This window comes from Cyphomyrmex costatus, unplaced genomic scaffold (assembly GCF_001594065.2).
Source record: "Cyphomyrmex costatus isolate MS0001 unplaced genomic scaffold, Ccosl1.0 scaffold29, whole genome shotgun sequence".
NCBI classification, from domain to species: domain Eukaryota; kingdom Metazoa; phylum Arthropoda; class Insecta; order Hymenoptera; family Formicidae; genus Cyphomyrmex; species Cyphomyrmex costatus.
Genome location: NW_017277017.1, coordinates 785,048 through 857,136, shown reverse-complemented (window position 1 = coordinate 857,136; position 72,089 = coordinate 785,048). Strand labels below are relative to the sequence as shown.

The 72,089-nt window shown below is 33.4% G+C and overlaps 1 protein-coding gene across 1 annotated transcript; it reads left to right on the top strand.

Annotated features, from left to right (window-relative positions):
* The first annotated feature begins 11,542 nt into the window (after window positions 1-11,542).
* On the top strand, window positions 11,543-70,827 carry LOC108775227 (frequenin-1). Its single transcript, XM_018541533.1, has 7 exons — window positions 11,543-11,606; window positions 58,152-58,176; window positions 58,470-58,518; window positions 59,971-60,060; window positions 61,418-61,496; window positions 62,448-62,536; window positions 70,660-70,827. The coding sequence occupies exons 1-7, from the start codon at window positions 11,543-11,545 to the stop codon at window positions 70,825-70,827; spliced, it is 564 nt and encodes a 187-aa protein (XP_018397035.1).
* The last annotated feature ends 1,262 nt before the right edge of the window (window positions 70,828-72,089 follow it).

Here is a 72,089-nt window from a genome sequence, read left to right as displayed (position 1 = left end):
AATTGCCGCCCGTTGTGAAGGCCCGTATGCTAACTCGCAATTATCCCAACAGTCACGAAACGTAAATCACATGCATTTACATACCTTGGAAATGCATATTAGGGACAGTACATATATTGATTGCATCGATAACGCGGTCCGACTGCTGATCGCTTCTGATCAATACTGAAAGGGATTAAGGTAAGTAAAAGGATTAACATTAAGTGAAAATCGACCGAGAAATATTCGACATCATTAAGTAAAAAAGATCGTATTCGGTCAAGGCGGTGTCTAATACCTAATATTTTTTTGTGTAAATTTTACAATTTCCGTTCGAAGTAAACTCCTCGCCGATTATTTGTTAGTCTTAAAACACAAGTTTTTATGCATTACTTTTAAATGCATCTAGAATCATCTGTAATTTTTTAAATATCTTTTGTTATTTTAAAGTATATATATCATACACCTTTAATCGTGTTAATTACCATTGCTAGGAAAAAGAACGACGCTTGATTGGAAGTTTGCGTTTGACGGACGCTTCCTGTAATTCATGATCTAGCTATTGAATTAGTAAATAAAATTTATTTAAATTCGCACGTCACGCTTTTGAAACGCAGGATGAAATTAAATTAAGTATATGAAATGCCAACATAAAATACGATTCATCCCGCCGGATGTTGACCGAGGAGCGTGAAATTTAATGCAAATAAGTGAATTAGTCGGACGAAGCATCGGCAACGCGTGGGCGATCCGAAAGCTGGTTCTGCAACTCGCGAAATTTTGATTCACTCTCTCGGATGAGTGTTTCGAAAAGAGACCGACCGCTACCGTTTGTCTCTCGATTCGAAGTACGGAGACCAGGCAAACGTGGTCAAACAAAGGACCGAACAGACCGTGTTGCCGACTACGTAATTCTCGTTAAGTCCCGAATTCAACTAGGTACAGACGAAAGATAGTCGAGTTCTAGTGCAGGCAATTTACTTCGCAATTAACGCGGCTATCGCTAAAGTAAACCACCATAGACGCAGGGCTTTTCTTGCGATGAAGTAACTGCGGAAAAATAAACGCAACGTCGCAGCGACTCGATTTCGCAGGCGCAAAACTCCCTGGCCAGCTGGAAAGAAAAAATCAAATTTTCCTTCGGAGATAATTAAACATGGCCGGAAACATTACCGCGTCTCCTGATGTATTTTTTGAGCTACGGACTAATCCGATTTTCGCGGTAACTTTCGAGCACTTCTGTAATTGCTTCACTTGTTACAGAAATATTCAATATAACCGCGACTTTGCCGCCGGCTTAAGCTTTTGCTCGCTCGGACAGGGAAATACCGTGAGAACGAAAATAACAAAAAAGATGATATTAATAAAATGTAAAATTCAAAACAAGTGCATAAATCCAAGCGATGCATTGCGCTTGCAGATATTCAAATTAGATACGGCGGCGCGGCGCCGCAATCCCGATGGTTTCCAGGTGCATTTTAGTGTAGTTTCAATTTTCCACATGAAATATTCCAACATATCGCGTTTTCTTTTTCTTTCAGTGCGTTCTGTTTCACGCATGATATACGAATGATGTACATTTTATTGTTGTTGTTCATCGAATATTAAGGAATAAAATGATTTATGCGCATTATGCGTGAAACGGACCTTTCATCTTTTGGTACAGTCAATTCCTAGATGATGGATTGATACAACCACAGAACTTAAATTAATGTTTATTTTTTATTTTATTAAAAAGACTGTAGAATTGTTTTAATTGGTAGTTGTATTTGTGATAATTTCTTATTCTTTTATCTAGCATAGTTTTTTTTTTGCGTTATGTAGCCCAAAACTACAAAAGTTAGGGCTGACGGCATCTTTTTTTCCTCAACTTAGAGGTACTTTAAAAAAAATTTAAATGGATGATTACAAAACAGCGAAAGCTTTAATTAAGATTTAGGTCGATGACTAAAATAGTGAGAGATAATAAATGCATGAAGCTAACTCGCGGCCAGAAATTTTCAAAAATGGTGCAACCCTCAAACTAAGAACACATTCGCCCTGGCTAAGCCACCATACGAAACTTACTCATATCGTCGCCTGTCTCGGTTGCTCCCGCAAATAGAATCATACATCCCTCCAAGGAACGAAAGTCACGTTTCCTTCGCGATTTATTTCTTCGGCGAATCGAGTAGCTCTTACCGCAAATTTTCGCCCGATGTTAGAGCGTGAGACGTGCCAAAATACCACTGAGATTTCCTTCCGATTTCGTCACTTCATACGACGAGGAAAATCCTGTTGCACAACCGGAATTTTGCATTTCTTGTTGCTTCTCGCGGAAAGAGATGACCGAGATTGATGAGAATCTTGAAGAGAGTGTACTTCATTTAGTAAAGTACGAAAAAGCAGCTTTGTAAGAAAAATAAGTAATTAAAAGGTATTATAATTATATAACAGCAATAAAAATTAGAATAATAGATCAGCAGTTTTGAAATAATAATATTAATCTGCATACAATTTTCAGAGAAGAGGATATATAAACCGGTATTTTCATAATCGGTTCTTATCTTAAAAGATCGTTCTATATAATATCTTATATGCAAAAATACGTTTGTAAATATTTATCATCGCTCATGAATGAAACCAACATATTGCTCCGAGCTTTTGCATTTCTATTCCTTTTCTCGTTAGCGCGTTTCCAACCGGCGGGGGATGGTCGAAGATATGACTTTAATTTCGCGGAGCGCAGCGAGAGAGAGAGAGGGAGAGAGAGAGAGTTTCATTCCCCGCGCGAGATGTATTTCACCTTTTTCTTAAATCTTAATAAAGCAGACGACGGCGAGCCATCAAAAATGCATTAAGCAAATAACAGCGGCGCGTTAAAAATTAAAAGAAAAAAAACCTTTGACGCGGACAAATTGCGGACGAGTAATATAAAAATTCATCCGCTGTAAAATGTGATTCGCCTGACATTTGTCATAATACGAAAATATCATTTTCACGGCGATGCATCAATTACGCTGAGCGTATTCGCTTTATCAACGTAGCTCCTCTCTCGGACGCATATCGGAGGAACTCGCGCGATGGCTGAAGTTGAGGAATCGTCCTGCGGAGGAAACGGATCGGCCACTCGCTGGGCGAGACGACACGCGGCAATTATTCACCGTAGGATCGCGATGGCTGTAAACAATGTGACGAATCACGCTTTACGCCCGCGCCACGGGAATGTATCTGTTATCGTCTTCGACATTGTTGTTGATCGCAGCTCTATTTTCGCAAGGGAGAGGATCATCGACGTTTTTATGCCGAGGACTGCAGGCGTGGAGGATTGCTGACATGCTCCACTTTCGTTTACGCTTTGTTCGTTACCGTTCGACGTACGCCACATCGAACACTTTTGTTGTTACTTCAGAAGGAAGGGGAGAAGGAGGAGGAGGATGTGGAAGAGGGAGAGGATAATGCTATGTTTTCTAAAGGTTGATATACATACTCACGATGGTAGCTACGACCTTCGTGGCTAGTCGGTAAAGACAGGATTAAATCAAACTACTGTAGAGCATCCCAAGCATCCCAGCGATAGTCAGCGAAAAACTGCACGAGTTTTAAATGAGAACTTTGAGAGGAAAAGCGCATATAGCGTATTTGAAGCTATTATCACTAAGAGATAATTAGCTGTCGCTGAAAATTTATTACCACAGCGTCACTTGATTGATTACAATCATAAGAAAAGGATTAAAAGTAAAGTGTTACAAGGTAACATTCTACTCAATTCTATAAAATGCAGTCTATAAAAAACGTTTTGTAATATTCTTCCCGAAATGTGATTTTTGTTCATATTTTTCAGTCATTATTTTTATAAATATATCGCTTTTTTTTACCTTACCTAAACATGATATACATAAACAATTAAGTTTTCCAAAAAAGAGAAATAACTATTTTTTTAACTTAATAAAAAATTATTTACTAATCGAATAATATATCGACAAAAAGATATAGATATTCTTAAAGTAATAAAATATCAATTTTATATCATTTTCGCTTCACAATTTTAAAATCATCCTTTCTGAATTATGACTTTACGATTTTTTAAGAAATTAAATTAGTTTGTATTTGGTGATTAATAAAGTAACATTTAATTAAATTATTCATGGTCGTAATTAAAAGATGACATTTTTAGTTGTGTTAATTCTAAAGTAAGAGAGGCGGCAATATAAATAGGCCCTTTGAGTATCGGAAATAAAGATGGACGTCGAAATAAACCGTTTTGTTATCGAACCAACGAATCGGCTACTGTGATACTTCACGCAACCTTTTCTTTTATTCATGGGCCTGCCAGCAAATCCGCATCGATTTAAATCCATCGCGTTGAATTCAACGTATCTGCAGACTTAGAGAACGGTCGATGCGAAAATCCGCTATCGCCGATATATACCGTCCGCAAGCGTCGGTATTTTCTCCGCGCTCCTCTTAAGTTCTGCTCAATCGAAAAATATTGTTTTGCAGGAGTATCGCTTTTCCCAACTCTGTGAATTACGGTAACCGATGGTGTTTTCAAGTGATTGATTCCATCACGGTAAAGCATTGCGTCAAAAAACTTTTGCTTTGTTTCGAAATTCTACACGTATCACTTTACGTGATCTTCTTACTTATCCGCTTTGTAATTCGTTTATTTCTTCGGAATCAAATCATTAATGGACCGTAGCACAATCGTTTTATTAATCTTTCTCAATTCTTAATTCGAAATATTTGACAGCGCAACAGTAATAGATCTTGTCATATCATATAAAGAAAAGCTTCATTAAGCTTCGCATTTTTTTATTGATTGCTCATTTTTTACAATATATAATTTTATTTCACTTTGAAATAAAGATATTGTATACTAGCTAAATAGAACACGAAGTTATAACTATAGGAAACCATTATAACACTTCATTTGTCATTTGTATGTAGATATAAATCTATAAGTGACAAATGATATCATGATAATGTTCTCATGACATCATTCTTTTACTTAAAAAGTGACACAACTAAAAAAATTAAATTTTTCGAAATAGGGGAATACTATTTTTCAATTTAACAAAAAATTGACGTAATCAAATAATAACATATACCTATTATTAAAAGAACATATATTATTAAGGTGCCTTTAGATGATGTAGCCAATGTACTCGAATACGTCGACTTAGCACACATTCGCTAAATATTGACTACATTTAATATGGATAATTATGAATGTCATGTATGTGTATAAAATTTAGAGGCTCCTTTAGAAACATGAATAAATATGTTTATCTTTGTCATTTTTATTATTTTAAAAACCTTAAAAATCATGATTTTTTTGAAAGACAAGATAAAAGACTACAACGCAACTAAATGTTAAATTATTGTGATACATAATACGATTTTTTAAATGTGACAAAAATTACATAAATGCGGTTTTTCAGTTATGACAATTTCGATATCCTGCAAAATTATAACAAATCCAGAATAATTCATCAAAAATGACATAACTTGAAATATTACCAAGTTTATATTTATCTTGAACAACTAAAACAACTAAATTTAAAATAAAACAAAATTTCTTCGAGCACTGAAAATACTGTCTTAACTGTAAATGTTATCTGTAGAAGTTTTCTTCTTTATTTACAAAAACAACACAACTTAAAAAGTGTTCTAGAAGATATTAGAATCTCTTTGAAAACGATACAAGCGTTATTTGACGGACAGTTAAATTAGTTTATTTTTGATGCTCGATACAGTAATATTTATCTAACTCATTTATAGTAATAATACGAAAGCTATATTTTTTTAGTTGTATCACTTTTGAAGTAAGGGATCTGCATTATTATGACTTATGTGTTCTATCTGAGAGTGCAGAATCTTTACTTTTCCTTGCCTTTTTTAGTTTATCAGAAACAACAATAAAAATTTCAAACGGCGAAACGACGGCCGAGCAAAGTAATATTTATTACAGTTCATGATAAAGTTGGAAACGGGAATGGATGGCGGCGGCGACGACCAGGCAATAAACGACTATGATAAATAATAATAAAAACGCGAACTCTTCTCGTGAATACGAATATTCGAGTTAATTTCATAATGGAACTTTACGGAGTGCGTCAAGGGGCCGAAGTTTCTCCCGAAAGCGCGAGGGTGCTAACAATATTTGTAAGACGAGAGTTATGGTCAGATGGAAGTGAAGAGGTAAGGGCATCTCGACGCGGGGTAGAACGGGAGAAAAGGGATGAAGTGGCAGAGAAACGGATCCGCGAAAGAGACGGCGTGTAGAGAAGCGAGTGCGAAATCGAGAGAGACGGCACACCACTCCGTGCGTGTAGCCGAGAAGGAAAAGTTTTCAGCGGAGGAAGGAAAAAGAAAAGTGCGGGAGGAGAGACGATGGGCGGGAGGCAGTTGGGAAAATCGGGAAGAGAGAAACAAGGATAAAAACGACGCAGAACGTGATCAACCGAGACGGAGAGAGCGTCGGTACAATGGCGCAAGTGAGACAGAGAATACGCGAAGAGGATCGAAGGCGGCTGGATCGGTGGAACCGTACGTTGTGCTAAAAGAGAGAACAGGAGGGTGGACAATCGAGCATCCTCCTCGGGTGCGAGTGGCGCGCTTGCGCTACCGTAACTCCCCCCGATACACATCCACGTAATGTCATCGCCGAGCCAGTCTGACGCCAGGCGCCGCGACGCTATGACGTCACTGATCCGCGCTTCATCGATGAACGCACCTCGCCTAGCGGTTGAGAACTCATGAATGAAATCCTATTTACCATCAAGTATCTGAAGAGAATACTTGCGGGGGGACGTGCGCCTACAAGCACAGGTTCGCACAAACGCGCGCGATCGTGGGGTCCATGGTGAATGCCGGGGGGACCAATTGGACACAGGCTGGTTCGCCAGCTTCTGAGCGTGGCATCTGTCCATGTTAATCGTGTCAAGTGGCGTGTAACAGAGTCGATTTCGCGCGTGCGATCCCTTCGCGATGTAATCGCGTGGCGAATCGATACAGTTTGAATAGTCGAAATGCCGACGAGCTTCGATCGAGGAGAGCGTATTTGCTAGCAAATTATCGGACCGCGGATATTCCGGCTGGTATCTTCATCAATTTGCCCAGCGGCTAATTTCTCGACCCAGTGATAGTCCCTGTTGATAGCGAGCACGTTTCACGAATGACGCGCAAGATTCCCGCCCACCAGCTGGTTTCCCCGCGCTTGTCTTCATTCAGAGCCCTTCGATGGCGCGTTCTCCACGACCTATCGACGTTTTGTGCGAAAGTTGCGCGAGTTGCTGGTGCACACAATGATAATACCTTTTATCGCGCGCTATCGGCTGTCGTGATCGAAAGCAATACGCAGACACGACGCTTTAGTGCACCTTGGAGAGCGGTTCTCTCTTGTCGATATCCGGTGTGTTTTATGAATGGGCTGCCGCGACAGGAAAGGGTCTCTCGATAATCAGGCCTTCCGTGGCCTTTCAGCACAAACGTTCTCCAGAGAATTCGCAAGCTGGAGAACGAGAAATTGCTCCCGTATTTCCTCGTTCGGTTGCTTCTGCTTCACGTATCTTTGAATTTTTCCTTCGTTGACACTCAGTTCGATTGCACGTTTCAGTGTAATGATAAATGTATGCTCCATACGGGAAAAATACTTTGCATAAGTATCTAAAATTGTAGCTAGATTTAGATCTAAAAATAATTTTATTGAATCGCGTTAAAATAATTATATAGAAATGTTAAGCATGATAAGATTGATAAGCAATGCTGCCTAAAAAAAGTTTGATGTTCTAACAATTAACTTGAGCGTCGTACATAATTTTGATGCTCCAACAAAATTATTAAGTCTAGTTAAATTTTTGGATTTTTAAATCCAAATTTGATAAATTTGGATTTCAGCATTGTTCTTTCCGCATCAAAATGCTTTACACAGGAAGAATGATTTTATTTACCTAAACATTTAGGTATATGTGTAGATTCAGATTTGAAAATAATTTTGTTGGATTATATCGAAATAAAATTACGTAGAAATCTCAAGCATAATGCTGCATAAGGTTGTAATATTTTAGCAACCAGATCAACTTTTACAGGATAGAAAAGCTATTATTGTAGTGCTGAAACACGTGTTATATTTTAAGGCAAGAAATACAATGAAATAATGAAGTATAACAAATTTTACTCAAGGAAAAGCTCCTGTAAGATTTTCAAAATAGATTCCTGCTTTCTAAAAATTAAGCATCCCACATAATTATTTCGACGGCCCAACCAAATTATTTTGAAATCTATATATATTTCTAGCTAAAGTTTTATTTTTATTACAATATGTAATATATATGATACATATACTTCAGCAAAACCGTTCCATACAGGAAACATACGTCCAGGTGTCATATCAGCGTGAGGTCAAGGGTACAACACGACCTCGATCAGAAACTAATCGTTCAGTATAAGACACACACACACACACACACACACACACACACACACACACACACACACACACACACACACTCTCTCTCTCTCTCTCTCTCTCTCTCTCATTATCTCTTTCCCTTCCTCTCAGCCTTCGATATTCCCGAATTTCACAGGGTCGCCCGCTCTGCCATCCCGCTTCTCTCATGCAGATCTACTTCCGCAATTTCGTTCACGCGACACGGCATGAACAACGCATGAATCAAAATTCTCCCGGTATCGGACGCGCTTAACTAAACTTCGCGGGGACACGACGCGATGCTACGCGCCACAGCGAGACCGCGACGTGACGCGAATTCGCATTTAGCCGACTGATCTGTATTCTGCATTCACGGATTTTTCTCGAGGATGAGATCTCGTTTAGCTCTTCGTTCTTTGGTTTCCTCTTTGCCGTGCCGCATACGTCATTCAAAAGCAACTGAGATCTCCATGTTAAAGGAAAGATGAAGGGAAGCTGCCCTTAACTTTACAGTAACTTCGTTCCACGATCTACTCTTTCTCGCGAATACTGCACGTCCTGTTCGTCCATTGTTATTCCGTTCCACCTCAAGTTTTTACAAAGTTCTAACGACGACAAACGGTTTTGTTCCAAATCAGCTCCCGGCGTGTGTCGGATACCGTATTTTTCATCCCCAATCTCCACGAATCAAGGCTTTTCCTTTAACCGAGAATTTTCATTGCGTTCAATCGTGACTGAATTAATCTGCCCGACGGTAAGTGTTGCAAAGAGATTGGAATAGATATAGAAAGTGGGAAAGGGCGCGAGTCATTATTCACTGGCACTAACGACGACGTCGCGATAAATATGCTGATAAAAGCCGAGCCCACATTTCTTCTGTCATATATCAATTCACGCGCAATTTAAACGTAATTATTTTAATATTTTTTAAATTCTTCCTTCATCGTTCTTTACTGTATACTTAAAAAAAAGATGATAATCTACCGAGTTTTAATTTTATAATCCGCCATTTTGTAGGTATTTAAGAAGGTCAAATTAAACTTTGTATAATTAAAGTTTATTGTATTAATCCCCTCCAAAGCTGACGTCAAAATCTGTAACACAGTTACTGACTCTGGATCTGTGAAACCCATTTATGTTGACTAAAAGGCACTAATTAATTTTAATCAAAATGACATAATTCGTAAAAAGAATGAATACGTATCGAGTATATTTTAATAATAATCCAAATTTGCAAATGTAACATGAATTATTTGACATTTTTTAGATTTATAGATTAAGTGAGTTCAATAAATATAAAAAAGATTAAGTATGTGTCATATGTGAATACTAAATTTATCTTAATAACAATAACATCACTTCAATTAACAATGATTTAATAACCATAATTCGGTTAATTAAATTAATAATAATAATTCAAATTTGCAAATGTAATATAAATAAGTAAGATGAGTGGGTCCCACAAATCAACTTTTAGAGATTAAAGAGCTCCATATTTTTTCATACTTTTATCCTCTATTTTATTAGCAGTTGAAAAACCCGCAGTGATAATAAAAAGGCAGAGAAGGCGAAAGGGAAACATTGTAATGGTTATCGCTTCTGCAGTGTAACAAACGGCTTGATATATATTCTTTCACGGCATTTGGGAAACGATAGGATTAAAGGCGATCGTAGCAGGACAAGCGAATCGCGACAGCGACAGAGCTAAGGAAATACATTTAGTGGAAATTCCGTTTAATCCTGGGATAAGGTTGGAGATATCGTAACGCCGTTGGCCTTTAAAGCCCTTCACATAATGGTCCAAAAGGGATTGGCTAGCACAAGTTCTGAAAGTAACCTGTATCGGTCGTTTCGTCTTACGACCTTTGAAACTTTAATATCTACGCTCGATCTGAGACAACATTATATCTTTGCGCGTGACATTCATTTGCATTAAACTGGAATATCTCGTCATTCCTAAAAGATAAAAATCGTTCAGGGTAGTATTCGATAAAATCGTATTCAGTTTTTAGTTAGGAATGAATTTCTCTTGATTAACCACTTTGATGAACTTTTGCAACGTTCCTCAGCCTTCTTCGAGGTCGTCTCAATTTTCCGATACGATCTTTGCGAATTGAAGCTCGTCGGCGCACTTTAAAACTTCAACCAAAGAGACCAAGCGGTGCGATTAATGATTCTGCGAAGCTTATCGCACCGGAAAATTGTTCCCTTTCCCCTCGAATACCCATCTATAATTTGCAGTTCAAACGCAGTTAGGTCTCTAATTTCTAGCTCTAATTTTCGCGCTGACACTTCAAAACTGGCGCATCAAGTGCGAAAGAAAGCTGCGTTCCCGCTATCGGGAGAGCTCGTGTTCTCACTAAAATTTTCCCTTGTCTTCTCCACAGAGGAAAAGCAATATCATCGAAAGGAAAATCTACGTGGGAGGCATATCAATGAATCGACTCCGTTAGCAAAACGACGCGAGTGATACCGAACCCCCCGTGTCGTAATTAAATTGATTAAGCACGTTTTCACCTCTCTGTCGCCTCGAGGAAATTAAATCAAACTCTACCGTTCGCAATTCGGCATCACCGTGCTCCTCGACAGTAACGCAAATTTATTGAAAAGCTCGGACGGCATTCTGCTCAGGAAGAAAGTTTTCGCCATTCTGCAAAACACCGTCAGCTTTCAGATTGAATTCACCAGCGAACTTGTCGAGGCGGGGGCGGACCGGGTCGGGGGAGGAAGTTGCACAGCAGGCGAGGAAACTTATCGAGTGGAATTCGATAGAGTATCCTCGCAGCTACGAAACAAAAGTCAAGGAACTCGGTGGGAAAACGGCGGGTTTTCACGGTGGAGACGATTCACGTCTCGCGCCTTGAGAGAAACTTCATCGTCCAGCAAATCCTTTCAGTCCTCGTAAACTAGCGCGGAAGCGTCGTATTCCTCGGTCGTTCCCGGCGCATCCGTCGGAACTCGAACTCGCCTTTCCTCCGCCGTTCTCTCGGACCGTCGACTGCAATTTAGCGAAATCGAGAGATGCGAGGTGGACGGTGAGAATCCACAACGAAAGAGATCCAGTGGAGTAGAAGGGGAGTTCTCGGCTAGGCGAGAGAAGATCGGTGTAAATCGCTCGCGTTAGATTCCATACGGCTCCAGGCTACGAAGATGGGTAAGAAGAACAGCAAGCTCAAGCAGGATACCATCGATCGCCTCACCACCGACACGTACTGTAAGTAGCAATAACCTTCTTAGATGTCGTACGCCTGGTACTATCTCCTTTATCACAATGTCGTTGTGTTCAAGCGCGTGCGAAATCCCACCACTAGCGGATTATATCACACAACGGAGGCGCGTGTCCCTGATTATCGCTACCATCATAAATTGCCGATTGCGCGCACGAGCGCGCGATATTTCCGCGTTCGCCGGTCGTAAACGTCAAGTTAAATCGTCCGGGATGGTTGCGACGAACAGTTGCACCCCTTTCGACATAACTCTTGAAAAAGTGGGTCTTCCGAGTCGCAGATTCTTCCAAGCGAGCTGATGCGCGGGACTAAAAGACGAGCGGCAAGTTCCTCTTTTGGTTTTTCCGACTGACCTACTACGTTATTTTGGCCATCCATACAACTGCAGCCTCCAATGTTGAACTGCCTCTCTCTCTCTCTCTCTCTCCTTATTCATCTATCGCTTTCTCTCCGCATTCCCTCGTCTACACGCTAAACGCGCATCGATCGCACAGCCGTTCAATACGCGCCGCAATGACGACGTACCTTTCTTCATTCGATAAAACGCATTTAATCCATTCCATAAAGTTTACCTGTCGGAAGCGACGGCATACCGTGCTTCCACGCCACGTGGCTTTGTTTCCGTTGAACGAGAGCTCGATTCGATAGTGAGAGCGACGTCTATAACCGCGAATTCTATTTAATCTTTCAGCAAAAAGTTGTGTGACACCGGTAAACTACATTTACGACTACTAAGTAATATTTACATTAAGCGGTTTTACACCAAGCTTGAATAATTTATAGAACAATAGTACGAACAGACGGTATAGCGGCAAAAATCATTAAAAACCTCAACAAATGGCAACACTCGACATTATACAAATGCTATATAGAATTCTGACAATTTTCAAAATGAAATAACGACATGAAGTGTATAACTTAAATATTATTTCTTTATATATATATATATGTATAATCATAGGAAATGAAATGTCATTTAAGTATATCTGACAAGAGAGCCATCAGAACCGCCTTTCACTGATTTTGATGAGCTTTGAATTTGTTGTAGAGATAAAAAATTATTATTGATAATAGATATATTTAACAATAGACATATATATTTATATGTTTATCTCAAGATTTAGAGGTCAAAATAACATTTGACCTTTGAAAATAACATTTTTCTCATTTTTAGTAAATATATTTGCTATGAAACTATGAGATATATAAACAAATTTTCTATATATAAAAATTTTTTGATATTTTATAATCTTAATAATAGTGTATTCGTATTTTTCGACAAATTTTTTCATTTAAAATTAAAATATAGAACTTATACTCAAATTTTAACACAACAAACAAAAAATCCAAGCTAATGAGAGCACAATGCGGTTAGAAAGTCGCAAGTTATGATGTAAAAACTTTTATTACTTTACAAGAAGATATTTTCTCAGTCTTTGAAATGCTACTTTAGGTTTGTCAATCTGTGAATAATCTTAATGGACTACTGAACTAATTTTCGAAATTTCTGTGATTTCATTACTGAAGAAGGGAGATCCAAAGTGAGTTGAAACGTATAAATTTGAAATATTGATGATATCATCTCTTTTTTGTTAAGTAATAAAAGTTTTTACATTACAACTTGCACCTCTCTAACTGCGCTATACTCCTATCCTTATAATTCTTTTTTACTATTTAATTTATTCTTCAGATATTATTTCAAAATTTCGAAATAAGCAGATAAAAAATGTAGGTTTTATATTTTTTGCTCTACAACATAACTAAAGCTCATTAAAATCAGTGAGAGACAGTTTCAACAGTTTCCTTGTGAATATATTTGAATGATGATTGCGTTCAGCAGACAAAGCAACTCAGTGAGCGCTCAATGATTCTTAATTACGTTTTGCTTCTGCACTTAGATCTAGAAGAACTAATGACAAAAACCAATCATACTAAAGAACCAGTGAACGCTTCCCGCTCTATGATTGAATATAGCCGGCTTTCCTTATTTATGTTAAAATTTTCTTGATCGATTTTCACTATCATTCATATTTAAGTTGTAATTATATTGTTATTTTATTTAGAAAAATCATCATGTGATCTTTCTTGTATAATATACACACTTATAATAGTCACGTGAAAATTATCGCGCCGTTAATAATGCTAATGTTAACGACTAAATATTCTCAGCCCTGAGGCGAATTATTCGGGTGAAAATGCGAAGGGCAGGTGCGCTTTTGGCCTGTACATTTCCAAGTGATTACTCTGGCACTAATGATAGCTTTCATGTGGACCTCTATTAGGATTTTCGCCTTTAAGTCCGCAGGTAGGCTGACGCGACTTCGTCGCAAGCACATTCGATTAATAAATATTATATACGGAAATGCATGAACCGTTTGACAAACATTTTATTAAAGCCACAGCGGCAGATCTCAGATATAAAGTCAACATTTTTCTACGTCGATACCTTTTTTAAAAGCCTCTTGGGATATCGATCATATCGTGATTAATGATAAGGGGACATTGTCCTTTGTGTCATGTTATTCAGTTGTTTGCTCGAGTCATACAGAACATAATTACTATAATAAATAAAGATACGTCAGCTCCATAAAATTCAACTTTTACTGCTTAGCATTGGCATTATTCCTTGAGAGTTTTCATTTTTACTTACAATATTTAAACCGTTAAATTTAATAGTACATTTCCTAGAGAAATCTGAAAAATACATTAAACGACGTTCTTGTTTTGCGCCACGCTGGCAGTTTTTATGTTTCTAGTTGCACAAAACTGTGTCATGTCGTTCAGCCGTTTATTCACATTGTACAAAAAATAATTGCTATGATAGATGAGAATATATTATATCAGCTCCAAATTCTATCTTTATTTCAAATAGAATTTATTTCTTTAAATTTTCATTTTTCCTCGGGATAATTAAAATTTTATAGATGTATAAGTACGTACATTTCCTACATAAATCTGAAATATACGCCAAACGAAAACGACATTCCTGGTTTGCGCCTCGTTGATAGTTTCCAGTTGTAAAATAAAAACTATGTCAAAAAATAAAACTATGTCAGATATAGATCGAATTAAGTATGTACAAGATCTCTGACAGTCCAGTTGTCATGACTTATTTGCCTTTGCATTTTAATAACCGCCAATTTGTTAAGTCGATCGACCGAATGACCCAGTATATAATAAAAAGTTGCATGCGTCGAGAGATACCGCAAAAGTACACTTATTGCAAGACTAACTTTATTAAACAAAGTAGTTCCTTGTGGGTTTTACGCCTGCATCAATAATGTGTACCAAAGTATTCTATCACCGTGTCAGTATACGTTTAATGTATAACGCTATTGTCAACGTCATCGGGCTTTGATCTCGGGAATGAAGTAAATCGTGCCAGACTGAATGCAAACTGCGCACATGGCAACGCTTATGTGAACGTTTACCCCCCGTTTTCAAACAAGGTATTATTGTGAAATATTAATTTCGCTTGAACGCGGTTACACAAATATTTATCGACGCGCAAGAAAAGTGCGACTAGGTTTCAATCAAATTCACGCACATACTTATTTTGTAATTAATACAAAGGCGATAGAGAGACCTGGAATAATGTTTGCATCATCACCTTAATTGCCTGTCAGGCACGCCTTGTGGCAATGCATGGCACGAATTAATTAACCAAAACGTAATTGCTCACTAAAATTGACCGAAAGCTTAAAGTATTCAGTGTTTATCATGCAGTAATGTTTTGAGTCGCGTCGAGAAAAAACTATAATCTCGTCCGACAATATTCTCCGGTTTCTCGCTTTTCTTTCAAACACAGAGAGCGGTTCAGTGTGCCGTAAAATTCGCACATCGCGCTCGTTTACCGTTCTGTTTCCGCTATAACTCGTGTATGAGAATAATCCAGGTGCAACTTTACACAGACCGCGCCTAACAAACATCAAAGCATTGTGTCTTGAATTATATTCTCCAACGACGTTCTCTTCGTTTGTTCGTAGTGTAAAAGAATAATTTTGACTGTCATGGTTTGAACAGTTTTGTTTTACTTTTACTTACAATCAGATAATTTTTAAATATTAGGTAGTATGCGATATGAAATTCGCTACATGGAAAAAATGGTTTTGTGGAAGTATCTAAGATTATCTATATACTGACAGAAAAATGTTTCTATTGAATTTTAATTAATAATTATGTGAATTGTACTAATATAACACTTATTTACGAAAAATAAATGTTTTCTAGATACAAGTATATAATAAAAAAAATGTAATAGTTATGTGATGACACTGAATCACTACTTCATTAACTACAACACAATAAAATGCGATTAGTCGTAAGCATTCGGAGAACTAATTCATACGTTACACAATAGGTATAAGTAATATTTACGGTTCTATATCTGTACATAGAAAGCTGCTCGACTGTTGAAAGAAAAAAAAATAAACACACGGAAATCAGGTAGCGGTCAAGCACCAAAATTAAAATGTAACAGTCACTAAAATAATTTAAAATCTAATTATTATTCAATAAGAAATAATTCAATAAGAAATAATTTGTTATTTGTAATTATTATTATTAAAATATAATTATTAATTCGACGATTAAGACGCGTCATAACACATGTTATGCAGGCGTCAATGCAGCTGAAGGCTCAAACGCGATGTAATCGTGAGTCTCAACATAAGCACATAAATTAAAGAAATAACAAATCGCGTTCGTTAGAGCAGATAACGAAATCATGTCGAAGGATCTAGATACTGAAAAATACATAAACAGATTCTCCAAAAACGGGTCATACGAAAACCCGCGAGACAACAACGAGATAAAGCATTGTCATCTTTCATCACGTGCGGTCTTAAATCTGTAAACAGTCGACTAAATAAATACGAGTTTTCCGCGCGATCATCAGACTTATTGATTATTTTACCGACCGCGATCCATAATCATATAGTCCTTCAATAATATTCGATAAGACTAAAGTTAAATCAAATTAATGACTCTTGTATCAAATAAATATACGATTAGCGAATATTCTCATATTATTCAAATACATATTTATTAAAATTTATTTATCAATTAGCGACGCGGTACGTAGCGGCGCGATACTAAATACATAAGCAAATGTGGCTATTTGATGTGAATGACGTGAATATCACTATGTTAAAGAAATATCGCGGTGCTACTAAGCTTATCCAGAATTCTTCTGTCAACATTTATTTTTGTTAAAATATCTCAAAAATTAAAACTGTAATAAAAATCAAATGATATTTTTATTATATGTTCGATGCACAAGCTTTTGATTGCGACTAGCCCGATTAAAATCGGTAAATTCAATCCTGAGATCTTGATATGTCTTTACTCAAAAAGTCATTTAATTTTCAAGGATCAAGCACACACACACATAAACCAGTTTGTCATTCAAGGCGCATTTACAATGCCTACATATAATGATAATACAATTAATTAAAAAATTATGCAGTTTAAGTGTGTATTATTATAATATACGCACACGTATGTTATCATTAGTGCATATTATATATTTATAATAAATATTATGCATTGAAAAATAAATATATAATAATAAAATATAATAAAATATAATATAACAAAATAAATATATAATAATAAATATATAATAATTAAAATGAATAAATATATATATATAATAATAAAATATAATATATTAAAAATAAAAATAAACAAAAATATATTTTATTTTATACACGACGACGAAATGTATTTTATACAAATGTATGCACATACACATACGCGCGGGTGCACACATACGCTCAAATGTATGCACATACACATACGCGCGGGTGCACACATATGCATTCGTATAAAGGTATAATACATATAATAAGAGTTTAATGAAAGAGAACAATATTCTTTAATTTTTACAAAAAGAATAAAAAGAAATTTGTTCTTTTACAAAAGAACAAAAAGAGAAGTGAAATTCTATAAGAAAGACCTTACAAAGGTAAAAAAGATATGCTAAGTACATAAGTACATATTAATTATCTAAAAATAAGCATGAGATCTACCCTGCTTAAAATTTTCTATAAAAACTATAGGAACATATAGAGTTTTTATAGTTAGGTATTTATAGTTTTTAATAGTTTCTATAGTAGCACACGAGAGCGACTATAGAAGCTCTACAGTTATCAATAAGATTCTATGAGTATAATAATAGAAAACTATTGCGGATTGGGATTTACCGATTCAAAACACTCATTAAAAACTATAGAATTTTCTTAATAGTTTTCTATAGAAAATTTTAAGCAGGGTATACAATGCTATGATTTACAATTCTTTTTAAAAAATATTATCATTGCAATTACCCAAAAATTCCATGCAATAAACGTTGAATGCATTCAAAAAAGTACGTGCAGTTACGATTAATATATTTAAAAGTATATGACAAACGGGATCATAGTAAAGCAGATACTTGGCGTGTCTGAGTAGCATTTATTGTATTCTTGTAAATTCATTTATCTCTAGACTATTTAAATAGAGGAAACTGATTGCAGCATTATATGTTGTAAAAAATAGTTTATCAATATTACGACAAAAATGTTTACCATACGAGATAAATAAACATATAGTTCATAAGTTCTTTTTGATAAGACTATACCGCTTTTTTTATATCGAGTATATTTTATATTAATTTTTATAGAAAAACGACATAGTGAAAAGATACCTCTTGAGCAACATCTAAAGAACAAGCACACGTACAATTCTAACGCCGATTACACCATGATATACCAGAGGATAAAGGGTGTCAATAAACAGAACATAGAAGCCTTAGAGCAAGGCGGGCAGGATGAACAGTTTGGTACAACACCACTTTGGAGTAGAAATATGCCACGAGTTCGGTATATTCGCGTAATTCTTTTGGAGGAGGAAACAGAAACGATCGCGACGAGTGAAACGTCACCTGCAACTTCAAAGATATCTCTAGGTAAACGCAAGAGCGACGCAGAAATTGTGACAAAGCCGACTAAAATAAAAGTGACCGGGAAATCGATATTTCTCGATGAAGATAATAAACGGAACGCCTTAGAGCAAGGCGGGCAGGATGAATCCTTTGGTACAACACCACTTTGGAGTAGAAATACGTCACGAGTTCGTAAAACTTTAATTGGTAAAAAAAAACGTAAAGTAATAGAACGTAAGCGGTAAGTGTGAATAAATTTGTTTCTACAAGAAACACTTATACTTAATAGATTTTAGCAAATCAGCATTTTACCTGCAAATGCCGAGAAGTATACGACGAATTCGAAAAACGTTGCAATTATGTAATTCCGAGTCAGTAGTAGAAAACTTAATTACGAAGCATGTCAAGCAAACTAAACCTGAGACCGAACCCACATATCATATATTCAAAGCTGTCGCACGCAAGTCCACGAATTCAAGATATCCGTCAAGTTTTTTTTAACCGCTATCTGACAAGTACAATACAAACACGGAATTTGAGAAGGAAGAAGTACAGAACAAACTGTCATCGTATTATGGAATACCAAGGCCGATTAATCTGACCGAATTGAATTCATACATGGTTGTCGGGGAACAGTTTACCTTCATTTGAAGGTAAACTGTCTTACTCTTTCGACACTTATTAATATCAAGCCGAAAGTACTATTGAAAGTATTTCAATATTGTTTTTTTCTTTTAAATTAATAGAAAATGTACTCAATATAAAAAAAATGGTATGAAAGATCAATCAACATCGATTTGATTTCAATTAAGGTGTTAAAAGTTACTTATGAAATAATATGTGCTTATAAGGATGCTACTTTTTTATATGACAATATCCTCATATAAAAATTAAAATAACTGGAATCTCCTGTATCTATAAAACTATATCTCATAAAAATATTACATCTGTATAGATAAACTATGAAAAAGGTTTTGCCTCGTTCTACATAAAGTCGCAAAAGAGGCAATACACAGTCAGTCGTCATTGTAATCTTTTATAACCTATTTAGGGTAAAGTGTACAATGATTGACCACGATACAGTAATTGACCATTTATAATGAATTTGCCTACATATTAAAATCCAAGTCAAATTAACAGCTAATTTTCCAACATAGGCTGTGTTCCAAAATTGACTGCCAGAACTAAAAATGTATAGTTTATGTCACGAGCACTATGTATATGTTTTCAGTACTGGCAGTTAATTTTTTTTTGGAATACACCTATAGTAATAACTGAGCTTTACTAACTTCATATATGAATAAAATGTTCAATTTACAATTCGCTTTTTACGAGGTAGACTTATATAAGACCTGGGCAGATAAAAATTTGTAAATATTAATAAAAATCCTTTTAAAAATTTCTAACATTTCATTTTTTTAACATCTTTTTATTTTCTGGACTATTTTTCTTCTTATATTTTGATGATTTTCATACTAATAATGGTCAATTACTGTCATTTTTCTATTCAATAACTAAAACTTTTGTGGTCAATAACTATCATTTTCTGAATAAAAGTTTCTACCGTTGTAAAAATGAAAAACATGGTTTTATTCAAAGTTTTTTGTATTTGAACATATTCTTTAAACCTTACTTTATGTTGAAAAAATTTCGATGTGATTACAGTGATTACATTAAATTTCAGCGTTTAAGTGGTCAATCACGTACACTTTACCCTATACAAAATTTATACATTTGCTCGTGTAGATATTATTTAAAATTTTGGCCTATATTGAAGAAATGCAAACATATCGTCAGTACGAACAAAGCGTTTTGCCGCCAGATACAGACTTTGTCTGTATTTGGTGCACTGCAGTTTTAATTCGATTTTTTAAATGTGTCGTAGGTCAATTGATATCGAATATATATACTTTCTGCATTTGAAACCTCCACAAAAAGAAAGTCCTGTTGCATCAGAACCTATGGTCGGAATACCCAAGACAATACTTCTTCACGTCCAAGAACGAAATGAAAAACGTTTTTGTTTCTTTATGATTTTCTGCAAAACGTAACAAAAACAAGTATTATAGGGGGGAAGTCACCTATATCGTATCCCCTAACGTTTAAACAAAATTATAACAAAAGTACTGAAGAGATCAGAATATTTCTATACTTACATTAAACTTTGGTTCATTGACAATAAAACAAAACGATACTTTTGCGAAAATAAACAATAAATTATTGTCTAAATTAAATTTAAAAAAAAAAAGTAGTTTTCGGTACGATTTGGAGACCGGATCGTTAAATTGTATCACCTGGTTTCTAAATCGTACTTCTAACTTAGTAAACAAGCTGACATTGCTTATTGTCATTACTTAGAATTAAGTATGGAAAAAGGAAATTGCGTATTCGTACTTGTAATACTGTTGAAAGCTAATAAAAGTCAGTATATTAAAAAATATTGTTCTTTGGAGTCTCTTATATTCTTCAGAGTTATAAATCTTTTAATATAATTATTCGTGTCCGATGCTAATAGATATACCTAACTTATAAACATAACCTATATATATCAATGCGTACAAGCCGCAATGAGATTATGGGAGCTCGCGTCACTTGCGAAAAGTACCGGTATAATATAAAGGCCAGCGACAAGTACGATTTACCCAACTCCCTCTATTTTTACAAATTTACCAATAATAGCATAACTTACGAACATTTTGCTAATTTAATGCTACACTCGAAAAGAGTGTTAAATATCAATTATACCCTGAAGGACACTATAATTCAATTACTCATCTTGTACTGATAACACCTTAGGTAAGTTGTACCAAAACTTAGATCAGACACCGAACAAAATCAATTTTAAACGTCGTTCGTAAACAGACGATTCAAAGACAAAACAAAAATGATAGTTCTTAACCCATATTATTAGCGTCACAACAGTATTATTATCTTTAAAAAAAATGTTTTGTATAGAAAACACAATGGAGGTATGATTTAACCATCGGTACGACTTAGCCAACTCCACCTTATATTTTTATAAAAACTTTTTTTCTTAATTCATCGATCTCCTACACATTCTAGACGTTTTAACATTTAATTTCCGAACGCCCTGTATATTAAAATACGTTGTTATATATTACAATTATACATAATTAATATTGTTATTATTACATAGAATAAAAACAAATAGGAAGATGATAATGGATTAAATAATTTTTGTATAAATGATCTAAATTCGTTTGTATATATAAAATCCTGATTCTCTTTAAAGTTCTTCGAACGAAACAGTGAGATACGGATTTCTAACATATTTACAGAACTGTGTCTGTTGAGATCTTATAGGAAAGACTTTAATACAAACAGAAAGTTAACATATTTATATTTAACGTATAGAAACGTAAAAACAAAGACTATCAGTGAGAAGAAGAATTGGAAAAACGATAATTTTAAAGCACATACTCGTAAGAATGTCTTTTATCTTTGTGCTTCGAGTCTCACTGTTTCGTAACTCAGGTACCATTTAGTATAGGAATTCTTTTTTCTTTAAATTCTTAATAACATTAATTACTTAAATAAAACGCCCACCGTTTGTACTGTTTTAGAATTGAAATATATCTATAAAGTTACCGTAGCAATATATATTTATCATTTGTTACAACTTAATTTAAGTACATAGGACGAATTATTAAATAATTCTTGCTATTCAATTAAATACCTATCTAAACATATCTCCACAAAACTCACAATGATAAGGTTGTCCATCTTTACAAATACTCTCAAGATTATGCATATCAATGCTTTGTCACCACGTGGCATATTAGGCCTCCTTTTTCCCTGCAAAACGACCATTGCAATACTTATTATTTTTTACCAGTTAATTTAATCATTGATATTAAATTACCAAATTATTTTCCTAACTCTTGTTGTTCACTTAAATACTCACCCAAATTTATTTTCACAAAATTCGCCTTGATAAGGTTTTTTGCTTTTACGAATTATCTCATGAATACACAAATTCCATTTTCTCTGAAATCCTTTACCATACGTCCTGCATATGTGTAGTCCGATTTCAGTATGTATGTCTCTATTCCGATTCGAAGTTGTCGAGGAGTCAGAACGTTTATCTTAATATTAAAAAAAGCAATTGTTATGAAATAAAACATGAAAACAGTAACATAAACTTGACAATTTTTTAAATTTTCTATTCAACAAAATTAAAGCATATCACTTGCAAAAATAGGCAAACTTCGAAATAGAATAACTTCGTCAAAAATCATTGTATCGAAATGTTTGAAAAAGCATTTTAAATCATAAAACCTGTACTTTTCACACCGGTACTTTAATAACTTTTCTGCTAATATTTTATGAAGTTACACTATCATAAATAATGATGCATCAAATCTTAAAATTTCATATGAAATTTGTGAAGTTGCACGGCGCGAAATAAAAATTATGCACAAATAGGGTTTACAGCTTCCGAAAGATTGAATCGTTTTTATGTATAATTTGCTTTTTCTTCGATCACTGTACGAATTTTTTTACCGATTTATTCAACGTTGAAGCAAAAAAATTTATTTTTACATCAACATCGAATAACTCGGTGAAAGAAAATAGTACAAAGCTCGAAAGAAAGGCAAAAACAAACCAAGATTTATCCTTTCGAATGCTGTAATCTGCATTAGTGCACAATTTTTAATTCACGATGGGAAACTTAGCAAATTTCGTTAAAAATTCTGAAATCTGTTGTACCTTTATTTATATTTGTGTAATTTTATAAAATATCAGTAATAACGTTTTTTGAAGTACCTTTCTGAAAAGTACAGATTTAAAGGTTTAAAATGCTTTCCTAAAAATTTCAATATGATGATTATTGACAACGTTATTTTACATCGAAATTTGTCCATTTTTGTATGGTGGATTGTGTAATGCTTTAATTTTGAACTTTAATTGCACTTTGTAATGCACAAAGGTATTAATAAAATGTTTATTAGAAACTATGTAAGTCTTACCGCACTTGTTATTAGTGTACATCTTTTGTGTAGTTATTCGTTACTTCATATTGATTCATCTTTTCAGATGCAACTCTTAGACTCACCAGGTGTATTTTTTAATTCACTTTACTGCAACGTTCCTTATATTACTTTCGTAGTTTATATACACGTTCTAAATATATTTTTTAGACACTTTTACTTTCATACTTTTCCACCTAAAATTATAAAAAATATAATAAAAATATATAAAAAAGAGTAACGATTTTATTATACAATAAAATTATGATAAACTAATAGTTATCACGAAAAGTAATAAGTAAGTAACAGAAAGCTGTGTCAAAGTAAGAATAAATTATAAAGTAAGAAATATTTAAAATTATATTGACAGTTGTGTAATATAAAGGACTAATAAGATTCAATTAAATAATTTGTCAAAACTTTAAATAAAGAAATGAGCTACATTCTATAATTATAAATTTTACTTTAATATGTCGACAAATTGACTTTACATTATTTAACACGCGCATTACATGTTTCGAGTGTATTATTCAGCCCTCTTCGGACGCTTCACGTTCTAAATATATTTTTTAGACACTTTTACTTTCATACTTTTCCACCTAAAATTATAAAAAATATAATAAAAATATATAAAAAAGAGTAACGATTTTATTATACAATAAAATTATGATAAACTAATAGTTATCACGAAAAGTAATAAGTAAGTAACAGAAAGCTGTGTCAAAGTAAGAATAAATTATAAAGTAAGAAATATTTAAAATTATATTGACAGTTGTGTAATATAAAGGACTAATAAGATTCAATTAAATAATTTGTCAAAACTTTAAATAAAGAAATGAGCTACATTCTATAATTATAAATTTTACTTTAATATGTCGACAAATTGACTTTACATTATTTAACACGCGCATTACATGTTTGAGTGTATTATTCAGCCCTCTTCGGACGCTCAAATAATCTGACAAAACAAAACAAAATCTTATTATATTATAAAACGCACTTTCGATATAAAATTAAAATGGTTGCAATGGACATTTTGTTCCAGTTTCAAACTGTTTGCTGACAAATAAGCACGTCAAAGTCTTGGGAACGACTGATCCAAGGTCTTCGTTTGTGTACCTTTTATACGTGTACCTATACATATATTCGTACATATGTATACATATATATATATATATATAAGTGATTCTTTCGAGAATCGACAGAACACTTTGCATTATAGTCTCCGAAATCATTTAAACTCCGCAAAAATGTTCTTTAGGAAAATTAAATAAAATATTTAATTAAATAATAATTAAATATTTTCTGTTTTTCCTTAAAACAAATAGTCTAACCGTGGTATTAATTTAAATTACAAAATTTAAATCCTATAAAAAAAACCTTACAAAGGTAAAAAAGTCAAGTACATAAAGCGTATTAAGGATTCTCGTTCTCCGACTGCAGTTGTGCTCAACCTAAAGAAAAAAAACAAATACAAATCATATAAAGTAAAATTCTTTTTTATTTTAAATTACCCTTATCTATATTATTAATTATAATTATCAAAATGTGAGATACTGTGCATGTAAGTATAAATCATATCATTTCAACAACGTTTCGTACGACGTTGCCAAATCGTCAATGCTCCCCACTTTCGTCACTGCCGCCGGTCGAAAAAATAACGGAGATACTTTGCTCGATGATTTCTTAAAAATAAATACCGGAAGCCATTCAGACAAATTTCATATTATTCCTTGTGATATCAAGTTTTATCTCTTATTATTTAAAAAAAAATTTTTTAATAGTGAATAAAAAGACCACTTTCGAATAAGCTTTAGATAGGAATCCTATAAAAAGTAATTTTACAATTGTAGCAAAAATTTTCTAGCTACGAAAAATTAGCTGAAATAGGTAAATGGCTAGCGAGTACTACGATATCGTATATGTCTCATATCTAATCGATGTAGATGACAGAGATAGAATTTATATCTGAATCGTTTGTTAAGTTCAGTAAAAAAGTCTTTCTGTGACGTCTAGTCAAATATAAGCTTGTCACATATCTCTTATAAAAATAACAGAAAAGTTTAGCGACGGCAGTCAAATAAATATATAGACCTTACACTAACTATTTTTTCTTGCAAGTATGGTTAGAATATTGCTGCTATAAAAGTTAGGTATGATAGAAAATTTTCTAGCAGATACAAAAATCAGCGATACATTTTAGATATAATACTTAGAATTCTAGCTGAAATAGCGAAACACTTCCCTGAGTGATATGTTAAACGCTTCAACTTTGAAGTAGAATATCTTGATTTTTAATCCCGTTCCGGGTATTTAAAGCACATATTCAGGACAATAAAACAAGCTTTTTCTGTAAGTTTCTTTTCCTGTAAGTAAGAAAAATCTAAAACAAAAAATGGATTTTTCGGAGAATGTCCTTAACTATCCAAAAATAAGCATGAGATCTATACATTGCCAAATATATTATTATATATAAAGGCTTCGAAAACCCTCTAAAAAATCTATTAAAAAATTCTTTTACATTAATATATTTAAATAATTGTAATTGAATCGTAATTGAATTTATACATTGGATGAAAATTATTGTCGCGTGAATGTTTACATGGAAATAACGGTTTTGTAGAAGTATCTAAAAGTTTAGTTAGATACATACTTAAAAATTATTTGATCAGATTATCAATGTATAAATTCAGTTACGATTAATATATTTAAAAATATATGACGAATCGATATGTATCTGCTTAATATGATCCCGTTCGTCATACACTTTTAAATATATTAATCGTAACTGCACGTACTTTTGGATGCATTAAACGTTTATTGCATATATTGTTGGGTAATTACGCTGATAATATCTATTTTTTACAAAGAATTTTTGAATAGATTTTTATAGAGTTTTCGAAGTTTTTATATATAATAATATACTTGATATAGATCTCACGCTTATATTTGGATAGTTAATAGCTTTATGTACTTGGCGTATCTTTTTTTACCTTTGTAAGATCTTTTTTACAGGATTACACATTTATTAAAATTTACATTTTTCTCTTAATATATTAAATACAGAAAATTTATATTAAACACAAATTTGAAAATACTTTTATTTAGACCATCAAGAATATTGTGTAAAACGCTCAAACTGTTAGAATATTTAAACTTTTTGCTGCTTTTTATCAATGCTTGAACATTCTATATAATTATTTTATTCTACATAACTATTTTGATAATCTGAGCAAATAATTGTTAAATATATATCTAATTAAACTTTTAGATACTTCTGCAAAACCGTTATTTCCTTGTAAACATTCATGCGACAATAATTTTCATCCAATGTATAAATTCAGTTTTAGTTTAAGATTGTAGTTCAAGATTAACAAATAATCAGCAGTTTGCCTGAACTATAGAAATTGTAAGATTCACAGAAAATATTATAAAATATCAAAAGATCTGTTAACAGTACGGCCTGTTCTTCATTTATTGATATTGATCAATTTTCACTTGCTGAACTCAGACAAAATGTTTCCGGAAATATTTATAATATGTCTCATCAATGGTTAATTCTTGAAATAAATTTTGACAAATTAATTAATTAGTGATAATTTGAATATTAATTTATATTTACGTTTATATTAATTTTACCAACGCCTTTATATAACGTCTGAAATATTTTATAAAAATGTGAAAACGTTTTATAGCTCTCTACTTACTAATATATCAGAATAGTAAAGTCAAAATAATAATATTGACCGTGATCCTTCTTATCTTGACAAAGTGAAATTAATTTCCTACCCGCGGTCCAATATTGCACGAAGCAACTGTTACTAACGTAAGTCTCTATACTTTTATAAAATAAGTTACAAGACGATGGAAAAGATCAGTCAAAGTCCGAACTTGATGAATAACTTCAGTCTTCAGGTAACCAGACTCGGGTTCGACCTCTTATCTATAAGAGTATCATGTATACGTTTAGAAGAGCCTTTGTCGAAGATATACGCACGCCTCGGTGGTCAGTTGCGAGCTCGAAAAGCTTTTCCGCTCTCGCGTCTGTTATTCCGCTTGGACGGGCAGATCTTTCAATGATTCGTTCCTTCGATAACTTCCGATTCGTGCACGACTCGTTGTCAAGAGGTGCAACTTCCGAAGGCATTCTCAAGTCTTTTAAGGAAATCCTACCGCGGAAGTTCGCCATAGATGAGCTGTTTGCAGCGATGACGCGCTTCTATCGCCCCATCGGGATTTTTGCGCTAAGGAAAAGTCTCTCGAAAATCATTAGACTAGACACACTTTTGAACTTTAATTGTGATCGCCGAGAGTAGACTTTTACGAGAACGAATTTAAACTGCGCGTCGCTTTTAGCGTGCCTAACGCGGCGGAAAATACCTGTCTTATCCGAAAACCAATTTGGGTTCGCAATTTCTGAACAAGTCGATCGATAGTAGAAGGGATTTTCATGAATACCTTCGTAAAAGTTCCATGAACGCATGAGTAGTCTCAGAGATAGATCGGCATATGGAAAATGATAAGATTAATCTGAGATTAGAGAACAACAATGGATCATCATGGATCGATTACGAAAATGGGCGAAATAATAATATTGTTGCCAATAAATAATGCAGGAAAATATAGCCTTTTTTAAATGTGTAATTAGTCATCTCTGGATTTGTCCTGATTATTTTTTGTTTACATCTTAAAATAGTTTCTCCTTGAATGTTGAAAACAAAATGTTACAAAACAAGTGTGAAATTAAACGCTGTTTTAAATTACAAAACTGGAGAACATGCATAACACATTAAACGAAAAATGTCGATGGTAGAAACGTGACATGTACACAAATTGCAAACCAGGCACAAAACACGCGAGATTATATAGTAAATCGTTTCAAACGGATGGGGTTATAGCAGCGCAACCGGATGTGATCTTGCCGTCACGTCTAAATTATGCGCTATCGATGTGACGTCTACACACCGGAGGTGCATGAATGTCAAGCTGATCATGTCTGTCGCAATTTAACACGATAGCGCGAGAGTCCAATACCGATGCTGAATTACTGTCGTGAATTTGTTAGCTGAGTGGACCCACGGGGGAGAGAGAGAAAGATCCGGCGTTCTCATTATGGGAATAATAACTATGAAATTACGAGTTATTAAATTACAAGGAATTTCACACGCGAATACACCTTCAGCCGGCACCATCGTCCTTTTGGATTATAAATTCAGACTCGGTTGGATACGCTGGTAATCCGATTCAACTTTAGCGAACGACCGTGTGAGAACCAGCATGAGAATTGGCGACTGCTTACACTATTGCTGCAACTATGCCGCGAATAATTAATGATCAGTAAGTATTATTACGAGAACAGAGAACGTGCCGTTTGGTGAAGATTGTAGATTATGCCACTTGTATTTAGGTATTAACAATGTTTGAGGGCGGCATACACGTGGAATCTTTGATAAAATTCAAATTAGCAGGCACCCTTGACATAAATGGGAAATATCTAATTGCGGCGTAATGCACCCTCGTTTGCGATCATTATATTTAGCACGATCGAATTTACTGCAACTTTCTACCACCTGTGTCACGCATTCGCGTAAATAAAATTCCGCCAGGTCGCTGGACATAGTAAATTATTCTATATACGTATGCAATTAACCGATAAATTATGAAATATGCTATATCACGCGCAAGCAGTTTTATCATCGATTTGCAAATACTTTTTACCGATTTTTGTGTAAGCCAACAAAATTGCGAATAACATCACGCTCGTAACAGCGATTTGATCTTTGCTCTCCGATTCACGCATTGTACACTGTGCGATAACGCGATATTATCCCAACGATAATATAAAAAAGTGACGCATTAACCCCTATAGTTAAACGCTAATGTGCGCGGGCTACGAAGCTAATTATATAAGTAATTAGATTTACATTAGACTTTAATGCACAGTAAATCAAATTAATCCTAATTTATATTCAATTAAAGCAGTCTTAGCTGTGTAAATAAATTTGTATTCTACTATTACCACATGACATCATGAATTTCCCAAAAAAGTTAAGCCAAAGAAACCGACCACGTAGAAACAAATCCACATTTGTCGTCGAAAATCCCACTCGATTTTCCAATTAAGCTTGACATAATCCCGAGCAATAAAAGCAGTGATTTTGTTAATACTACATTCGCGGAAAAGACACTTGAGATAACTGTTATTTACAGACATGTAAAATAAACTGTACTATGCAGCGTATTCTAATGAAATCAACGATATATAGTACACATTTCATAATTGCACTCATGATTTCCTAAACACCTTAACGTATCAAATAATATAGAATTCATCTCGATCAACTATACAATTTCCTTTAACAAGAAATTTTCACTCCATAGAACAGTCAATGTACAAAATACCATAAAATCGACGGCTTGATATTATTTTCACTCCATTATTTATCAACGATGCGTGCTTTATGATATTAAATATCCGTAAAGTAATTAATTAATGTAAAGTAATTAACTATGTGAGAAATCGTTTAAATATTTTACAGTTTGTACCCGACATTAATTTTAACCGTTGTTTGTGTATAAGTATTCATTTGATTTCTTAATTAATCTTGAAATAACCCCGAGCAATAAAAGTAATAGTTTTGTTAATTCCGCAGTTATGAAAAAGTCGTTCGAAATAATTGTCAATTACCACGCTCGAATATAGAATGAACTAGCATACTATACAACATATTATAATGAAATCAACACATACACATTTCATAACTACATTCATAGTTCCCTGAAGCTTAATTCATGTACCAAAACAATAGAATTCATCGTTCAAGTATGCAATTTCTATTAATAGAGGATTCCTGTTTCATAGAATAGTATATAAAACAATATACAAAACAAAAATAACCATAAAATTGTTGTGTTGCTGTTTTCACTCTAATATTGAATACCTAAAAAATATTTTTGACGATAATTATTGAATTATATTATATAAGTGAGAAATCGTTCAAACAGTTATAATTTGTGCCCAGCAATAATTTTAATTCCATTTCCAACTCTTTTGTCGCTTGTGTGTGTATAAATATTCACTCGATTTCTCGATTAAGCTTGACACAATCCTAAGTAATAAAAGCAGTAATTTCGTTAATGCTACATTCATGAAACAGACACTTGAGATAACTGTTAATTACCACGCTGGAAGGTATATATAGAACAAAAATACGCAGCATACTTTATAATGAAATCGATTATATTATATATACTTTCATAACTATATTTATAGCCCCTGAAGCTGCATATATCAATAGAATAAAATTCATCATTTAACTACGCAATTTCTTTTAATAGGGGCTTTCCACCCCATAGAAGAGTCAATATACAAGACATGATAAAGTTGCTGCTTTGGCGTTATGTTTATTCCGTTATTTATTAATGTTTCTTCAATATTGGATATTATTATAAAATATTTTTAAGGATAATTAATAAATCACACTTAAATAAAAAAACAATCGTATAAATATTTTCTATAATAGTTTATACTCTCTTAATAATAATTTTAACTCTATTTCACTTTTTAACTCATTTTTGTATAAATATTTACTTTCCTTATTAAGCTTGATATATGTAATTCCGAGTGACTTTGATGAAATGATTTTGATAATATCACTTTTAAGAAAAATCTCTCAAAATAATAGTTAATTACTATCCTTGTTATGTAAAATAAAGTGCACTACGCAACATATTATAATGAAATCGATGATACCTATATATATACATAACTTCCTGAAGCTTCATATATCAAGACAATAGAATTCATCGTTCAAACATGCAAAATTTCCTTTAACAGAAGATTCTCACCCCATAAAATAGTCAATACATAGAACACTATAAAATCCAGCTCGGTATATTATCTTCGCTCCATCATTTATGTCGCTTCAACAGTGAATATTTATAAAATCCACATACTTTTAAAGATAATTAACGAGCCATATCTAAATGAGAAATCATTCTATATTGTTTGTACCCGATAATTTAACTCTATTTAACTGTCGCTTTTATAAATATTTATTTTGAACACTCCATTATCTTGAATTTGCTTGCAATGTTTTAAGAGACAATTAGAAACTGGTATCTCTCTAAGTTAAAAGTTATCCGGACATTATCTATTTCATTTCCAATAAAACTACTCGATGACAATTTTGCCCGGTAGTTAACATTCGCCCATAAACGCTCGGAAACGAACGTATCGCGTAATTACGACTATTCTCGTAAGGTCGTGCACCGTCCATACACCCGCTCCAGGAAACTTCCATTTAATCTGCCCGCGAAAATCAATAGACAGTCCAGTAAAACAATGTTTCGCGGCTACATTGCGTTATAAGCGATCACGAGGAACTCATGCTCGAGCCTCGACATATGTATGTTCTCGCGATCGCGTGATAACCGCGCTATTTTATCACAAGCTGCTTATTAATTTATCTGATGCGAGATTACGCCTTACTCTTCCTGTCCCGGCTTTATCTCAAATGCTCCTGATATACGTTTCTTACGTAGTTTATTTGCTTATATATATACACTCGCGAGTTTCCACGCGAATAGCAAAGTTCTTGCGCGCAATTTGTCTGTATATAACTTGAGCGAGGCTCTCGCTGATAAACTATGAAAACTGTCATTTATCTTCGGTTACATAGCTTTCGCTACTCAATTTCTTTCTAGCTAAACTGCTAGAGTATCGCCGTAACTATACTCTATGATCGAGTATTGAGTTACGACAAAGTTCGACTATTTTTTCTCTGGTAGTTTCTTTTAGATTCTAGCCACTCGACCTACGCATACGGGGGCGTTTATGACTTTATTTACGAGCGTTTAAAACAAATGCCGACGTCGAGGTTAAGCCCAGCTGATATTCACCTCGTCCCGCTCATTTTATTCCATGTCTGGCAAAACAATTGAAATACCTACATTCGGGAAAAGAATTGCGCTTTTATTGCCAAGTGACTCCGACGTGTTCCTGCTTATGGCCTCTTTATATACTCTCTAAATAGAGAAAAACAGGTTTTTTTACTTCGAAATAAAAATCCAGATTTTTAACATAAAAAAAGTTGCTTTTTATTAAAATATTAAAGAAAAATTTATTTTTCTCAATGTTCATGATTAAAATGCTTAATATCTACATTATTTTAGTTTTATTTAATAAAACTTTTGCCTCTCGTTTGTTAAATATTGAAGCAGAAATGTCCTTACTGTGAGATGTCTAATAAGTTTTAATAATGTCTTTTTAAAATTAGATTTGAATGTTCACGTGGCTGCCACTTAAAAAAATTATCACTCATAGATTTTGATGGATATGTTGTAGAGTTAAATGAAAAAATATTAGACCCATATTTAGGGGTCGAAATATTCCTTGGGAGTAAATTAAAAAAATGTAATTGGGAGTAAATTTAAAAAATGTAAATACACTATTAAATGTATAAAAATATCATAAAATTTTTGTAAAAATCCTTTTTTCATATACCTTGTAGTTTCATATATATATATTTATTCGCTAAAAATGAAAAAGTCCGTTATTTTCAAGGGGTTGTGTTGACCTATAAATCTTCAGATAAGCAGATAAAAAATATGGGTCTCTTTTCAATGCTCTGCAACGTATACGAAGTTCGTGAAAATGGATGAGTTTGGATAGATTGTTCTAACGATTTCCTTGTTAGTCATTGTACTACATATAATTGTTTACAGCTATTTGTACATAGAATCTTTTGAATAAACTGAATTCTAGAATAACATCAAATATAAAAAAAAATACATATTCCAGTAAAAACCTTTCATAGTAAAAACTGGTTTTTACCAGATTTTCTACTTAAAGTTTTTGGTCTTTTTCGGTAAATTTTTTATCTTTATCGTTGAGTGGTATTGAATATTCTACTTTTATATCGTGTCACATTACAAAGTCAACGAAATAATAAATTCACAGGTACTTTTATCCGGCAGACGTGTTCTTCCCCGTTCATTTTTCCTGCATCAGCTTTACGTCCGAGCGAAGTCCTTACCGTCGGGCGAGAGAGAAGTAATACTCGCCGAGTTTCGTGCCGGCTTCAATCCTCGGCTTAAATCTCCGCCGTCGAGCGACGGCGAGCTCATCGACCATGAATCATCCTGAAATTCTCGGAGTCACGTTTCACCCTTCGGGAATTGCAGAAGAGAGAAAGAGGAGTCTCGCGAGTCCGGCAATTTTCCCAAGAAGTTCGCGATACTCCGCAAGACCCAGCCGCGGTTTATTTAGGATCGTATTGAATGTTATTTTTGCAAGTGATCCGCGTTTTTCTTACGAAAAAGAACGAGAACGGAAAAGAAAATCGTACAAGCATATCCGTGTAAAAGTTGACGATACTCGACTTGGCTCGCATCGACAAAATGCCTCTGCGACGCGTCGGCGTCGCACTAAAACCGCGGCGATTCGTCGCCGCAGTTCTTTTTTTCTTCCTCGTCGTGAGAACGGAAACGTTTGTTGGGTGATGTACCGTCCGTCTTTCACCCTCGCGTCTCGTTCCACGGTCCCATCCCTCGAGGGATGGAAACGACGATCGTGATACGCGAAGTTTGCTAGCGTTTCCTCTTCCATCCTTTTGTAGACGTTGACGTCGACATCGTTGTCGGTTATTATTCATTTTTACCCGTCGACCATCCCCTCGTCCCGATGGACGTCCATCCGGATCGTCGTCTGTCACGATGAACGATCGATGCACGTGATGCTTTTTCACGTCGTATGTGCGCTTGCGGGAGTGCACATTGCACGCGTGCAAACTAGACGATGACGATTACTGGCCGCTGCTGCAGTATATGAAATCGCTCTGCCTGTCGGGTCTCACACATTTTGCAACGAGTTTCTACTCTGTACGCCCGTCAACTTCCCGTTCCGCGAATATGAGACGCGTGCATGCGATTTCTAATATCTAGTCGCTAGTTGCAGTTGTTTAGATGAAATTAACTTGAAACTTTCCTTTTGCAACATTAATACAGTTGCAGATTCCCGTTGACGTTTACATTGTATTATATTGAAATATTTACTTACACCCGTATATGTACTCGTAAATAAAGTAAATTAGAAAGTTTCATCTAGTTGATACAAATAGTTAAATCGGAAGTCCCGAAATGTACATTCGAGTTATTTCAGACGAGTCAATGAATTTGCTAAAGTCGACATGATTCTTTACATTTCCTATTTGAACCTGAATAAGAGAAATGCTGGAGTAATTCAACGGTTAAATTGATTAAGTCGTGATAGTTTTTCCCCAAAAGGAATTATTTAATAAAAGTAATGTTTTGTAAAATGTCTGAAGTATTATAATTTAATGACGTACTAAACTGATTAATTTGCGATACTTTTCGAAAGAAATTATACAATAAAAATGATATTTAATATAAAGGATCATCGTCAAACGCTCCAAGAATGACATTAAGATTATATTCCTCCTTGTAAATTCGAAATAAAAATATAATAAGTACCAACCGTAAACATAAAGATATATGAAATTTTATTGTAATTGCTTCATCGTTTTCTTTCCGACAAATTCCGTTAAATTTAACGTATATTTTTTTATTTTGACGTGAATAAAAAGAAAGAAATGTTTTGAGGGTTTCGAATAATTCAACGACTAAATCGATTAAGTCACGATAGTTTTTAAAAGAAATTATTTAGTAAAAATATATGATGTTTAGCAAAATATGTCTAGAATAATTTAATAACTAAACTGATTAATTTTCGCGATACTTTTCAAAAGAAAATATGTAATAAAAATGATATTCAACAAGAAATCATCAGACTTTCCAAGAATCGTGCGAATGATGTATGATATTGATGACATATACACTTCTAAACTAAAAATATAATAAGTATCAACCGTAAAGGTACGCCCTATGAAAGTGCATTATATATGTATTGCCTCGCCGTTTTCTTTCCAACAAATTCGCCAAATTAGTTCTCTATTTGAACGTGAATAAAAGAAGTGTCTGAAATAATTCAATGGCTGAACTGATTAAATTGCGATAGTTTCCGAAAGAAATTATATAATAAAAGTTACATTCAGCAAAGAAGCGTTATCAAACTTTCCAAGAGTTGTGCGAATTATATTGTTTTTCTCCTTATACATGTTTGAAATAAAAATATAACAAATATCAGAGCCGTAAACGTAAAGTACGCCTTATGAAATTGTATTATACTTGTATTGCCTCGCCTTTTTCTTTCCAACAAATTCGCTAAATTGAATGTGGTTGTTTATTTGAATGAGAGAAATGTATAGAATAATTCAACAGCTACACTGATTAAATCGCGATAGTTTCCGACAAAAGTTATTTGATAAAAGGAATGTTTAATAAAAAAATGTTTGGAATGATTTAATGATTAAATCAATAGTTAAATTGTGATAGTTTTCCCAAAGAGATTATTTAATAAAAAAACATTATTTAATTATTACATAAAAGAGACTTACAAATTTGCATATGAATATTATCAAGCACCAAAATTCGTTTTAATCGAAAATATGAATTCCTTGTTTATTTGTACTATATTCTCATCGGTCTAAATTTCATTTATAATTATTAATAAAAGAGATGTTTAACGAAAACTGTCTCGAGAAGTTTTGATTAAATCGATTAAATTATGATAGTTTTGAAAGAAATTACGATTAAAGTGATACCAAAGGATTGTCGTCAGACGCTGAAGAGTTATGCGAATGATATTGTTGTTCCTCCTTATACATTTTCAAAATAAAAATATAACAAGTACTAGCAGTAAACGTAAAGAACGCTTTATGAAATTGTATTATACGCGTATAGATCCGCTGTTTTCTTTCCGATGAGAGCGCGCCCGCCTTCCTATGCTCTTATCCTAAATTTTTCAGCCCCATGAGCACGCGCGCGCATGGGGTTGATTTAATTTATCAAAGACATAGCAGCCACGCGGAAAGTGCAAACTCTTGCATGCGCGTCCTTTACACGTCAGTTATGTCCTCGCGGGATGAGACTTTCGGGGTTACGCTACGTCTACTGCAGGCAACTGACAAGGAGACACGAAATCCCACCGATCAGTTATGGCTCCGTTTATTCGAGGAGACTTGCACAACACGATGCAGGGAACAGCTGACGAGCAAATAATCTCGACAAGAAAATCGAATATCTGCGCGAATAACGTTGAAAGGTTCGTTTATCGACGTGTGATCCCCGTTAAATGAGTGTTAATTGACTATCGAATAGCAGTTTCCATTCCCCTCTCTTCGATCGAGGAGAATAGGTACGCGACACGATGCGACGCTGAGTTTCGCTCAACTTCTTGCGCGGCAACGGCACTTCCCCGATGTTAATTTCCAGCTCCTGTAATTTCGTTACAACCCCGAAACACCGCTGGAACTAGAATCTAGGACGCGGCGATAGATACTCGCCCGGGCTGCTGGGTGGAGGAACCGGATGTGCCCCGAGAATCCGCCCTTTGTTCAAACGAGATTGAATTTATGGGACCGTTCCCGTAATCCCGTCGGGCCCTTGCGGGCACGGCCGCACATGTACTGAACGTGCTGATATCGTCGGATGTCCTGTTAATGATTCATATATCAGCAACTCGACGTACTTTGCTAAACTAACTGTTCGAAATTTCGGTAACGAAGAAATAATTTTCAGATAATTAAGACAAAATAACAACTAGGGATGTAAGACTTATCTCAAAGACGTCTTTTTCCAACGTTTTTTGCAAACTATATCTTAGTATCAGATATATCAATATTTTTTCCCAGACAGCTTATAATATTCACAAAATATTTACAAAATACTTAAAAGATTCATTTTTATTGTTTTGTAAATATTTTATCTTTTAAATTGTATATATAAATCATAAATATTTATTATAAAAATACTTGATAATAAGATTTTACACAACCCAAGTAAAAAATATTTATTTATACTCATCATAAATATGAAATAAAATATTTAGTTTGTATTGATAATGTTTTTAAAAATAAGGTTTACACGCACACAAAATATTTATATAATATTTCAAAAAAATAATAAATAAATATTTATGTACATATATTTATCATTTTGTGCTGTTTGAGTTACTCATTAAACAGAGATGGCCAACTTTTTGTCTGGCATGCTATTATATTGAGGTTCGAAAGAAGAGCACGATTATTCTTTTCATACTGAAACTATGTGAATACAAATATTACCTTTGTACCGCTTGGCGCTGTATAGATTATGTATAGATTACGTAATACTGGACGAATTCGTGCGTTACACACGCGCGCGTTTTCATTTCCGCACGGTGAAGCTATTTCGATGCGCTGCAGCTTCATGCTCTCGCAAAAAGCATTCTATGTACGCCGAAGTACATAAAAGAGATTTATAGTATACTATATGTGCTTAAGAGACTTTTATTAAACTGAACAAAAATATCATTGCATCCCGGATAAGTTATAGCGAATGAGTTAAGCTGCATCGGAGAGAGGTAATTGGATCCGAATGGAACTGTCTTGTTTTTGCGCGCTTTCATACGCCACGAAATACAACGATAAAAATAAAATTATTGCTAGTGTCATTACTGCAGCGATAAATTTACCTTTCTGTGATTTTGAAATAGCGAGATTATCTTACCGGAACCTCAGATATTGAGAACACATTGATATTTTTTACCCGGACTTTAACAACGCCGAATGCGACTGTGCAACTTTTTTTTATCCAGAAAACTGTTTTATGATGAATATTGAGAAATCTGATCGAATACATATAACTTTTCCTAAATCGTGACAAAATGGAAAGTATTCGTAACTTAAAGAAATATTTAATGCCGGGAAAATATAATATATTGCGTCTCCGCCGAGGAAGATAAGGTGATTAAGATCCTGAATGAATTGTCAAATTTTTTATAACGTGACCTATTCTATTTACATATCAAAAAATTACTTACATACTATTACTTACAATATTGATAATACTCTACATTAGAATTGAAAACCATTCTTTTCGAGTTGTGAAGATTTTGACGATTTAAAAAAAATCATTTTTCTTCAATTTTGTGATGATTTTATGATTTTTATGAAATTATACATGTTACTTTTGAAGTAAAGGAGCGATATCTTTATCTACATTTTCGTATGGTAATAGATAGGTATGTGAAAATATTTATCAGAGAGAGTTTCTTATAGAAATCCAAAATATTCCGAGTACTTAACGAGCTTAATAAGATCAAATTCCTCATTCGATTCCTTATAAAAGAAAAATTGGCATCAGTTCGATCGATAGAGAAAATTCGATTAATGAACATGAATGAGTGGAACGAGTGTATTTCAAGCGAGACGCGAAAAAAGTTGAGAGCCCGAAGGCACCTTTGGGCATTCGACTTTAATCAAACGATAGCAAAAGCGGTTTCCTTTTATAACGCGACAGACATTAGCTGTTCTTTACATAGAATTACTCGATAATGTTAATTAAATATCTATTGAAGTATCAAAAAATTTTGGCTACATACTCTATATATTCTACAAAATTGAAAACTTTCCTAATCTCGTAGAATATATATACAATATATATATATATAATAGCTGTGATATGTTTTAATATATTCAATAGATTTTTAATGAATAAAGTGATTACTCAATCACTTTATCTATTAAGCTATCAACTGCTACATTAAGTCGTTCTGTAATATTATATAAAAAAAAAGGTACAATGATATCGCGTAATATTTCTGCAGTCGACTATGCAGTTACTTCTTTTTCGAACCTTTCATGTCGTTTAAAAAGTACGAGCGTCCGTTTACACACGATAAAATTTAGGAATAATGGAAAAAGAGCTGAGCTCTTTTGGAGCAATAGTAGAAAATTGAACGATAAATGTTCAAATAAGCGAAAAAGATCATATTTTTTGAAAGCAAATGTTAGTCCTAATATTTTTTGCGTGAATCTTACAATTTTCAATTTAAGCAAACTGCACTCAAATCCAAGTATGTAATAAAGTCTTACACATACAGGTCAGAAAGTAACGTGTTACTTATAACGCTATTATTATAATTTTTTTTGGAAACGATCATTATTTTTTTGGCTAAATATAAAAATTATTTCGCGATTAATACCTATCTCTATTTACATGAACATGAAAATTATTTTCATTGGCCATAAAATCTAAGATGTCGAGCATTAGCGATCCCGTATGTTCCGTATTGCAATGTTCTGTGAACGAAATGCCGATCACGTTCAATTTTGCGACCCCCGCTTTCGCATGGAACATAAAAGCATGATGCACTTGGCTGGAATACGAACTGCGAGTTGCGGACGACGATTTAAAGGTAGGCCGTCATCGTCATGGATCTTTTGTGTCTCAAGAAATGCAGAAATACGCGCAACCATAGTCGTATTTTCTTCTGAAAGTCCTTTATTTATTTAATATTTAAAATATCACGTGCCATAATGGCATAAAAAAATATGATCGATTTTTATTAACACCGTTAATAAAAATGGATAGGTAACCCAGTTGTCACCCGAGGGAATTCGTTCTCGATCCCTTCACGAGTATTCCTGCGAGTATTTTAAAGAATAACAATAATATCGTTATTTTAATGAAAATTCCTTGTAACTCAATTTTGCTATTTTTTAGGGAAAAAAATAGCAGGAAGCGATTCTGCTTAAAATTCAATATAAACGTGCACGGGATTTAAAATCAAACATTTATATAAGATTCATTATAAGCAAAGAATATGAAGCTTTCGGTGACACAGATATACTATTGAAAAATGTCATTAAAGTTTCTTTAATTATACATAATAAAGTTCAAATAAGTTTCCAGCTCAAAGATATCAAAGATATAAAAAGGTGGTGAGAAATAAAACAACCATTTTTCATTTTTTAATATAATTATCTTTTATTTCAATACTCATTGTAGAACAATGAATTAACTTTTCTATATCACTAAAAAATGGAAATAGTTTAATACTATAGGGATCACTTTTTCATCATCCGACCTGCAGCGCCGACATATAATCTCTATAATTATTTTTTATTTTAAAATTTGAATGAAATAAAATCGGATTTTTTGCATGAAAAGAATATATCAGTAATGAAGAAATGTTATCTGCAATGTTAAACTATTTCAATAACAAAATTCATGATAATAGTACTGTCTCTCTCTTTCTCTCTATAAAAAATTAATTTTTTTAAAAATATATTAAAATAAAAGATGATTGAAAAAAAATAGTTGTTCTATTTTACCAGTTCTTTGTTTCTTAGAAAACTTTTTCACTTTTATATTGAATATCTCGTTCTCTCAGGAATTGCTATAAAAAGAATGCAATTTCGTAGGCAATTGTAATTAATGCACACTACAAAAAATTTGATATATATTTAATTAGTAGTTTTTTTATAATCCGAGATAATAAAAATCGCAAGACAGCGAATGCGGAATACATTTATTTTCGGGATGCCATTCACGAAATGTGCACTCTCCTAAAAGGTTTTTTTCCAGTTGTTCGAACGTATGCGCTTGCTATCGCATCTCCAACTGATTTTCAGTAGTAAAATCAAAAGAGACACGGTGCACACTAGCACCAATGGAAGTAGTACGATAGTTCCTTATTCTAAGAAAATGGAATACAGATGGGCCGAGCTAAGTCTTTTGCCGCGGCGCCGAGGCCGTCTCTTTACTTTTTCTTAGAATTTCCTTTCTACGTTCCACCATGGCCGCGCAAACACAATTCTCATTTTTATGCCAAGAGTGGAAGATGAAGATAAGAAGAATAAGGATGACGGACAATCTAATAGAACGAACGAATGAACGAACGAGAACGTAGATCTTCTCACAAAGTTATAGCTATTATTTCTGCTGTTTCCCATTTTCTTTAAGTAGATTTTTTTATGAAAATGAGATTACAGCAAATACAAGAGGTCTATCGTAGCCAGAAAATTCCGACAGCCAAGTTTTATTTAGAAAATATAATTAAAGAGAGAGAGAAGATACAGTAAAAATAGTTTGTATCTGCTTAAAGACGATTCTTATTAAAAATTTTGTATTAAACTTGTAACATATCCGAGTGTTAATTTATTATAATATAATCATATTATTTGAATATTTTTTGTGTTAAATTAATAATTCAACATTTCTTAATGAAACAGTTTTTATAGTAAGTGAACAATTAACATAAAATAATGTACTTTTTGAAACATAAATTCCTAAATAAACATAAATAAAATATGTTAATTTAACATATAAATGTTATTTTTACTAACATGCATTAATTTAATTATAATATATAAATAAATATTTATAAATGTGAATTTTACTGAAGAAATATATACTTTCACATTGATTACAAATTGTGTCACATCTTTTATGCTAATATTTCAGGGGAAACATATAAAAATATATTAAATTTAACGTAAATTTTTCAATTGAGATAAAAATTTAAGAGGTTTGAACATTTGGAGCAGACATGTAGTTTCAAATATAGTCGCTCACATCGTCAATTCGTCGATCGGGAATAAATCACATTTTTCTTCGATTCATAAAAAGCGCTGCGAACGGTCGAACAATTGCAACTAAATCTTGAATTTTGTAATAAGATCAAACCATTGCGTAAACTATTGTAAATTCAATATTGTTTTAATAATTTGATTTCATCAGCGATACTGCATGAAACGTGTTAATAATTAGGAAAATTATAAACAAGCTAACTCGATATCAAATATTTGCTACTTGAAGATACTGATTTGCACGGATACGAGTTGACCGGAAAAACACGGCTAATTACGTATGTTAATTAATAAACCGGAATAATTTAATATTTTGTTGACTCTCTCCACGCGGAATACTTACACGTACGAATCACTTTCAGTGTGAGTGAAAAATATTAATAAACTCAAATGAGATACAACAGTTATGTAGGATTACACGTTTTAATTAACGCTATAATATAATCACCCTTATTTTCTATTTCACACTCGACATTCGTCGCATTCAGTCACTGTGTTTGCGACCACGTGAAGAATATACATACATATATGTTGCAAATGTCAAATCATTAATTGGAAGTGATCTACGTCTGTAAAACACATTTTTTGGTCAATTTTTTTTTGTTTCCTGTTCGTCCGAACGCGAAATTAATTCTGGATAAAAAAATGCGGCACACCACATTTTTTCCAATATAAATCGCGCATATTGGACCGAAGTCTCGTTGCCATTAAAAAGGGATTGAAAGGGAGAGATTAAAAATCGACTCGATAGTTTCGTGACTCTCTTCTACTTGCTTCTCGCGTATGCTGACAATACGTGCTGGTGTCTTGTCGCGTTTCGAAACAATAGCGATGTTTCGTGCCGCACGAAAGCCTGAATCGTAATAAAGTCACTAGATCTATAAAGTACCGCAATTGATTTCAGAAATATTACGTCAAAATGGCCAAGTGCACATAGTACACGATTTGAAGTATACCAACGTACATATTGGATCAATTGGGTGCACACGTTTGCCCAGGTCGAATAATATCTTAAAAATGCTCAAGCTCGTGCAGTGATCACATGTGTGACGTGTATTTTCGTGTTCCTGAACAGTTCTGAACTGTACTTACACGTACCCTTCGTGCACTTTTATGCACAAAACTTTTACAACAAATAAATCCGTATTAAACTAAAGAACACATAAATTAAGCGTTCCTACATATTCTTTTGGTCATAAATAAACTGATTACAATTTAACAACATTGATTTACGTACTCGGCGGCTTCAATTTCACAAATAAAGTACAAATGCGTAAATTTGTAATGGCCGCGTTTTGCGTCAAAATGGATGCGAGTTTGCGGTACTTTATAAATCTAGTGACTATGGAACTGTAACGTATAACGTTTCCGCCGTCTGTCAAAACCGCATTATGTGTATCCCAGTAATTGGACTATGTTTTAGGAGATGAGGTCGAACAGAGAAGGTAAGACGCAATATGCGGGAATCAACACGAGCGGAAATGTAGATGGGGATATCAACGACTTATCGATCAGCGAATCTCGCAAATCCGTATTTGTCCCGCATGCTAATGCCAAATTGGCAGAGGAATTAGCACATTAGCGATGAATTCAGCGGTATTCGTGACGTGCACGCGATTTCGAAATAATACGAACAGTGGCTTGTGCACAGTTCGATTAAATATTTCGATTAATTAGCTTTAATCCCCCTTCGCTAAAATCATTTTTAGGTAATTTAGCAAAGCTGTAGCTTGCTGCGCAAGTTGAACATGTATAATTTAAAAAATTTGATGGTTTAACAAAGTAATTATGTTTGTAAACAATTATCAGTATGCTAATTCAGCTAATTCTTTGCGACAATAAAAATTGTTAATGTAACAAGTTTTCTTTATTACAGTAGCGAAAGTACTATCTTAGTTGTCATGTTTTGTTAAAAATGTTGATCTACATATTGGATTGATTTTTGTAAAAAATTATCTTTGCTGTATTAAAACAAATTTACTACTTTATTAGAACAAATGTGACTACCTACATTGAAAATTTTAATACAGAAAAGCTGCTACCTAGCTTGACTAAATATGTTGAAAAATTCGTAGTGAATATTTATTTCAAATATATGATTATTTATTTCAGTAATTATTTATTTCAAATATTTATATATTTAAATATACGTGAGTTATGTCAACAAAATTTAAAACACGTTATTTGTTTGAATTAACAAATATTTGCTGACAGCCCGTAATCGCTGCATTTAGTTAAATCAATTAATCTTTTTTGGAACAGCAACTTTTTTCCCAGTATATAATCGCTAATTTTATTCAGCTGGACAACTTTGCTACTTTATCATGGAAAACTAACTGTCCATATATACGTAAATTTGTGCAGAGTAAAGTTTTTAGTTATTTTAACAAATCTTTTTTTCCCCGTGTTATTTAAACACATATGTATTATTAATTCTCCGGAGCTCACATATAGCTCTATTGAACCCATTCAATTATAAATCCTTTTATAAAAAATGTCAAACAATTTAATTTTCTTTATGTTACACATCTACAAATGTAGATTATAAAAATATATTTAACATGTTTATACTTTTTTATACAGGTTGTTATTTTAGTTTCTTCAGGTTAATTATTATAGCTTTTAATTAACATAAATTAATTTAGTTCCTTTTATTTATGTAGATATTATTAAATATTAATTGTTCTCTACATAGATTGTTACTCAATAACTATTCGGCCAATTCCAACAATTAAACTATTGTTTGCGATAGAAACTATAGGACTGCGTATCGTAGTTCCCGTTAGTGATAATCGCGAAATGAAAAAAAATTTAACCGCGCGGATCAATATTCCACGAAGGGAACAAAAGCTTTTTGTGATTTTCCCCTTTTCTCGCTTTTCACTAATAATACGTAGAGATCCAATACATAGCTAAACCGTGCCGCGCGCAAGCGACACTAGAAATTTAATTTACATGACATACCGCATGTAACTGTCATATTTCCCGTCGCAAGCATTTTATTACGAAATAATATAATAAAACGCATCAGTTGCACTTCCTGTTTTCCTGTTCACGCTCAAGTTTACTACGCGCAAAGATCACAAAGAGTGTCGGGCAAAATTTAATTTAATTCGCTTCTATCAACGCGGTGAGATATCGTCGTAATTATGTTACATGTTTGCGCGAGACACTGTCCCAATTGCATCCGCGTAAATAGCTCGCATCGTTACCATATTCTCGCGGTGTATCGCGATGCGTTCACAATGCGTTCCACCCGGGGATTCGATCGCATTACATCCGGGACGGCGCCGTTAATTCAAGCGTTCCATTAAAATGCACTTTGAAACCAGTTGTTTCGCGGAAATACACGGAACTGCGAATCCATGTTCGTAAAATCGATTCGCCGAGCGGACTCTGTATGTTTGAAGATTACAACTATCCTTTGTCAATTAGTGATACAGGTGAATCATGCTGAAATTATTTATAATTTAAAATAAATATCCCATACTTATTACTCCAATAAAACAATATGTAATAATAAAATAATATTAGGTATGTATTAAATTTGTCAAAGGTGCACGGAAAGAATTATATCTTAAAATTTACCCTGAAAATATGATAATTGTAGGACATTATATTTCGAAGAATTTTTATGTAAATCTCTCACATTCATTAATAAAACTACAATAAAATATAAAATAAGTATGATTAATTTTACTGAAGTGCATGGTAAAAATCTTTAAATTTATTGTATTGTACCATAATTACTGTATTTTCAGGGTAAATTTTAAGAAATCCTTCTCTCCGTGTGAGCAAAGAAATACAAGTATTATAATTAATATTTGATTAAAAATAATACAAGTTTCAAATTTACTAATTCTTCAGTCTTGATTATGCAGACTAAACTGTTAAAAAATAAAATTATTTTTATTTCTTATAATTTTATTTTTGAGTTTTAACAATTTAATTTGCTTAATCACGACTGAGAAAGACTTAATAAGGTTAAAACTTGTCTTACTACATGTATGTATATAAAATGTATTATTTTTAATCATACATCCATTATTTTTGCTCTTCTTTAGCTCATTTAATATAGTATATTTTTTTATTATAAATGAACAAGACATTTATTTTAAGTTATACATAATTTCCATATAATCCATTTGTATCGCTAATTGACAAAGGATAGTTGTAATTTTCGAATAGAATTCGCTTGGTAAATCGAATCTGCGAACAGGAATGATTATTATTACATTGAATTAATTTGATTAGTTAAACTATTCGAAAAGCAGAACAGGTTGAAGAAAAACTAAATATTTAGAGAATAAAAAATTTCAGTAACCACTTTTTTGTTTGCAAATGTAATATCCATGAATTAAATAGCATAATTAATTAAATGTGAAAGGTAAAACGTAAATTAAAACATTCCGAGGGAAAGTTTATGCATCACGCATAATAACATTTCCGGAAAAGTTACATATAAGCTTTAACGTTACGCGAGGTAAACTATTATACATTTTACAAATCCTATTCGCTTAAATGAGTACGAGATAACGAAGCTTGAAAAGTGGAGTTCTTCCTGAAGCACATCAAGATCGACTCGTTAATAAGAGGCGTGACTCCATTTTGTCGTCGACGATTTTCCGTCACCGTCGTTGTAGTGACGGCGCGGCAGTTATCGTCGCAAATTGCAGAGGCGTGTTATGTACGCATGTGCACCTGCATCGGATAAGCGGGGCGACCGCGTCGTAAATTGTCGATGCCGATGATAGGAGGCGACGCGACGATAGGAAGCTGCGAGATGCTCCGGGCGACGGATCTACAGTCTGCATAGCGTAGGAGATGGAAGTACGTTCCTTCGATAATGCTCGAGTGGAAATTGAATTCCTTCGGAAACGAAGGAAGACTCCGATCACCCTCCGACCAGACCACACCGTCCGAATGACGATGCAACGGTGACCACGCGGAATTCCCTCCGAACAAGACCCGTCCGTGTGTCTTCACGGAAATAAAACTGCACGATTCCTAGCGGTCAGTGCTCTCTCTTCCAGCACTCTCTCAATTAGAATACAAAATCATAATAAAATCAAGATGACATTAAGTGGAAATTATTTTAGAAAAAATCACAATGGTATTGTTCGGTACAATTTTGATGATGATTTTGTGATAAATTCTTAACGTAACAATAATTTTAAGTGTTTTTTCTTTAATTAAAATAACACAAATTGAAGTTATTTTAAGAAAAATCAATGATGTCACTTTTGACGATAATTTTGTGAGGAATTCTTGATAACGGTGATTTTTTTAATTTTTAAAACATCACATAAAGATTATTTTATCACATCAAGAATTTATTATAAAATTATGTCAAAAGTGTATCGAATGGCGTTATGATTTTTTTCTAAAATGATTACCCTTTAATTTGATGTAATTTTATAATCGTATTACAATTTCGTGCTCCACCTGGACTCGGACGTAAATGAGAACTCCATTAATGTCGGTCAAAGAGGACCACGATGGGCGTGGGTTGGACTCTCCGCGACTTTGATATTGCCGCGCTGCAATATGTTGCTGGGACTTAAATCTGCAACGAATTGCGATAACCCGTTAAAACTTATCGTGCAGTTCGTGCAACGCTGCGGTTCGCATCTCCGACCGGAATATGCAGAACTTCGAAAGTTAATCCTTTATACCCTGCGCTCGCTTTATTCCAATTACGGGATGTTCGAGCGGGTGGCGTCCGTGTGCGCAAACTCGTAAACGTTACGACTATCTATATATAAATAGTATTTGCACTCATGTACATAATGTCCCGAAATCTCTCTCTCTCGCTCTCATTTCCTCTCTATCTCACTTTTTCTCTCTCGCTCTCTCTTGCTTTCCCGGGTGAAGATACCGCCGCATCGTCGCATCACTGCATCGCCGGGCGCATCCGTCGTATTTGCGCAATCATTCACGTTCCCTCGCGTGTGTGCAAACAAAATGCATACCTGTATACACGACGAAGTGTATACAGCCGCGCGACAGGATCCGCATTTACGTGCAACCAGGCGTTATATATCCTCCGCGGAGGAGCTTGCGTATCGCGTGTATTACAACACGATGCATATTTTGCAGCGACCGAGCATCCCCGTCCGCATTATGCTCTTTAAACGAACCACATGCCGCACACCTCCGCGCGTTAACCATTTGCAAAAAGAGGAAGCATATAATTTTTTTTTATCGGAGGAACATTCTTTTGTCGCAATAAAAAATTTTTGTTTTTCTTTATCAACGCGCTCGAGAACTTCAGTATGTAATTTCTACCTAAAACCGAGAATTTTTATCATTTACATTTGCTCCCTCTCTCTCATAAATTGTTTTGTTCCTTTTTCTCTCTCATCGCTTTTATATTTTTAAACTTAATTGAAGGAATAATTCTTAAAAATCCGGATACAAGCGTAATAAATTACGTGATTTAATTTTGAACGCAGATAAGGTCCATCTATATTCTCGCACGCTCTTAGAATACTTTTTTATTATCAAGGTATAAATTACGGATGAGATAAATACAGATTTAATTTATTAAAACCTCGGAAATACGGCCTGTCAAAAATTTTCGCATAAAAAGTGATAAAATGAAAGAGAAGTGTAGTGATACCTATTTATATATTGTGCACGTACCGGTCACTTTTAACGCGTTAATCGTTAATCCTGAAATAAATGCTTGAACTTTTTCGCACGCTATTGCGCGAGCTACATTTTGCATCCCATTCATAAATCATCATTGTCTGTATATGTGCTGCATACGAAAATACACTTTTGTTCCTCTTTTCGTATCAGGGAGATATGTACCTATTGTATCTATATGCAAATAATGTATCAAATACTTTTCTAAAACGTTATTGTCAGTAATGTTACAAAGTATATGTATAATATATGTAGAAGTATTTTTGAAATATTACTTAAACAGTTAATAAATCGTATTTAGACACTTTATAACGGATATATTTTTTTATATTGTATCCTACAACAAAGTAATTCTAATGGTTTGAGTTCTAATTTTTTTGAATTTAGATAAAATATATTTCATTATTTAATAGTATAATCTATCATTTTACGATCATATTTTTTTCAAATAATGCATCAATGCTTACATTACATTTTTTTTTTTTTTCAAATAGAATCGTTACTTTTTTTAGCATAAATCGATTCCTCTCATTATTCCGTATAGAAAACGTGTTATTTACATACATTGCGCTTGAATAATTGTCTAGATAAAAATAAGACAAATTATACATAAACGTATTTTAGATAAGATGAAAAATTATTTCATTTTAAAATTATCTAAATAAACGATGAAATTATAAATCGTTTTATCTAGATAATAATTATTTTATTACGCAATTATATAATAGTATATATGGTAGCACATAAATGTGAACAATTTCCTCTCAGTGCAGTGTAAAGTAAGGTAATCAAAAGAATTAAATAGTGAAAGATTGTCCTTTTACTACCTTTTTCTCTCTCGACTTGAAAAAAGAGTTAATTCAACTACTAGAATCACCTTGTAGATTCCATCGCATTATTTCGTCGGTCATTATCGCAACTTGAAATCGTAGCATTATCCTTAAGGATAATTCGTTCTAATTAACTGAGAAGTGAAACTTATTAATAATTCCGACAACTCAGTGCACGAAATGAGGTTAATGGTTTTTCAATTATGAGTCTCCGAAGCGTAAATTACATCTCCGCAACCAGTCTCAAGTTAACGAGACTTTAAGGAAGACCCGCTATATAGGCTCTTAGTGATCGTCTTTTGCGTGCGACAGCCGTTGACACCATTCAAAAGTTTTCCCATTTCTATGTCATCGCGCGTGTCTCGACGCTTAAGTTTTCAAGAGCTATTCTAATTAACGACCTAATGATTCCCGAGGACTTTTTATAACGCGGTCAAAAAGGATGCGCTTTTCGGACTTTTACGAGCGATTATCGCAAGAAAGCACGTCACGCTGAGGCTAAAAAGTTGCGCAATTATCCGTACTCTTCCACCGGCTGTTCGCTATTTTCGAGTAATGCGGCTCCTCGTCGCATAAAGTTATATTCACGATGGTAACATATCCATTGCGAAATTCTATAGTTCGGTGCTCTAAGCAAAGTTCCGAAACTTGATTGATCCGAACGACAATCGCTGTTTTTGACATTTCACGCGAATGAAATAAACGAAATTCATTTCTGACAATTTTCTGACTACACAATCCCGGGAAATGATTTTCGCTGTTTGATCAGAATCTTTTTTGTTCGACTGTTCTCTCTCTCTTTCTCTCTCGGAAAAGTTTTTATGTTTTTTTTATTTCGCTGCCACTTCCGTTCATAAAGAACAACCTGTGTGACCAGAAAAAAATATACCGAGAAACAATGGACTTGAAGTCGACAAAGAAAAGGAAATGTCTATAAAGCTATCCGTCAACATGAAATTACAGGTTCGTGAAAAATAGATCGCTATCAGATCGGGTTTTCTTCTCGCAAATTTTCGTCGGATTTTTTCTTCTTGCTATTATCCAACCGACTGGCTAATAAAACTTGCACAAAGATCGACGAGCTGGTTTTCCTTCGAAGCCACGGGGTGTATTTTATTCTGAAGGATCGGGCGACCGATCGATCGAAACTCGGCAATGAGTCGACGAGGATTCCTCGCCTCCGTCGGGAAAATAAGCAGAGATTACGTTCTCGTGGAATAAAGGCGGTATATATCGAGATGAGTTTTCGGAGCAACTATTTGAAAAGGCGCACTCGTACTTCTCCTTGCCTTTGCTTTTTCTCTTATCTACCGATACTACCACCAGTCCGAATGATTAAATGGACCCCGAAACTCAAGGAATTAAAGTATTTTAAGATAACGCTATTTTTACGAACACACACACTATTCTAACACAAGATATGTTCTTTCGCTGTACACATAAATCGCAAGGAAAATGGCATAGTTCGTAAAAGTGCCATATTTTTGAGAGACCTATAAAAATTTTACTCGTACTCGAATTATCATAAAACGTCAGCTACCCAATTTAATCTCTTTTACTTTTTGTACTCTAGTATGATTTGAAAAGTGAGAGCTGACGTAATTACGTGCATATTTTGTATTCAAAGCATATTTCAATAAATTTGAAGCATTTTTTAGTAAATACTGAATTAAAGAATTAATAATTTAATTATATATCAAAGTTTTTAGACGCATATAGAGATAAAAATTACCAAAAAGGACTAGAAAAACTTTGAATATAAAATGTAGTAAAAACAAATTTTTTTTAAACCAAAGTTTTTTTTAAACTCAGAGTTTTGAAAAAACTCTGAGTTTAAAAGTTTTTTTATTCGGATATACATATTTTCTTTGGATATTTGATATAATTATTATTCTAGAACTTAACTTTTGTATTCATCTAAAACATTTCTGTGTAAAGATAGCTGTAAACAATTAAAAGTACAACGACTATAAGCGATGATGGCCATAATTAGATCCAATTTTAAAAAGGCGTTATGAACTCATTAAGCATCACAAAGATGTTTCTACCTTGATATTTAAAGCTGTATGAAAACAAAAGATATTAAATAATAACAAAATAACGTAAATATTAAACAATTTAATGATAAATATTAAAGAAATGAATTCTGTCTTTTTTTTTAAAGATTTTGATTTAAAAAACAGCTTTTTATCGCATAAAATTCCTGTTTACTCGAAAAAATCTATTTTTCTTTATCTCTAGAGACGTATATTTCGGCACTTAATATATTTTTAACAAAAATTCAAGTTTTACGAGATCCACAAATTTCGGTCTGAACGGTACATTAATATACAGATTGATTATAGCCGCCTCCGGCAGGCGAAAAATTAAAATGCAAATAATGCACATGTCTCGGGAGGTTACACAATACCGCGTATAAACGTGCGCGTTTCTAAAATAAGAATGGTCGTGTTTAAGGCCGTCATTTTGATAAACGCGCGCCTCGTACCTAGCCCGACAGTCAGTTGGCAGGCGTTCCCCTGATGAAACGAGCAAATTTGAATAACGGTGGAGCGTGAGGGTAACCGAGCTCTACGGCATTAATTCAAGACTCGTGCACCGTACTTACAGCACGCGATTAAACACAGCCTCGTATCTCTCATTGCTGTGCACTAAGTGCGGCCGCACATATCACGAGTTTATATTATACATCTGTCTTATATCCCTGTTTAAGAATTCATCGGACCTTGGCACAAGTTTTCCCGATATTTGGTAAAACTGACGCGAGGCGCGATCACGCTTAGTATCGCTCATGCACGTCTCCTTAAAGCGAATCACAAGCAGAAAATATGACGTGCGAATATAGAATGCATTGGAAAAATCGAAGGAATATATTGCGTCAGTTTGCCGAGTACGCATCGATTGATTCGACAGTTTCGACTTTATCGTCAGAATGAGCGACGAACGCAAACGACTAACAGCCAGGAAAAACGCCAACCTAAACTCAACCGCTGGAAAATAAGCTGAGATTACGTTAGCATGTGGTGACAGAAGTGGTAACAGCAATATCACTGAATTTCTTCTCAACGGTCCTCTCCGACACGACAGTCCTCGACATTTCCACTTATGAGTGTGTCGTTGAGCCGCAGATTAGAAAAATTTGTACTCGTTGCGACGGAAAATGCGCTGAGAAATGTAGAGAAATAACTGGAGTTATTATCGAATGGCGAGTGAAAGAGAGATGGGAATGTTCTAGGAACGTTCTAGAAACGAAGCATACGAGAATTACGAGGAAACATATTTCGAAAAATGGTAGAAGCTGACAAAAATCTACTCTCCATACAACTCTCTGGACACATGCAATGGACATATGCTTTGATATTAGAGAAGTTTTGATATTAGAGAAGTTACCTACTAAAAGGATCAAACGGATAATTAATGTTGGATAAATTAATATTGGAAAACAAAAAAGAATGTAATGAAACACCAAATATTTCATTAGTATGAAGAACATAATTACATTAGTTTATAAAGAATTTACTTTTTTTTTTCCAAAGCATGATGCTTAAAATTAAATACTACTAACTTTTATCAGCCTTTAGATCGTTCACTCTACAGTCAATCACAATGTAACGCAATGGTATATAACCAACAGTTACATGTCCAATATGCTTTCCGTAGTGTAAAAAAATTTGCATTCTCTATCACAATTGATTTTCGCGATATTTCACTGAAATGATTAAATGCACACGTAATGCAGCAAAAGTAATTTCATATTTAAACGATAAATACCACGATGGGCTCCATGCCGCAGTTAATCCTCGCTTCCGAGCGCATTTGTACAAATTAATGCGATAAAGCGGATCATATTATTCAATGATTTATTTTTTCCGTTCGAGGGAAAAAAATTCTCAGCAAGGGAGATATCGAGGGATTTAAGAAAAGTGCGAAAAGGGCGGAAAATGGAGGATGTGAACGAAGAAGAGCAATTTAGTCAGCATGCCGTAATTCCTGTAAGACCAGTAAATCGATCAAAGTATTAAGTATTATAAGTAACTACGGCCAATTTTTTAAGCATTCTCGGTCTTTAAACTAGTATATTTAATTCGAAGTCAAATGTATCAATTAGAAAAAAAAAGAAAGAGAATTATATGTAAACTCATAAGATCGCAAAAATATAAATAAAATTTCATTCAAGAAGAGTGAAAATTCGCTGCAATCGATAGTGAAAACTGCCACTTGGAATGGAGTGTCATTTTACTTTTCATAAGGATAAATGTTGAACTTTATCATAATGAATATTTCATTTGTTTGAAGTGAAACATCAATTAAAATGACTTCAGTACAATATCAGAATAAGTTTTGTCTAAAGAAATATTTAAACTGAATATATACATAGATTCTTGTTAGTATTTTATCCTTATGAAAAAGGATTGTCGACATTTCCACGTAATATCGATTCAACAAAACATGAGACGATGATCAGTGACTCGCTTAGCGAACTTCTTCTTACTTAGTGCATGCACTTTCCAATTCACTCTTTAATTACAAGTGAAAATATTCACTCCACGACACAAAGAAGAATTCATTCCATTTGAATGAAAAATCACTCCAACTTGAGTGATGCGGTAATTACGCCATTTTTTGAGTGGAATTTTACTCTAAGGAATTTAGAGAGTGATACGACTCTTACGTAAGATTTGTGTATAGCCGACATAATATTTTTATATTCTGTAAAAATTGCTTATTTAAACAAGCCACGAAACGACTGCTGTGTTATGCCACTGTATTGGCACGAGAGAATAATTGAACGAGCCGCAAGAAAACCGAGCTTGCGCGGCGACTCGCGTGTCACTCCGAATATCGGCCACGAATCAATCACATGCGAAAAACGAGAGAATTTTCGTTCCCATCGAAGTCGCGTGATTCATTGCTATGCTCCGTTTATATGCTTTCCAAATTTTCTAGATGAATGGTTTCATGTCGGAAATCGCAAAGTGCTTGACTTGAGATAAGCACGAGATTGATATCCCAGTCTCGTTATCGGATATATTCGATATTGACGATTAACAAGTAAAAAAACAAATGCGACAGATACAGTAAGAAGGTGAAAACAGAGCAGCACATCAAGGATCCTTCAATATTCATAGGTATTGTGCATTACGTAGACTAGATTGATAGTCCGGGTTCAAACGAGCCGTTTTCGCGTCGCATGAAATCCCGGGAGAAGAGTCGACAACGACCGAATCGTTCCGCCGACGAAACCTCCCACGCGAATCGCATTTACATAGTTATAGGAATATTTCGGTCGACCATCGGGCCACCGCCCCGTCAACTCCGAGGAATAACGATCGGTCGGTTCGCGTTCGCGAGCTCGCAATCGATCCTCGCGACAATCACCGACAATCTGTCTCATATAATTGCACACCTTAAAACTCGACAGCTTGTTCTAAAGGTTTCAAATTGTACACTCTTAGTCTTGTATCGCGTAGTACATCTAAATTCGAGGTACAAATTTCGAAATGAAAATGTCATTTCAAGTTATATATACTGATATAGGAAGTATTGTTTTTTCTAATAAGAGGATTTTTTTCCGATATATTCGCTCGAGGTATGAAATTCACGAGGTAATATAATGAATAAACGATTCGATCGGAGGTATCATTCTTATCGAACTCGCGGTACTTTCCTTTTGGCGATATAAGGTTTCTCAGGCGTACCTCGTATACTTCTCGACGGTGCAAATGTACCGCTACAGAACATATTGTATACCGCCAGCATTCATTATTTCGTTAACAAATGGTAATCGACTGCGCAATAGTAACCGCGCCATTACGTACCATATCATTTACAGATAACGGGTCAAACTAAATCGGACTAGCTGTGTTATACGTACTTACTTACGGTGAATATAAATATTATATGAATAAGCTCACAAATATTGATATTCGAGGAGTACTACGTGGTTCATGCCGAGAATTACATTGCAAATGTTCATACACTATAAAAAGTAAAATGTTAATTTTAACTTAAAGACGTTGAGTGGATTTTCTGAGACATGAAAAAATGTTAAAATTAACATTTTTGTGTTAATTTTAACATTTTTGCATGTCTCAGAAAATCCACTCATTAAGTTAAAATTAACATTTTATTTTTTATAGTGCATTTATTATATGTGTTATTCATATAAATGTATCTCCAAATCATCTAGAACATTTGTACCGCATAATTATCTCTTTAATGGATAACTCCCGATTTTGAGGTACCATTTTCCCTCTTATGTTGGTGGTATTTATATCCCTCATAATTTACGTAGAGTTTATATAATATTTTAACGTATACCGCCAATTTTTGGCAGTACAAGACTAAAAGTGTACACATTTGAAAACACATTCGTGTTAAATTTTATACATATTTTATGTATCCTAAGCGATTCAAATTTTTATGTTAATCTAATACAAAATAAACATAATGTTTAAAAAAGTAACACAAATATTATGTAAAAAATTAATACAAAAAATGTAACATTGACACAAACTGTGGCAGCATATTTTTTCAATAAAATTAACATTTAGAATATATTAAATTATTGACATATTTCATTCATTTATTTTAGAACTTATATATATTTTAAAAATATATTATTTTTATATTGTTTATTTGCATACTTATAAATTGTTATTTTAACATTAGAGAAATACTGAATGTCAATTTAACACAAAATATTTAAATAAAATATTAAATAAAATTTCTGTAAGGGCCGAGTATTAAATTAATCAGTATTAATTTAATATAATACAGTCACATTATATTAAATTAACACTTAGTCTTTACAGAAATTCAATTTAATACTGATTAATTTAATAAAATAATTAGAATTACTTATTTTAAGTATTAAAAGCACTGAACAGTGCTGTTAACTATCCTGTTATTCAAAATAAATAATTAATCACTTCTTTCCCGTATTAAAGTTCCGTAAAGAAGATTGTTAAAAATTCAACGCAGTATTTTTTATTAAGGATTTGAGTAGATTTTAACACACAAAAAAAGTACAAAATGTAGGTTTAAATACAAAAAGTTTTGCCGTGCATTTTCAAAGAAAAGAATAATTTAAATATTAATCTAAATAAAGTAACTTTGTATATCGCGCGAACCATCAAAATAATTATGTAGGAATCTCAAGCATAACTCTGCAAAAAGTTTTGACATTTTAACAACCAGCTTAAGCGTTCTACATAATATTTTGATGGTCCAACAAAACTATTTTCAGATCTCTGTGTCTACCTAAATTTTTAGACAATTCAGCAAAATCGTTCTTTCCGGGCAGACAAAATATCTTGCGAAAACAATCTGTCCCGAGAAAACGCTGTGTCGAGAAGCTTCTCGTGCACTTCCAGTCTCGAAAAATGGGAAAAAGTTGCAAAACTATCGTGATCGGGATAATATCCTGATTAGAACAAAAGATCATGTGATATCCGGTACAGTTCTTCTCGTACGAGACGGGAAAGCTGCGCTGTTTGCGAAAGCTAATGGTATACTCGGGACGACGCAAAATTACCATATAAACCGCAAAACTCTTCATGTTCTCCCGTAGTTCTATCGATCCCGAGCGTTCGCGTCTCTTACGCCCTTTACCCTTTGTCCCTTCCTTCCGCTATAACACATTCGGCTCAGCTGCCGTGGGGAACCAAGTGCTTTGCTCCACGGCACGTGTACTTTAGAGGGCAACTTACCATCTGGTTATCAATTAAGATGCAATTCCAATAAGGTATTTTGCGGAAGAATAAAGTATCTCCGCTCGTTTGGAGTGAACTTTAGCGATACAGAAACCTATTTCGCAAATCATTTTACACAATTTTAACACGTCAGGACCAATATTTTTCGCCGCGTTTGCTCTTGTCGAAAAACCTACTATATGACGAATGTATTTTACGTGAATTCAAAAATTTAAGAAAAATCAATAGAACATTTTCTAATCTACCTTCTATTTGTTTCCTTTTTTTTTTTTCGACCGCCACCATAAAAGAGGAATACCGAGTAATCTGTTCTCTTAAATACAAAGATTCGAAGGAAAACTTTCGTTATTTCATGAGCGCACATCCGTCTTGAGGGAAAAACGCCATTATCGATTGTTTTCGTAGTGATATTGCTTCCCCCTTCACGCAAATAAATTCAATCCACCAAACAAATCGCTCCCGCATTGCGGCGACCTTTTTCTTTTTTTTCTTTAAGTCACTTTTAGTTCTTCGAAATACATTTTTGTTTCATGTCCGTTGAAGAAGAGGAGTAACGTCCTACTCTTTATCCGCTGACATAAAGAGAAACGATTCGGACCCACCCGCTCACGGCGCCGTATAAAAATTTGATCGCTTTCACGGGACACAATCGGGTTTTTCAGTGACACGTACCTCCGTACTGAATTTACTGAGTAAATCCGTAGTGCAGTAAATCACACGGCAATTGATACGAGCCTGGCGAGCACCGAAGAACAATAATTCTCCGCCCTGCTCTCTCAACGACTCTTTCCGTTGTGCTTTTTCTTACTGGAAGCACTTTTCACGCGCGGAATAATCCAATCTTACTATGTTATATATACTATATGTACGTCGAACAATCGATAATTAATTACCTCTTCAAATGTCCCTTCTTGTTTCTGTTTCAGTTACTGAGAAGGAAATTCGTCAATGGTAAGCTCTAACAATAAGAAAAGCAATAGGCTATTATACCAACTTGCGCGAACTTGGACAGGATGATTAAAGATTCCGTCGATAATCAGAAGAAAATAATTTACGACAGAATTGATTTAATGCTCTGCTAAATTAAAATTAAAAAATTTTTTTTTAAATCAGACATAAAAAGAAAACAATTTTCTGTAAAAGTAGATTTGAATTCTTTCATAATTTTTTCAATTATTATTAATAACGCAAATGTTTTTTAAATAATACAGTTATTCATATAAGAATTATTATGTATTATGTAGGCACAAAGGATTCCTCAAGGATTGCCCCGATGGATTGCTGACAGAACAGGTATGCATTGTCAAATATATTTAAATCATTGAATTTCTCCCTTTTTTATTTAGAAGAAATATCCACAAGAGGATATTAAAATTAATGGTGTCTTCAATTAAAAGCTAGATGATTCTGATACGTATTTTTCCACGATTATTGCGTGCATCACTCTTTTTAAATTTTGTAATATCAAAATGCTGAATTCTACTATACTCGTAATTGTTATCTTTTTATTTATACTGGGAGGCTTCATAGCAGCAACTTTGCTGGTGCCTCGCCATTTGTGTATACACAATTTTCTCCACCAAATCTCTATAATTTTATAAATTTATATGCACAATAAACAATGAATGAATGATCAATTAAGTACTAAGAAATTTAAAAGCGTATGCGTGAAAATTAAATTATGATAAATTATACTATATTACTATGACATCTCAAATTGAAAATATGTTTAGAAATCATCGATATTTCAATTATATGATTAAGTAAAAAATATAATGAAACTTTTTGTAACTGTTAATTTTGTATTCAACGTATCGACAATTATTTATGACATACTGAAGATGGCCAGATAGTGGCCGAAACGTCTGTGAATTTTTGTATACTTTAACGTAATTATTTAAATATATGTCAAGTCACACTAAGAACGTTGTATTGTGGTGCATGTTCCTTTTATTTACTGTTTAGAAGAAATGTTTGCTCACTAACAAAAAAGTATTTGATACTTGCGATAATTATGTGATAAAATTATTACGATTAAAAACTTTATTTTAGAATTATTGTTATTCTCCATGTTAATAAGAAGAACAATTATAAAATTACAATTATTTTCAGTACCAATTGTATATATTTTTTAGTATAAAAAACTGTAAATATGTAATTACTACTCATAATAAATTTGGTTGGACGCATTGGTGCGCATTGGTGCATGTTAAAGCTATTGTACACTGACTTAATCTGAGTGTAAAGATTAAAAATGCAAATATTTAGAATTATAAAATACATATTATTTAATAATATAATAAAACGTATTAAGAACTTCACAGCTTAACACGTTCTATATATTTACATTTTTACATCAATTTGTATATACGATAGCTTTAATATACATATACGCACTAGTGTACACTGAGTGCTTTCAATAGAACTATATTGCATTAACTATATTACATTATAGCAATAATAACTACAAAATTGGATAGGATGATTAAGCTCCCAGCCATAATTATTTTACCATACAATTGCAATTATCAAACACTTTTCCCTCAGTGTAACATAAGTAAGACGTAAAGCAAGAAATTAAATTTATATATAAATAGCTGGAATGTGATAATCAGTACGAAAAGTATATTAATCATGTAATACACATGATAACAATAGCGGAGGAAAGGGTTAATCATCTACAATAATCAATAGCGAATAAAAAGCTTAGGGATGTATATGTTCATGGCGCTCGCGTGATTTCAGGGCTTCATAAAGATCTACAAGCAGTTCTTTCCCCAAGGTGACCCATCTAAGTTCGCCTCCCTCGTCTTCAGAGTCTTCGATGAGAACGCCGTAAGTTTCTTGTCACGTGTGTAAACGTTGTGGTTTTCCGCGAACCCTCATGCTTTTTAAATTCGTCAAGTCGGCGTTCGCATGCACAAGCGATCACGCGATGCGGCACTCTCACTATCTTATTCAAATTATCTTGCTTCCTCTACACTTTATATGGCGCTACTCCTAATAGCAAGTCTTTATTGCCGTTTAACTGCACGATTAAGCATTTATTTAGTTCGGTACCAGATAATAATAGACAGTTAATTTACATTGTAAGTTCCATGTTGAACAAATTTACGCACGTCAAGACTGAAATAATTCGTATATTGATCATCGCGATACTTAATCTTCCGTAGCTGACGATCGGTCTATTGAATACATTCAATTATAAAATTCATTGTCAAAAATATCAAACGGTTGAATTTTTTTCATGTTACATCCGCAAATTTGGATTATTTTTATTAAAATATATTTAATTCATATATATTCATTTTTTCTAATACAAATTATGTTATTTTAATTCCTTCAAATTAATTAGTGACTTTTAATTAATATAAATTAAATAGGTCTAACGTCAGTAACTGATTTTGGCATTAGTTTCAAAAAATTGATCAGCATTAACTCTCTTTCCACTGAGAGTTTTCTGTATTTGTGACTATAAGCACACGTGTTATCCTAACTTTAGTTATTACTGTGTGCTATTGTTAGCAATAATTACTATACATAATTTTATCAACAAATATTATATTACATTACATTATAATTATAACTTGATTGAGATGTAAATACAGTTGCAAGCTTGCAAAAACAAACATACAATTGGCGTCAAAAATTACTGTAAATTATAATTTAATTATGCTCATTCCATAGTCATTTATATAGTAATAATATAATTATAATTTATAATTACATTTGATACCAGCTGAGCATATACATTTGTTAATAGAACTATACATGATTATTACTTATTACTAACATTATAACAGTAATAAAATTGAATAATAACGTTAACATGTAATTATGTATAATCACAAATATCAAAAACTTTTCTCTCGGTGCAGACAATCAAGTGAAGATTGGCATTCGCTACATGTCGAGTATGTTTATTGAAAATATTGAGAAATATCTGAAACAGAAATTTTCCTTTTGGATTTCCTTCACGAGACTATTTGATTTGCGGCAGAGAAAATACGAATACTCGAGAGAGAGGGAAAACTATTTGCACAATGTATCAGCCGACACAGTTGCTCGACTGGCAACCGATAGCTATTCGCCTTTAAAGAAACGCGATCGCAAAGTGATCTCGAATATTCGATCGATAGGAAAGAACATCTCGCGTACGACAAAATAAGAATATGTCAAATTGTTGTTTCAGGACGGCACGATAGAGTTCGAAGAGTTCATAAGAGCACTCTCGGTGACGTCACGCGGTAACCTGGACGAAAAGCTTCACTGTGAGTATTTCATCTTTTATCTCCCTCGAAAAACTTATCTACTTGAATTTGAAAGAATTTTCTCGTGTACTACTTTATTTACTCATTCACTTTGTACACATCACAGACAATCATCGGTATCGCGTCGCGAATTCTCTTTCAATAATACACTTTTAAAAAAGTCGTTGAAATTATTATAATTTAATTATAATTTATTTCATTGTTGATGCAAACTACGTATTTTTTAGTAAAACTATAAATGTAATTGTTACTCAGATGATAGCAATAACGGTTATACAATTGGAACGCCCTCAATTACTTTATCATGCAATTATAGTCACAAATACAAACTTTTCTCAGTGTTGATTTACTTAACGCGATTAAGTCCATAATTTAAATGAAACTCAACTTTATCTGCAAAAACAAAAAGTTCGCCGTTAGTAACCTTGCATAAAAAATCAGAATTGATATTCGAAATGCATCTTAATCTCCATAAAAAAATTTAATTTTAATTTAATCAATAAAAAGTTTGGTAAAATTATATTCAATTGATATTGAAATAAGATAATTTTTATAATTAATCATCGAGCAATAAATTGATGCCCACGCTTTCTGAAAATTCTATTCCTAAAAGGAATTTGCATATCGTAATCGTTACGCATAAAATTCGAGATGACTTATGAAAGACGATCGCAACGTAAAACGACAAATCCCCTCGATTATTCTTCTCGGGAAAACTGTTATCGATTACAACCGAACGTAAGTGAAGAATGAAAACTTCACGTAGAATATCGCGATTCGGAAGATCGTCGGAGAGACATAGAAATTACAAGCTCGCGAGAGAATCGTGCGTGAAACGAAAAATACGATTTCTCATCTTCGAACAAAGCGTATCTTCGGATTTTGTGTCTTCGAGGAATTTCAGTAGCAGAAGTCAATCGTGTTTTTCTCTCTTTCTTTGTCTCTTTTCAGGGGCCTTTCGTTTGTACGATGTGGACAACGACGGCTTCATCACGAGGGACGAGATGTACAATATAGTCGATGCGATATATCAGATGGTTGTAAGTGCATCTCTTTCAAATTACTTTTTGACCAGCGAGAGAAAACTTACAACGTGAAATGTTTTGTTGTTCGCTTCTCAATTTTGTCGGTTTGTAATGCATTCCCCTACCCATTCTGCCTATTCTGCGATTTTCTCAAAATAACATAACTCTACCTCCCTTGTTGACGTCAATTGTACAGAATTTGATGACAATCGCGAAAAATTTCTACAGAAAGAACGATTTCGTTAAAAATATCTAAAGAAAAGTATCTAAAAAATTTAGCTGGACTAATCCGATAATATTTTGTTAGACCATCAAAATTAGTATATAGTAGGAAGCTTAAACTAATAAAAAAAGATTTCACGTCACAAGTTTTCTCTCGTATGTTGCAAGATGGTTCATCATGCTTCAGTTTCCAGGATAACTTTTTATTTCAATTCAACAAAATTATTTTCAAATTTATTATATATGTAACTAAATTTTTAGATATTTCAACATTCTTTTCGTGTAGAGTCAAAAGTATGCTGTTCAACAAAATGAGAACATCAAGTGATTATTACTTTAGTTTCCTGTTATTTATTCGCTTATTCGATATCTAAGTATACCTTATCTATCGTATTCTGCTTATTTCTTTATACAATTGCATTTTGCTTATTCGCTATCTATAAATAAAATCACGATAGCACAAGATTTTCGTGCTTACTTAACAACTTCCTAGCTGCGATACAATCGTAATGCATCGTGCACACGTGCTCAATATCAGGTCAATATTTTATCCGAGCGAGCGCGTTACATGTAATCTAGCGGAAGTTATAATCCTCTTCTACAGTTTCCAAGCGGGATGCTACAAGCGAGTTAGCAACGTAAACTATAACGTCACCTCCTCACCGCTATTGCTCCTGACAAGCACGATGTATGCGGTTTCTTTTGAGTTACAATACAGTCTCGTATTACGCAACGTGCACTCTAATCTATCGTCTGTTGTGACGACTACTAAAACTTTAAAGTCCATATTTACACTATGAATCTTGTCTGAAACAGTTCAGATATTTATGGCACACAAAAAACTTAAACAGTAAAACTTCAGCAGTAAGCGAATTGACCAATCACAGTAGAGTCCGTAAAATCACGACGTAAGCAGCAACCACAATTCAACATGTTGATTTCTTTACTGCCTAAGGTTTATTACCTTAAATTTTTTGTGTGTCAAGGTCTTAATTTCACACTTTTTGAACAACCGTTATAAGAAAAATAGAGATTTTACTTAGATCGCTTTCGAAAGATAGATTTTAATTAAAGATAAAATGAGAGCACTTATAAATGAGAAACGAAACGCATCACCGTTGCTATTAGGTATATTTATGTGTATATAAAATCATTAAAGTATTGCATATTTATGATACGCTGCTCTGTTATTACTCGAAATTAAAACTTTATTTTATCATGTAATTTTACACTTATCTATAAAGATAAATAAATTATCAAGTAATGATAAAATCAACCTAGTTAAAGATAAGTAAAAAAATTAAAGAATAATAATAATCATTGTGAATTTGTTAACTATTGCACTTGTTGATTTAATTTAACGTATAAATCATATTCATGTACAATTCGTCACTTAACAATGCAAAGTGAAACAGAGGAATTAAAAATTTACATCGAAACTACGTTAATCTGTAAAATATATATATATAAGATCCAAATTATAGAGCAAAACTTAAGATTAATAAGATTGAAAAATAATTATTATGCGCATTAAACTTCATTCTTTAACTTAAAAAAATTTAATAAAATATAATTTTCAAAAAATTTCTTGCATTTTTTCTATAAGATTTTATAAATAAAAATTTGTCTCATCATTCTTGTTTAAATAATCAACTAAATAAAATAAATAAATCAAATAAATAAGAAAAATAGACGAATAATGTTGTTTATGTAAACATTAAAAAATTATTCTGTCTTTTGAAATATCAGTATACGATTAACTTTAACTTTGGTCATCTCGATTCAAAATGTATTCTTTATCTTTTTCTACAATTGTAAAAATTAGAATTCTAAAAATTAGAAAAAGATAAATAATAAATTAAATTGAGATGAAAATTTAAGTTAATCTCATATGGTGGAATTAGGCCTTAATAATTTGTGAAAATGTGGTGTCTGCGCTTTTTATTATTAGAATATAAAATCCTCGCAGTATCAAGCCCTCAACGTCAAGATCGCATATCAAATTTATCAATATACAATAAAAAAACGATCAGCTCCTATAGCACGAACAATTTAATTATAAAATCCATTAAAAAATATATCGTATTATACAATATATTATATTTAAACGCCGAATATTTCAATCAATGCATCATAAGTTAATTATTAATTAACGATATGGATGTGGTTTGCCTCAGATTAATTGAATCGCTCAAGCTAATCGTTTGTGTATTGTTCTACCTGCGCTTTCAATCCGGTAATAGTAGGATTTTTATTTTCGAATATGCGAGAGATTCATACAAAGCACAATGCAAAATGAGGTATAATTCATAAGTAATCGTTAAAGGAATAATTATTACCCGCGAGTATCGCAATGAAAGCAGCTGCTTATAATCTTCGTTGTTCATAATCCTATTTTGAGTTCGACGCTTTAAGTGAATCACGCGAGATATCCGTTAGATAATTGTTGTCTCTTGACAGGTGCGAGTTATTAGCCACGGGAGTGGATAAACCGCTCGAAAAGGTAATCGTGAACTGTGGTAATCGGGAACGATTGCATTTCAAAGGATAATAACGCGGCGACACGCATCAGTACCTGCCCGTTTCGGTGTCGCCGTACGAATGATGACACGGCGACACTTCACAATAATAAGCACCAAGGTCGCGTGCCTATTTGCTATCGCCCCAAACATTTAACATACCGTAAAATGAGGTAACTGTGACTACAGTCCACTTGATACTACAAATGCTTTGAAGCATTCTCTGATTAAACAATTAGTAAAATTCTTCCTTCTGATTGATTAATTAAATTCAAAGCATTTATAGCGTTAAATAAACCGCATCCTTTAGCCCAAAAAATACCTAAACGTAGCACGTGTCCAAAATTTGGATATATAACATCTTTAAGACATTTTCGCAAAATATCTTGTATGCCTTGATTTTGATAATGATACGGGTGTTTGTTCAGAAATTACCAGACAAAGTTATGCCAACTGGGTCAAAGTTATTCTATTTTATGGTAAAAATACGTATATATTCTGTTATATATATATATATATATATATATCGAATTAAATTTGATATTATTATCTTGACAATGCTATTATTTGCGTCGCCTACGATCCAAAGTATATGGCTGCATTCAGCAGAAAAAGCAGTTTTGCAACTGTTGTAAACTTTTTTAATATGGTTGACCTTACCTTTAGTTCCTCACTAAATCTGAATATACAAACTAGTTATATTCGGAAATTTTACAACAGTTGCAAAGCCGCGTTTTCTGCTGAACACAACCATTTTTTATTTGCTAGTGCTACTACGTATATTTGCCTTATGTTCTCTAGTGTGATTGACCGATTTGCTTACTGGTCATGTCTTATTGTAATATTTTACGGTTTTCTATATATATACTCACTGGCGATAACGATTCTCATTAAATACTGACAACATTAGGAAACTTATTGTTATATTTTGTTTCAACAATTACAATTAATAACTAATATAAAATGTAATATATAAGAGTCATTAAATTTTAACTTAATAGGTGTGAAGCTAAATTATAATTTATTTTTATTAGATATTTTATCTCCAACTTTTCAAGAACAGCATAATTCTTCTTTTCATTAAAATGGAATGGCTGATTAAAACTGAATATTTAAAAGGAATTCTTAAATTAAAAAATTTACCTTGAATTTACTCGATACAATACATAATTATTGTATATAATTAATTAATTTATTATTATTATTATCTTTTCCCAATTTTTTATTGGAAAGGATAAAATTATATAATTTACATAATCTTATTAAAACCAAAAATCTAAAAAATGTTATTTTTAATTGCAATTAATTAAAATAATAATTAATTAAAATAAAAAGGGAATCGTTAAATTGCTATGCTATAAAAAAATGTGGTAATTTAATTTCATACCTTTCTATCGATTAATTAAAAGTTCGTTGTGTGTGTATTGTTGGCCGTAAAAAATTAGGAAAATATAATAAAGACAAATTAAATTCCATAAATACTTTTCCATTAAAACGATGATAAACTTCATTCTCTTCCAATGAACATTTGATTGCCATCGATATATGTTTATAAAAAGCTAATTTCTAAATAATGGTGAATCGTTTACTAATCAATATATGTATATGAAATGCAAAAGTATCATCGTCCAGCTTTATTACTTCATATACAAAAACAAAAAAAAAGGAAATAATAATATATCGTTACTTTTTGTAGTATTTTTTTTTCATGAACTCAAATTAAATTATTTATGTAAGTAATTATGCTATTTCTCACATGAACAATTAAACTGTTAGAATTATTTAATCTTTTTATAAAGAAACAAAACATTCAAGTATTTGAAGACAAATTTCATTCGAGTTCTTCGCTTAAATTACGATTACAAACATAACATTACGAATATAAAATTAATTTTCAAAAGATAGATTTATTAAATTATGTTATGTTTTCTCACACTCTGATTTCAACCAAGTTCTTCAACAGATAAAGGATTATAAGTACGGACTTCGTTTGTTTTTATTCGCGAATGCACAACATAAAGTGCATAGCAAATATGTAACTAGCTGGCGAATTGTAATTTCCTCCTCTCTTTCTCTGTAACGCTAATTAAATTATCAATACAAACAAGAGTGCGCAGGTTGCTGCTTACGCACTTTGAGCAAAACTTTCCGTGGAAACTATGTAACTTCCATCGAGACGTGAAAAACTCATAGAATGTGCAACGAAACTCTTGAACGGTCCATGGCAAATATCTCAGCGCTTCACACGGCTGTTTTATACCGAATTTCGTACACCGATGCAAATTTTAACATGAAATTCGACGCTACCGTAGTAAATTCATCTGGTGACAACGGTTCGCCATTAATCACTTCCAAGTCTCATTAATATTAATTTCAAAGAGAAATGTAGTGACATATTATACGTATATAAACGCGTGGCATGCACATGGTAATCCATAAATATGCAGGTCGTGGTCGACAAAGGCACATGAGACTTTGACGGTTAACCTTATAACAATAAATCCGATCAAGCTGCGTAATGTGATTGAAAGCAATTGATAAAGTCAAATTACAGCAGGGAATTAGCGGATTAACCGATATCTATTGAAACCCATAAAATTAAACGAAGGTATTAAAAGTCGATATTGTGGACTATTTTGTGATCATAATCTAGGGATAGTCAGACAGCGCAAGTGTAGATAGATAAACCTCAAAAAAAAAACTTTTTTAAAAAAAGAAAACATATACGCCTAAAATAAGTGTATAAAAAAGGCATTGAATTCTTCTTAATCAAAAATCGAACATGAAATAAGTATAATTAACCAAGTGTTTCATTACTCAAAACACATAAGATAGACCGAAAGTGGTTAAAATTGTCAACTGAATTATAATGAAAAAAAAACTTGGCGTGCCCGGGGAGCATTAAAACGCAATATTCTAGATCCAGTATGGTTCTATCGCAATATTCTGCAAAAAATATTGTTTTCACAGTATATGAAAATAATAATTCAACAAAGAAGAGATGTTAATAATCGCTTACTAAACTTGTAAATATGTTATATAAATATATAATGTTTCTCCAATATATCTAAATATTATTTCTCCATAATTTACATTACATCTATAATTTGTGAATATATTTTCATGTCCCCACAAGCTATATATACATACGTATATATTATAAACATATATGTCTAATATTTTATATTTTAATTTAATTATAATGCAAATACTATGTTGGAATATTGTTTTCACTGAAATACAATTAATGCAACCCGGGCACGCTAAGTTTTTTCTTCATAATCTAGTTGACAATTTTAACTACTTTCGGTCTATCTTATCTGTTTTGCGTAATGAAATACTTGGTTAATTACATTTATTTCATGTTCGATTTTTGATTAAGAAGAATTCAATACCTTTTTTATGCACTTGGAGTATATTCTTTTCTTTTTTTAAAAAAGTTTTTTTAAAGGATTTTACTTTTGTAAATTTACTTTTTAAACTTTAGTTAGAAATTATACACACACATATTAAAAAATATTAATATTATATCGTACTTACTCGTAATCTTAATGTTATAATAATATCTCCTTTTTTCTTTCTTTGCACTTATTACGTACATACGTATTCAATTAGCGTAACTTTAAAATTGAATGATATCGATATATGTATATGTAATGCTATCTTCTGTTATTTATTTCCGTTGTCATACAAGATAGTATACAAAGCAAAGTTCAATGTATACAAATATACTGTATATAAATAGTCGTCGTCGTCGTCATTTGGCGTCGTCGGTCTCTCTCTTTCTCTCTCTCACTATAGATATTGTGAATGGTAGCTTAATCGACAAAATGCTTTACATGTATGTGTCACACGTACGATTGAAAAAAATCTTGAAACGGTCCCTTTTCAGGACTCGATCTCTAGATCTCGGTATCAGTTGTGTCAATGTTATTCGGACTGATTGCAATCGAAAGATTCCGATAACTTTATATAATAAAAGTGTTTTTAGATTTTAGATTGGGCTTTTAATTTCTGAGTAATATTAATCTAAAGTTTGTAGATGTCAAAACTCCAGATAAAGCTAGCGGTAACGTCAAATTTGGCAGCGACATGAACATATACACGATGACGTTCACGCGTCAAGCGATCATGTCAAGCGGTTATACTTTTATTTTATGCACTTGGCGTCGCGACGCTGTCGCGTCGCTTGATTTTAGTGAAATACGGTTCTTACTTTATTGTCATTTTGGGTAATTTTAATTTTTCTCTAACAGAGAGTGCTTCTTTAGACGTGCTACTGAGACCGGTATGTATAGTCTGTTCTTATTTTAAGACTGTTATCTTGATGTTTATATCTATGATTGATTTATGATATTTTAAGACAGTCTTACGGGATATCTACAAAAGGAATAATATTGTATAGTAAACCGTAAGTTGTAAGAAATTGACCAATTATGGTCGATTATTCTCCTCACATTTGACTGTGATCAGCCGATCTTTTACGGCTTACGATTTACTACACCATATTACGTTCATTATAGATGGCATTTAAATATAAGAACTGACTGTAAGTATCGGACTCAGAATGCCTTTGCATGCCATTAGAGACATGCGTGCCAGGATGGCCACCCCTGTCGTAAACCATCATGGCACTATCTGCAGCGATAGATTTACGGTAATAAAATAATAATTGATATAGTGAAATCTCTCGTCTTTTGCGCGTCATTGTAATGACGATGAAATCTCACAATAATGGGAATTTTTTATACACTTTTAATAACGAACAAAAATGTGCTAATAAATTGATGTTTTTTTAAAAGCTTTGTTCGGTAATTTATTTCTTGTTTAAAGAATAGCATGCTGTATTTATAGATCCGTATACGAGTAATCCATAATAAAGAGATATTTTGACTCATAAAGATATAATAATATTCGATACACGAAAAGAACTGTTTTGTTGAAATATTTAAAAATTCAGTCAAGTATACACAAACTAAAAAATAATTTTGTGAAACTTTCAGAATAATTATATAGGACGCTCGAGCTAATAACTAGATATCCAAACTTTTTGTAGCATTACTATCAAGTTTGAGCGTTCTATGTAAAAAAAAGTTAATCATGTCATTCAAATTAAAGTAATTATGTAATTATTTTCATGATTTAATAAAATTATTTTACACATTTTTTATTTACACAAGTTTAAGCGTTATAATATTATAATTTTGTTAAATTAATAAAATAATTGTGTATATATATAATTATTTTCTTAATGTAATAAAATTATATTTAGATATACATTTATAAATTTAGATACACACTCTCTCTCTCTCTCTCTCTCTTTAAAACTGTTCTTTCCGTATAATCTCTTATGTATTGACCAGCGTAAGTCTGATCGGAGAACAACGGATGTTTCAGGGCCAACAGCCGCAAGCCGAGGACGAGAATACCCCGCAAAAGAGGGTCGACAAAATCTTCGATCAGATGGACAAGAATCACGACGACAAGCTCACACTCGAGGAATTCCGGGAAGGTAGCAAGGCCGATCCGAGGATTGTCCAAGCGCTCTCGCTGGGCGGCGAGTAACCCTGATTTTCATCATAGGCGGCACACGATCCTTCGAAATCGGGAGCCTCCACATCGTCGTCATTATCGTAACTGTCGACGCGAGCCGCCCGTCCCGATAATCGGTTGACAAGGAAGGACTGTTGGAGAGAGAAGGCAAGTCCACATCCGCGCGGTTTGGCATGCACGTGTAATAAATAGGCAGTAATTAATACGCGAGCATGCGAGGTGTCATGTCAGTGAGATTTAAGAATATTTTTGGAGAGATCTCTCGCGTCGAAGGGCTAGTCTATACTTACTCTTTTTTTCTATTCTCTCACTGATCTATATCTCTCTTTTTCTCTATACTCTATATATCTCTCGCTCTCGGAGAAGATCGGTTCTCGTTCCCCGTTGGTGAACCGATCCCTCCGTCTTCGATCCGATTTCGAGAATCTCGATGCTAATATAACAGTAGACGTAGCAGTTCGAGCAAGTCGTAGCTTTCAAGGAGACTGGATGTGGCGAATTACATTTTTAGCTAGTAAGCGTGCAGGACTTTCATACGAATAAATTGTTAGTACGAACGATGAAGATGTACAAATCAGGGAAGAGAGAATTCCGGCTTCGGGACGTTTTCTCGCCTTCGAAAGCAGTTTCTTTTGTCGCACCGCTCCTTCCTCTTTTATTCCTTTGGCAAAGTAACGTCACGGGTAACGAGTAAAATCGGAATATACTCGTCGCGAGCACGCCACTCGAATTTCAACGAGGCGCGCCGGGGTTATTTCCGATTATTGCAGCGCCGCTCTACATTAGGAATAAAGGGAAGAAGAACGGAAGAGAATGGTAGCGAGGGCGGGCACAGTGGGGAAATTGCCACGAGGATAAGCATTCAAATGTGGATAACTGATCGTGCATTGTGCGGTGTTGCGTAACAAATGCGCCCGCAAACAAAAATTCTAGAGAATCACAATGAGCTCGTACGTATTTCAATATAACGTCGAGCGAAAGAATTCAGGAGAGACGTGTAAATCTTGCGACGATGAATAGCGCAGGAAAATTCGACCATTCTTCTTTATTTTTCTTCTCTTTTTTTTTACGCAATGCGCTCTACTAAATTTCCTCGTCATTGCGAATCATTGAAATATTAACGCTTTTATGTAATGCTACTTTATGTAATACTATCACCTAGAAGTGTTGTGGTTTATTCATTTTCAAATGTCAAAAAGCGTCGTTTACTAACGAGCATTGCGCGCCACTGACAAAATTGCAACGTCGATTTGACGCTGGACACGGCGTCATTT

Excerpts from the sequence above, each read along its gene's own strand:
- LOC108775227 (XM_018541533.1), top strand. The coding sequence starts at position 11,543 with ATGGGTAAGAAGAACAGCAAGCTCAAGCAGGATACCATCGATCGCCTC. Across the intron at positions 58,519-59,970 it reads ATGGATTGCTGACAGAACAG|GGCTTCATAAAGATCTACAA; the intron begins GTATGCATTGTC and ends GCGTGATTTCAG. Across the intron at positions 62,537-70,659 it reads ATGCGATATATCAGATGGTT|GGCCAACAGCCGCAAGCCGA; the intron begins GTAAGTGCATCT and ends CGGATGTTTCAG.